Source organism: Clinocottus analis, unplaced genomic scaffold (assembly GCF_023055335.1).
Source record: "Clinocottus analis isolate CAN_PGR_092001 unplaced genomic scaffold, fCliAna1.0.p SCAF_23, whole genome shotgun sequence".
In the NCBI taxonomy this organism is placed as follows: Eukaryota; Metazoa; Chordata; class Actinopteri; order Perciformes; family Cottidae; genus Clinocottus; species Clinocottus analis.
In genome coordinates this window covers 10,199,803-10,271,891 of record NW_027175965.1, presented here as the reverse complement: position 1 = coordinate 10,271,891, position 72,089 = coordinate 10,199,803, and positions in this window count along the sequence as shown.

Below are 72,089 nucleotides of genomic sequence, written 5' to 3'. Positions count from 1 at the left end.
AAAGTGACCATGAATCAGAGTTTGATGTCCCTCCATCCGCTGCATTGCTTCTCACACAGAAACAGGATCCACGCTTGAAGTTTCCAAAGGAAAACCCCAATTCCTCCGGTGCCGGCCCGATGCCGGGTCGTCTGCTGTTGCTGCTCCGTGTGCTTCCTGCTGGCTGTGATCATGTGCAACACTAACCAGCCTCAGGCTGTCCACAACGTGGCCGTGCGACACCGATGTGGTTTGGAGCGTTAAACCCAACACCAGGCTTTCCTCTCCCCGTTTTCAAACATCCCAAAATCACAGGAGCGCTGCTGTTTGAGGGCCAGACATTTGCAGTCGCTGACACCGCTGCTGGGGTAAGACACGCTGAAAGATTGAACCCTGCAGGTGGTTCGCATGCAGCTGGGTAACACATTATCGACGGGGCGATCCTGTCTTTGTCCCTCGTCCCACCAGGCAGCTCCACTTTTATAGCTCCTGTGCATCGGTCTGTGACCGGGAACGCCATCGCTGCTCTTGAACGCACACCATGGACTTCCTGCTGCGCGTCAGTCAGATGGTGAAGAATGTGGAGATGGAAAGTCTGCAGGGCAGAGAACCGTTGACTGACTGGTGCTCGGTCTGCTCTAACTCACAACAGAAAAACGTGGCCTGCAAGCAGATGTTTACAGCTGTGGCCTGCAGAAACCTGCAAGCAAATCCTTCCACTTCCTTTGTGTGTTTCTATTCTTTTATATTCAACATAGACTGAGACCCTTCACAGAGTGTGATGTACACAGTCATGAAGTGATGGAAGGAGATGTGAGTGAAATCCAGCGTAAGTTATTCAGGATTTAGTGAAAGCTTACGGTCTGTAGAAGTTCATAAACTTAACGGTTACTTTCATAATGTTTGTGTGTCTCTTCCCACGAGGGTTGTGGTATTGTAGCAATTTAAATGAAGTGAAACAACGATGTGGTTCTGGAGATAATTAAGGGAATGTAATCGTGCGGGGGATTAAAACCACATTTTAAAGTCTGATGTACTTTCTTTATATTCTCATGTAATAGTTTTTATTAGAAACAATAATTTGGACTGCATGTCCATGGACATTGTGTCCTTGTGACGTCAGAGCACAGCGTGGCTAAAAAAACACTCCAGAATATTTAAGAATATTATCTGAAATATGTCTGAATGGGAATTCATTTGTTGAAGTAAAAAGCAGATTTAATGATTCTGTAGACGGATGTTGTGCTTTGAGGAAACGCTTCAAAGAGCATCAGTTATCACACGCAGCAACGCAGCGTGTGTGATTTCCTATTTGCTTGTAAAACAGAGCAGATAACAAGTTAATATGGAATCAAAGTGCGTTGCTGTTCAGGGAAACAGAGGAAACGTTTGTGGAAACGAGGATGAGGAATGTCTGCAGCGTGACTGCTGGCCGGCTGCTTGGCTGCTTCTCTAAATGCGGCTTTTCATGGATATTTATACATGCAAGTCCTAAAGAGACGCCCAAGAAACCGCCGCCCCCCCCCCACCCCCCCCCACCACGCCCGAGCAGACGCAGCGTTGCACGGCAAACAAACATCTTATATATTCTTTAACTTCATTTTCCATGACAACACATATATACATTTACATCCACATGAACACCATAAACACCGTCAGCCAGCGCTTCACTCACTCACGTCCTCACACTCACTCACTCACCCACAAGGCTCCTTCAGCGTTTGCACATATTTATTTTACTCTGTTTATAGTCCTGCGCGTCTAAATCACAATGTGCTCCACCGTGTTGACTCAGGAGGACGTTTCATGGCTCTGCTTCCTCCTGCGTCTCCGTCCTCCTGCTAACCAGAACCTCATTGCTTCAGTGAAGGAGCAGAGAGGAGCATGCAGAGCTGATCATGTGTATTAGCAGCTCACACAAGAGCATGTTTCACATGTTGCGGGCTGAAGCCAAATAAACGACGGCTTTGCCTTCATTACTGTCTGCGTGATGACCTCGTCCTGACGACTCTGCAGACGTTCACCCTGCAGACGTTCACTCTGCAGACGTTCATCCTGCAGACGTTCACCCTGCAGACGTTCACTCTGCAGACGTTCATCCTGCAGACGTTCACCCTGCAGACGTTCACCCTGCAGACGTTCACCCTGCAGACGTTCACCCTGCAGACGTTCACCCTGCAGACGTTCACCCTGCAGACGTTCACCCTGCAGACGTTCACCCTGCAGACGTTCACTCTGCAGACGTTCACCCTGCAGACGTTCACTCTGCAGACGTTCGCCCTGCAGACGTTCGCCCTGCAGACGTTCACCCTGCAGACGTTCACCCTGCAGACGTTCATCCTGCAGACGTTCACTCTGCAGACGTTCACCCTGCAGACGTTCACTCTGCAGACGTTCACCCTGCAGACGTTCACTCTGCAGACGTTTACCCTGCAGACGTTCACTCTGCAGACGTTCACCCTGCAGACGTTCACCCTGCAGACGTTCACCCTGCAGACGTTCATCCTGCAGACGTTCATCCTGCAGACGTTCATCCTGCAGACGTTCACCCTGCAGACGTTCATCCTGCAGACGTTCACCCTGCAGACGTTCATCCTGCAGACGTTCACTCTGCAGACGTTCATCCTGCAGACGTTCATCCTGCAGACGTTCATCCTGCAGACTAAAAATACAAAATATTCATACAGCTCATATGGATCACAATCATACAAAAATATCTGTGAGGTTTGTGGATCCATTAGTGATTAACCATTAACTGACCTGAGACTTTGAGGAAATACATAGGAAATATTATATATAGCTTACATGTAGGAAACCTACAGTTCAGGTTGAGTTCATACAGCAGAGGTCCACAAGAGAATCCACATCTTCTCCAACACACGCAGAAAGATTACTTCTCAAATCAAAACCATCAGTTTTATTATATGTTGTAATTAGCAGAGGCTAATCGGTAGCATTCCTTTACTGTTTCTCCTTCAAGAAACTGCAAACTATGCAACCAACAACTAGTCACATCTGCATGCTTTATTATAAAAGTTCAGTTCTTTAGTGGAATAGATTCACAGTATAAAGTTCAATCTGAAAGATGTGACGCGGTGTGAGGGCTCGGACCTGTTGACCTTCTGTAGATTGCTCCCTGTGAACATTAAACGATGCCTTTGGGTTTCTACTTGTGTTGTGTACCTGTGTGTTGTGTTGTCACCTCAGGACGTTTCCTTCCTGAACGAGGTCACAGTGGCAGTGACACACCGGCGTGTCTGTGAGGAAAACCATGCAGTCACACACATGTTGTATGTCCAGTGTTTTAATCCTGGTTGTGTGTGACTGCTGGGGGATCATGTTGTGTGCGTGAAGTCCAGTTGTGTTAACAGTGAACTGCGTTCCAGTCCTTCACCCTCAGTTGTTTAACGTTGTCAAGAAACAAGTTGCAATAGACACAGAGCTGTTGCTTGGATGAAAGTAATGGAAATCATTAAAGGATTTCATTTGTGTGCATCTGTAATAACTCTTAAACATGTTGTGTTGCCGTGTTATTGTGCCGTGTTGCCGTGTTGTCGTGCCGTGTTGTCGTGCTGTGTTGCCGTGTTGTCGTGCTGTGTTGTTGTGCCGTGTTGCCGTGTTGTTGTGCCGTGTTGTCGTGTTGTCGTGCTGTGTTGTCGTGCTGTGTTGCCGTGTTGTCGTGCCGTGTTGTTGTGCCGTGTTGCCGTGTTGTTGTGCCGTGTTGTCGTGTTGTCGTGCTGTGTTGTCGTGCTGTGTTGCCGTGTTGTCGTGCAGTGTTGTCGTGCTGTGTTGCCGTGTTGTCGTGCTGTGTTGCCGTGTTGTCGTGCCGTGTTGTCGTGCTGTGTTGCCGTGTTGTCGTGCCGTGTTGTCGTGTTGCCGTGCCGTGTCGCTCCCTCTGGCCGGTCGCTGCTGCCAGGCTGCTGCCAGGCTGCTGCCAGGCTGCTGCCAGGCTGCTGCCAGGCTGCTGCCAGGCTGCTGCCAGGCTGCTGCCAGGCTGCTCGGTGGCTGTTGCTCCTCGTGGGTTGGAGGAAGGCTGCGGCCTCGCTGCTCTTTCACTGCAGCGCCTCTGCTCTCAAACTCCAAATCACTTGATTTCATGTATCCAGTCCGTTTGCTTTCCTTCTCGTCTCACTTCCTCCCTCTCTTCTCTCCGTTGCTCTTCCCTGCTGAGCATCTGCCATTCCCACTCTCCCTCCCTTCTTTATCTCCCTCCCTTCTTTCTCTCCCTCCCTTCTTTATCTCCCTCCCTTCTTTCTCTCCCTCCCTTCTTTCTCTCCCTCCCTTCTTTCTCTCCCTCCCTTCTTTCTCTCCCTCCCTTCATTCTCTCCCTCCCTTCTTTATCTCCCTCCCTTCTTTCTCTCCCTCCCTTCTTTATCTCCCTCCCTTCTTTCTCTCCCTCCCTTCTTTATCTCCCTCCCTTCTTTCTCTCCCTCCCTTCATTCTCTCCCTCCCTTCTTTATCTCCCTCCCTTCATTCTCTCCCTCCCTTCTTTCTCTCCCTCCCTTCTTTCTCTCCCTCCCTTCTTTCTCTCCCTCCCTTCTTTCTCTCCCTCCCGTCTGCATCCGTCTCTCGCAGCCTGGAGTGCCACGAGGAACTTGGCAGGTCACATTCTTCGCTCCACCATCTGTTGGCTTGATCTCCAGTGTCACTTTATCAACATTGTCGTCTCTTTTACGACATTGTTTCCCCTCTCTCCCTTTGTCTCCTGCGCTCGCTCGGTCCGTCTGTGTCATCGCCTTCATTTGTCCACGAACCCGTCCGCTCTCATAACTTCTCCACCCGGCGCTCCATCAGGGTGAAGTCATGGTGAAAGTTCAAAGCCAAGTTTACTCAGCGCTGGCAATTTAAATCAAGACGACTATCTTCAAAAACGTCCCTCAGCGGCTCGCGCTCTGATAATAGTGCAGCACTTTGTGATAAGTGCTGTTCTCAGGATTCCACTGTTGTGACGGCACAAAACATCGAGTGTGTTAAAAGTGTCAGCAGCGACGCATGTTGTAGTGATGGAAGGGTTAACGCGTCGGCTAGAGGTCGTAACTGTCTGTTTCTCTTGTGAAAAGAATGTGTTAAAGGAATACTTGTTTGTATTATTGCTGTAGATATGAAACTCGTCTTAACTGAGTTAAGCTGCTTTATGAACGATGATCAGAACTTCCATTTTCAGTTTAAACAAAGTACAATTTGAATTGTGGGATTTGTCTCTTATTGTGCAGCAAATTGTTTCAAATGAGCATTTTATTTATTGTTTGGTCATTAATGTGTGAACGTTACATTTCAGTGTCTTCACGGTTTCTTGCTTTATCGTTTAAAGCTTAAAGTGTTGCAACAGCTGAAGGAGAAACGACATCGACTCAAGTTGCATTCTAGCTTCAGTCCACTGAGGGGCAGCATCACGCCACAGCTGACGTCCACACACCTTATGCAGCCACACACACACACACCCACCCACACACACACACACACACACACACACACACACACACACACACCTCCAAATAAAACCCACCTGGAAATATATATGGACAGAATGTGAGACACACACACTGAAATCAGGCTTTTACACACACACCTACACACACACACACCTACACACACACACACACCTACACACACACACACGCACACACACGCACACACACCTACACACACACCTACACCTACACACACACCTACACCTACACACACACACACACACACACACACACACACACACACACACACACACACACACACACACACACACACTGCATACATCCAGTTCAGACAGGTTCTTGTTAACTCCTGAAGGTTCAGTCCTGGTTGTGTTTACGAGATGATTTATTGCATTGAGGACGTTGCTTTCTGTGAACGTTGTTGTCTGGATACAAGGACTCAGGCTGAGGCTTCTGAACATGCATGTTGCATGTTGCATGTTGCATGTTGCATGTGCACTGAAGCAGAGCTGTGTGGAGTGGCTATTATTTTATTTTGCATTGTTACTGTTAACATAAATGTTAATGATTCATATTTAGATGTTACTGCACATTGTGAATTCAATACAAACAAAGCTAATGCAAAGATGCTTAGCATAGCTTGTTGTGTTAATGTTCCAGATAGACGACAATCTATCTTCAACGTGCCGTCACAGCGTCACTGTCACTTATGCACTGATAACAAAAACTACACAAACAACAAAAGGAACATCGGACACACTTCACACTTAGACTGTGTCCTTTCCTTAACAAAGGAAGTGTCAATACCGTCTTCACGCACTAGACAATATGTCAGAATATGTCAGTTTAATCTGAAGAAAGTCTGAATCCGAGTAATAATTAGTTATAGAGCAGAAAACAAAGGTTGCACAAGTTCAGAAGGAATGGTGGGAGAGCTTTTGGGATATTTGTGTGATTGCAGCAGCAGCCTTCCAGAGTGTGTGTGTGTGTGTGTGTGTGTGTGTGTGTGTGTGTGTGTGTGTGTGTGTGTGTGTGTGTGATGGCAGTGCGAGAGCTTCCAGATGTGGAGTGGGCAACCTGCCTGTCGAGACCCAAACACAAGATGGAGGTTAATCAGGACCAGAGGAACCGGCTCTACGAGGAGGGAGGAGACTCTCGACGTGTTTATTTGTGGGAGGATGAGCACTTTTTTAAACATGTGTTTTTTTTTGTGCACCAAATTCCTGCATAAAGGGAGCGCTTCTTGGTCGCTGCCAAGTCTGTTGATTTGTGTTCCAGTGCCTGGAAAAGGAATTCAACCCTCAACTTTATTGATGGTGCCCTTTGGGAAGAGACTAATACCAACGCTGTGATGGGAAACATGGAGTCATCCTGGCATGCGCAGTATTTACAGAACCACCAACCAAAGCAAAGTATGATATTTTCCCCTTAAATTTCAATCTGATTATAAATCAGCACATGTGTATATACAATAATCACTCGGTCAAAACACATTTACCGCATCCCTAATGATGGTTTTCAGACTCAAAGTCTCGCTGATGGAACTTCATGTGCCTGTGTCAGAAGCAATCAAAATGGGTCTGCAGCCTTTCATGGAAGACTTACAGATTTTGCCATAATCTCGAGGGGTTCGTGCAATTTAAAACTGGTGCTATTGCCCTCCACTATCAGCTGAGGGCTTTGGTAGGTTAATGGCATTTCACTAACTTTCTCTTAATGCATTCTTCAGTCTTTGATTCACGCCCCAGTGCACTCTGTTGCAGCGCTTCCATGCTATCTGACGGGACATCACGTCCTGTCGTTTATCAATTAATTGCACGCTGCTCCTGGGTGCCATTGTGAGCCGTTTAGATTTTTTTCTTCAGTAAATGAGTGATGCATGTCTCCTGCGAGGTTCCCGAGATAGAGGAGAGTAATTACTCACAGGCAAAGCTCTGGACAAATCTTTTAGGGCGACTTGCTGTGACACCCGGTGGTCATTCAGGGACAGTCGGCGGCGGGGGAGGCGCATTGCGTAACAGGTCGTCCTAAACCAAATACAGACGCCATCCCTAAAAAACACGCTTACGCCCAGAGGGAGTCTAAAATATAATTCATAAAATAAGCACAGACTAGATTGAAGGTATTATGTGAATGTGTTTTATTCTGTGTCTTGCGTAGTAGACAGATTAGTTTTGAGGTGTTGGAACGCGTCCCGTCTGGGATGGAGCCAGGCTAGTGGCTTTTATGCTAAGCTACACTGTGATGTCGTCCGGCTCAAGCTCCGTACGCACAGACATGAAAAGTGGAATCAATCTTTTCATGTAACCTTAGGCCAGAAAGAAAACTTCCCAAAAGTCAAACAAAGGCCATTTTAGTTCTGCCAAGTAACGAACCTCAATTCAAGTAGCGCGAGTCCATTTAGCCGAAGCGCTAGAACGTTTTTATTCTATTGCAAAACACATAACAGTCATATTTCACATCTCCTTTATGAAAGGTTCATACACCAACAACAATCCCTCATAATTGACTCATAATTTTGACTTTTTTAAATATTTTTTACATTATTTTTTTTGTCATACTTTTTTGTGTGTGTATATGACCTTTTCTTGTGTGGCGTAAATGAGCTTCCATAGACTTCCAGGAATTTACTCTAAATGCTTGAATTTGTACAAACCCACTTCTCTCCATGATGCAACATCTTTATTCAACTCTGCAAAGCAGAAGATTATTGTAATTATGTGGATGTGCTCTCCCACACAAATTAGGAGCATTACATTTGTGACCCTTAAAATGAGAGAGCAACTATCTCTTAGCAACTCGTAGCAGCAACACAAACCTCTCTCACAGGGCTGGAGCCGGCTTATTAGTTGGGAATCTGCTTTTACTTTCATCCGCTGCACGATTTGCATTTTGATGGCTGTTGGAAAACAGGTGAAGGCGCCAGGCAGATGGTTCACATTGATTTTTCTGTCCTTATAGATGGAAGTCTGAAGAGTTCATCCTGAAATATGTTGCGAACGCCAAAGCTCGTCTGTTTCTGGCTTTACTGCAAAAGGCTCAACACTGAGCTGGAGCCTTGTGGTCAACATGCAACCACAGTGGTGACTGTCAGATAAAACATACATGTGTTTATTGTATGGAAGAGGATGTTTTAATGATGGCGTCGTTCAAGTGTTTACAGTCCCGTCACAATCAGATCCAGTAATATCTTTCAGATAAAGATGATTAGTAAATATCTGAGATTTAGGGATTTATTTTCCAAGCGCATCGTGAGAACTGTTCCTGCTGGACTCGGTGAATACCTGCAGGACGAGTCCTTCACCCTGTGTGCTGACATCTTGGAGGGCTGTAACAGTCGGCCATGCAGTTCGACCACAACGTCGGTCAGGGTTAGGGTCAGGGCTAGGGTTAGGGTTAGAGTCAGGGTTAGGGTTTAGGGTTAGGGTTAGGGTCAGGGTTAGGGTTTAGGGTTAGGGTTAGAGTCAGGGTTAGGGTTGAGGGTCAGGGTTTAGGGTTTAGGGTTAAGGTTGAGGGTCAGGGTTTAGGGTTAGGTTTAGGGTTAGGCTAAGGGTTGATGGTTAGGGTTAGGGTTTAGGGTTAGGATCAGGCCTAGGGTTAGAGTCAGGGTTAGGGTTTAGGGTTAGGGCTCGCTCCCTGAAGGGAAGCCGGTCCTCAGCGGCTCTGCGTCGCCTCAGCTTCCTGACGGCGTTGGAGCCGCCACGAGCCGTCAGATCCGTGAAGGTAAGCGGCGGCGAGCAGGAGCAGGAGCATGGCGTCATCACGAGGGAGCGCCGGTCCCTGGTGGACGTCTGGGACACACACAGTTTTGTTTGTGTTTACATGCTCATACAAAAGCTGCAAGAAAGAACACGGTGGCTATAAATAATGCAAACATCCACTCCAAGGCATTAAGCTGCTGGAAGAGAATCTAAAGTGAATGCTGGTGTCTTGCTCAAGGGCACTGGGATAAGATCTGTGGAGGTTAACGACCACATCCACTTTTGCACAAAGTCAGTTGTTGGTCGGAGGAAGGAACAGCGTTGTTATTCTCTAACAGAAAGTGCAGATTTGTGTTGTCCTTGGCTGTGAGCATACGTGCTTCTCATTAGTTACCTTCTACTCCACCTTTCCAAACGTTATGAAGAGGTTAAACGGGGTCACTTCATTAGGAAGATAAAATGCTCCGGCTTCACGGCAGACTGTTCTCCTCGGCTGGTTGTTTGTGCTTCGGGGGCTCAGCCAATCACCAGCAGCCTCTTCTGCTCTCTGCTTCTCCCTCTGGTGTTTGTCCTTCCTCCTTCCTGACCACCTATTAACAAACAGTGAGATAATGTAACTAGATACACGGCGTACTAATGCGAGGATGCATCCAGAGGATCCGGAAGAAGCTTTTTCTTGCTCTTGGCTTGGATGCTGATTAATGGGTGAAGCAGATCGTATCTACTTTATTAACTTCTCTCACTCCTTGACTCTTTTGCTCTCTCTTCATCTTCCTCTCACACATTCCCAGGGTCTTACCTCACCTCATGAAGATGTGCCACAACTCTCTTTTTTCAACCCTGTCTTTTCTCCTCGCTCCAAATAGCTCCCCTGATGATGCATGTTTCTTAAATAAACTCCATCTCCAAGATGCACATTTTTCTTATTAGTCCCACCTTGTTTGTCTCAGAGAAATTCACATTTTCCTTCTCCAGGCATGCAGAATGGGATTAAGTTACGTGCAGATAATTCTCAGATATATTGGAGGCTAACAGACCAAACATCTTTTTTCATTAAAGCCAATACAGAGTCTGTCAGAAAGTGAAGGCCCGTGAAGTTATTGAAGGAGTACTGCTACGATTACTGTCAAAGCTCAAATATTTCTATATGGCGTAAAGGCAACAGTCGATGTTGACGTTAGCAATAGCTAAATATGCAAATTCATGTTGCCTTGTGATCAGAATGTAACACATGAAGCAATACATGATGCACTTCACATCAGCAGCACACACTTCTTCCTATGTGGCACCTCGGGAGGACTTGTGGCACCTCGGGGAGGACATGTGGCACCTCGGGAGGACTTGTGGCACCTCGGGGAGGACATGTGGCACCTCGGGAGGACTTGTGGCACCTCGGGGAGGACATGTGGCACCTCGGGGAGGACATGTGGCACCTCGGGGAGGACATGTGGCACCTCGGGGAGGACATGAGGCAGCTAGGGGAGGACATGTGGCAGCTCGGGGAGGACATGTGGCACCTCGGGAGGACTTGTGGCACCTCGGGGAGGACATGTGGCACCTCGGGAGGACTTGTGGCACCTCGGGGAGGACATGTGGCACCTCGGGGAGGACATGTGGCACCTCGGGGAGGACATGTGGCACCTCGGGGAGGACATGAGGCAGCTAGGGGAGGACATGTGGCAGCTCGGGGAGGACATGTGGCAGCTCAGGGAGGACATGAGGCAGCTAGGGGAGGACATGTGGCAGCTCGGGGAGGACATGTGGCAGCTCGGGGAGGACATGAGGCAGCTAGGGGAGGACATGTGGCAGCTCGGGGAGGACATGTGGCACCTCGGGGAGGACATGTGGCAGCTAGGGGAGGACATGTGGCAGCTAGGGGAGGACATGTGGCACCTCGGGGAGGACAAGTGGCACCTCGGGGAGGACAAGTGGCAGCTAGGGGAGGACATGTGGCAGCTTGGGGAGGACATGTGGCAGCTCGGGGAGGACATGTGGCAGCCAGGGGAGGACATGTGGCACCTTAACGGACATGTGGCACCTCGGACAGACAGTTTATGCAACGCTTCACAACAGCAACGGTTTTACTGTTCAGTCACCACTGCAACCTGCAGGCGGCGTTACGCTGAAGGGTTCATGGAGCGGCATGACTTTGTGTTGACTGGTGGTACAAGTTCAACAGCTTCAATGATGCATGACTTATGAATGCGTTTCATAGGCTCACTGCTTCATGTGATACTGGGACGCGTCATGATGGTGTGAGTCCCGTCCGTCTGGTCCCATAAGCAGGTTCAGATAAATGTTGACAGTTATTTGCAAATAAAGTATTTGATCCGGCGCCGCTTGCTGGCGTCTGGTGTCACTCTCGCTCTCTCCGGACACATGCTCTCTCTCTCTCTCTCTCTCTCTCTGTCTCTCTCTCTCTCTCTCTCTCTCTCTCTCTCTCTCTCTCTCGCTGTGTGAGTCTCTCCGTCTCCACAGTTGTGTGTCTTTGGTTTCAGTGTAACTGGAGCCGTGTTGGTGTGCGGCGTTCCTCAACCCCCACAGGACCTGAGCGCCATGTTATGGTTTCCATCAGTCTAGTGCAGAGCTGGCAGGAAGGAAGGTGTGTGTGTGTGTGTGTGTGTGTGTGTGTGTGTGTGTGTGCGTGTGTGTGTGTGTCCTTGCCCATTATTTCTTAACTAAAATGATTAAGTTGTTTTACTGTACAGTCTGAGATGGAGGATGTGCTTGACATGTTGATAAAAGTCAACAGCCTGTCTGAGGGCCATGATTCACATCAATATACAACAATGTGTCGTGATTTAGTGAAATGAAAGTGGCCGTTCTGTGGTCTTAAGGTTTCATACGCTCATTATTAAACAAATGCTCTTCACCGCTGATCTCCGCCTCTGAGCAGCGTCTCAGAGGAAGCTGCAGGTTTAAGTCCACCAATGGAGCGCGAGCAGGTGATGACACGACAAACAGAGCTGCACTTCAGCCTTTCAACAAGCTGCCGGAGGAAGACGTGAACGACTTCTCCGTTTGTTGATGAAGAGTTTTAGAAAAGCAGAGTGGAGCCTCTCGCTTTCACTTTCCAAACAACTTCACTTCCTCAGAGAGCTGAAGGGTTCGATGAGGATGAAGGACACGAACATCCACGACACCACAGGCTCTGAAGGACCAGCAGTGAATTATATATATATATATATATATATATATATATATATATATATATATATATATATATATATATATATATATATATAGCAGTGAGTACATGTTCTCTCCTGCAAGCACAGAAACAAAAAATGATAATATATTCAATATGTATAATGAAGCAGAGTTACTGCAGAGCACCACCGTTGCACTCGTATTGGTTGATATTAACTCTTTCCTGCCAAAGCTAACGGTGGAACCAGTTGATATAACGATCAATTCATTGGTGGGATTACCTTCATAATCACGTTAGTAATCCCACCAATGTAAAAGTTTCTGTTATGACTAAACACTTGAAGCCCATGAAAGCATCTTTAATCCCCCGTGACCTCGAGGTCACATGACCGGCGTGACGCGTGAGCCGGCGGCCGCCTCGGCCTCGCGGCTTTGTTGTGGTCATCGTTGACGAATCAAAGTTCTCTGTTCGGTCTGCGGTTTGGGGTCGTGGGCTCGATGGAGGTCCTTCTCTCTCAGGATTAAGAGAGCAGAACAACCTTCTTATTCTTCAAACCGAACGGCGCTAATCTGAGAGCTCTGTGATCCTGTGACCACAGCTTTGGGGTCGAGGTAGCGGGCCACTGAATTGCCACTGAAAAAATAAGTTTAACCCCTCGACCCCTCGTGCAAAGCACCACTTACCCATGAGGAGCACTGCAGGCTCTGGAACAATACCCACAATGCACATCTGCACATCAACCCTAGTACTGCAATCATTTTAACTTATTCAACGACATAAATTAAGGAACACAAAAATGACAAATCATAATCCCTCTTGGTTTGGACGCACAACCAATTCCAGAGGAGCGGTACAGAAACGATGCGTTTCATCACGGTGCCGTAGAGCAGTGATGAGAAAGCTTGATATCGTGTCATGTGGTCTTGATTCAACGTGTTGCTGCAACAGGAGTTTGTTTTGTAAAAACAACCACACGCCTCCTACGAGCCGCTAATGACGGTAACTCATGTCCACTATCAGTCAGACATCATGAAACGTCAATGAAGCGCAGATTCAGCAGCATGTGATCAATAACTGCTTTGAAGTAGAAGTATTTTAACAGCAGAAAAAACACCTGCAAGCAATAACTGGACAGAAGGCCCTTTAGTTTTTTCCTCATGTTCTCCTAATTTGAGACGACTCCTGTCGCTGCTCTGTGTTCATGTCGAGCTGCAGCGAGTCGGACATGTGTTACCTCCACAGGACCACGGGCCGCTTCCTCCCCTGCCAGCAGGGCTCTGCACCGGGTCGCTGTAACGGGCCGAAGGCTCCCTGTCGCCCTCACATCAAAACCCTGGACTTACTCCAGTGGATCAGGAGTCGCTGCTTTGCAGGACGTCGGTGCCGCGCTGCATTCAGCTCCATCATACACGACTTCTCTTCTTTCTTCCAACATGCACACACACAGCGCTGGATTGGCTGAATACACACAGCGTCGGTGGAGGTCTGGGTGGAGGTCTGGGTGGAGGTCTGGGTGGAGGTCTGGGTGGAGGCTTCACCCATTGTCACATCGCCATAATTTATGAGTGACAGCTGAGGTGTGATAAGAGATGTGGCAGAGCAAATCAGATTCCCAAAGGTCACTGGCAAGGTCCAGGGGAGGGTTCATTATAGCAGATTTTATCGATGTCCTTCAGTCGTGTGTGTGTGTGTGTGTGTGTGTGTGTGTGTGTGTGAGTGTGTGTGTGTGGTAAATAAAAGCAAGGACAGTGAGTGAGCGCAGGAGGAGCAACACAGAAATAAAGATGAAGGACTCACTCGGTCTGAGCTGCTCGTGTTTACGCTCCTGATGTTTCCTGGTGCATCAGGATTTGCGTGCTCGCCTGTGTGCCGTTGCGTGTTTGCTTGAAGGTGTGTTCATCTGCTGCGCTGCTCTGCGTTCTGGGCCGACAGCCACATGCGTGTGGTTAACAACGTGCTGGTTGCGTGTGTGTGTGTGTGTGTGTTTTCCTGAGATGGAAAGAGGAAGGGATTTGGACGCTGGTGGAGGGCAGGCTAATTCCTTCTCCCTCTCCTGGCCTTCATTCCCTCGGCTCGCAAGTGTGACTGCAATTTGCGCGCTGTCTTCATGTTGAAATTTATGACCTCTCTGGGCTTTGCTGAACAAAAGAGGGGATTGAAGGCAGAAGGATCCATCGGGCCCCGTCAGGCCCAGTTCCTCTGAGCGCCACTTAATTGATGCCAGATATTCTCGGGGGCCAATCCTGAATGTATCAGGAGGAGGTGGATCACTGTAACGCGCTCCATACGCTCACCATGCGGAATGAAGCATTGGCATGAGAGTCAGAGCCCATCCTCCGCGCTGACGCTGCACCGTGTGGGCCGACTGCACCGAGACAATCACGCCGTAATGCATGTGTGCACTTATGTGTGTGTGTGTGTGTGTGTGTGCATGTGTGAGTCTGAGCGAGGGTTTTCTCACAAGTGTCAGTGCCTCACTGTGGCGTGAGTAAGTAGGGTGTTGACCCCATCTATCCCTGGAGAGCATATGGAGGCAATCACGCAGAGTAAGAGAGAGGGAAAGAGAAAAATTATAAGAGGAGGAAAGGAATTGAAAATAAGAGGGAGGGGGAGCTGAGAGAGAGAGAGAGAGAGAGAGAGAGAGAGAGAGAGAGAGAGAGAGAGAGAGAGAGAGAGAGAGAGAGAGAGAAGAGAGAAGAGAGAAGAGAGAGAGAGAGAGAGAGAGAGGAGAGAGAGAAGAGAGAGAGAGAGGGAGAGAGGGAGAGAGGGAGAGAGGGAGAGAGAGAGAGAGAGAGAGAGAGAGAGAGGGAGAGAGGGAGAGAGAGAGAGAGAGAGAGAGAGAGAGAGAGAGAATAAGAGCGATAAATTGGCGTCTGGCTCGTGTATTTGGAAGACAGAAAATCTCCCTAATTCCCTGCTCTTCCTTCCCTTTAAGGATTTGCCAGTGGAGGTTTTGGTTAAGTCAGACCAGTGGTTTCCTCACCCGCTCTTGTTAAGAAGGCGAGGGATGATTGCGGTCACTTTGATTCCACTTTTTGGACATGGCCACTAGCCACTAAGCACAAAAATAGCACAATCCCATCGTTGTTTTGAATTATAGGAAACAATAACTTAGCAGTGCTTGTCACTGTGTTTCTGAGAGGAAGAGCAGAGAAGCTGCTCGACTCACACACACTTGGAGTGGAATGAAAATGATTGCTCCAAATGATAAGCCAGAGTTTCACTCCAACTATTAATACATAAATTCATGGCAGCCATCATTTCTAATCCGGCCTCTTCCTGGCATGTTGTCACACATGCAGCATCCCTCCAGCGTGGTTCTGTTCGTTTAGTCTGATAAACATCTCGATCGCTCTCTGAGTCCATTACTCGCAATGTACTTCTCCTGCGGCATGTGGACACTGGCAACTCTTCTTGAAGTTACCTCACACACTCGCTGCTGTGCAGCTGCCGGCGCTGCAGGTCACCAGAGAAGTTGTGAAAGTGACTCAGTCATCATCAGAGAGTTAATTAGAGCCTCAGTGTAGACATACTTTAAGCCTTCAAGATAAGTTTGGCTGCATTAGCCAATAACCCCCCTGTACTTGGATTTTATGATTGTCAATCAACACCATATGCTAATTTGTTCGCAAACACGAGCTGTAATTATGTCACAATCAATGAAACGTTCCATTTGTCTCTTTTCAACCTTCATTTAAAGCGCGCGTCTCTCTGAGGCCGCACAGCTGAACACTGAAGTACAGTCATGGTTTAACTGGTGCAGGCCTCTTAAAAAAGTCACTAGTTTTTGGACTATTTGCATGTCAGAGTCAGAAGAGAAAATCAATGATGCTAATTAGTGTTCCTAAAGCAGACTTTGCTGTGCACTGATTACTCTGAACTAAGTGCCAGGGGATTAGGCTGGACCTGCCTCACAGACTCAGGAGGCAGAGGAGCTATTAATTAGAGCTGTGTGTGTGTGTGTGTGTGTGTGTGTGTGTGTGTGTGTGTCTGCTTGCACATGTGGGCCTGTGGAAATCTACTATGTACAATTATTTTCCCTCAGCTTTCCTTGTTTGACAGAGCCGATGAAGCGCCGTCTGCAGCCTGCAGAGCTCTGCTCGCGCGTCTCCTCCTGTATGTTGATGCATTGCAAACATTTACCTGCCAGCAGCAGAAGGGTCAGGCTCTCCAGCAGCGCTGCTCACGAGGAGAGGTGTGTTTACACGCGTGATTATCGCTTTGACCCCTCGGCCTTCGCGGGGCCATTTGTAACACAAACAAAAGGAGCAACGCTGCAGATTCTGTTGCACTTCAGGACGAAGCTCTCGCGAGTAAAGAGGCTCTCGAGTCCTCAGCGGCCACTTCCAGAGTCACATGGTTCCAATCCAGAACGGTTTACTTCCATCGAGACATATTTCCGTAAGCCTTTGATTCAAACCAGAGACAAAGAAGGGTCTCCCTCTTTCTCACTCGTGTGTTCCCTTTTCCAAAACCTCCATGCTGAAATGATATGCTGGAATTCCTGCACCTTTTTTTTCAGCCCTGTCCCTCCATAGCTTTCCAAAAGGTGTATTAAAGGTTCTTTTGCACCTCATTGTCACTAATGGACCCCGAAAGCTTGACATGTGGGGTGCTGCAGCACTGGGAGCGAGAGGAGGCGCGTTCGCGTCACAGAGCCGTTGGGTTTTCAGATTTATTCCCAGCAGCTTGAAACCAGTCCACTTTTAAAGAGGGCTTGGGTTTCACCGGCGCTGCAGCCCGCCATCTGCCCGTCCGCTTGAATCAGACCAGCCCTCATCATCCCACAGTTGAACAAATTTGATAACGTCTCCGTGCTCAGACGTGTTGTGATACAAGAATCTCTTTCATTCCAGGTGTGTTGTCCAGTGTTGCAGCGCTGCGTTGTGTTAAAACGATGCGGTCGATGACATCACCTCAATGAGTCAAACCTGCATGTGAAACAGGAACGTTCACATAAAGACTTTCATATGTCTTCTTGTACCTATGGAAGTCTAGACTTCATGTAAAGTGGATGATGTTGACATTCAAAAACACATTACAGCTGTCATTCTTAACACAAATATTCTTTTTTTTCTGAATTTAATTTTCCTCACTAAACTATTGAATCAATAGCTCGTGTTGGAACACCCACCTGCCGCCTCGTCAGTGACTCTGTCCAGAGAAAGATAAACTGCATTTGTATGCAAATAATTCTCCTTTCTTTCCAATTGATCCCACGCATTCTTCATGCATTTAAAAACCACATTTGGCTTCAGTGCAGAAAGTAGATATTTTTAGTATGTCAATAGTTATTCAAATTGCACAGTGCCTGGAAAAACATTCCAAGTCTGGTGTAAAATGAAGATGAAATCGAGTTTGTGAAATGTATGAGCTTGCAGAATGCAAATGAGTCAGTTGATAGAAAAACCTTTGTTTACTTTCCAGTTTGGGATTCTGCAGAGAAATGAAGAGTAAATAAATTGTATGTTGCAACACATTATGATTTTATCTGCATACCAACAACATATTCTTAGAGAAAGCCTTCTAATGAGTATGCGCTTCAGTTTGAAGGTATTACATTTATCTTAGAAGGATTCCAGGAAGCTCATTTAAATCCCTTCCAGCAAAACAAACAGAATATGTGATGAGCTCCACAAAGCGGCTGCAGCCGCCTCCCACAGACGCTTTGAGCTGAACGTCTGAACGTCTGAACGTCTGCTGCTCTCGGATCTTCTTCAAGAGATCGAGATGCTTTTGGACGTCTCGGTGCAGCTGCAGCTCGTTATGAGGTGAAGCTGCAGAGGATCAGCTCACGGTCCTCTGCATCGCCGGCGTCGCCGGGACCTCGCCGGGTCTGAGTGTGAGGACAGAATATCGGCATTAATGCAATTATTAATATGAATAAGATTATGGACAAAATGTTAATATAACGAGGCACAACCCTGAGATCAGGGAGCGAGAATAAAACTATGAATTAAGTCTCTACAAAAAAGTACTCAAAAAGAGAATTGTTTTCTCAGAAATCTCGTCTCAGCTCGGCGGTTCGATCCCGTATCTTTACATCCTGAAGACTTGGTTGCTGCTGCGTTCAGATGATTTGAGATGGACATCAGCATCATGTGAGTGTCTTCCATCAGTAAAGGGAGGGAGACAGTAAACTGTGGGGAGGTCCAGCACATTATTCATAACTTACTTTCTCCTTCGTCTCTTCAGCCGTCACCTCGACCCGTTATTCAGCAAAACTAAAGTCAGAGCCTCTTCCTCAGCGGACGCACAACGCACAACACACAACGCACAACTCACACACCCCTAATTGTTTTCACCCTGCTCTAATAAAATGTGTGGTCACAAGGGACGAAGCAGTCGGGCTTCTCTGCAGAGGCTGGGCTTTGTTTACATTCGGGCGAGCTGGTGGAGATTACCTCCAGGCTGCGTTCTCGCTGGAAGCCTGGAGACCGACCTCCAGTTCTGAAAAACACAAGAGGAAAGAGAGACACAAATATGACCATTTCCAAAGGGCCTCGTTATGAAGGCCACCTTGTGACTAAACGTGATTTATTAGAGGTCACGTGTGAGCGGGAGGCGGTTCAGATAGTTTAACATTCACGGGGTTGAGGAGGTGTTACTGCACATCTCACAGTGCACAGCAGAGACATCTCCTCCTGGTGGACTCTTCTTTACTCTACGTGAACAACAAGTCCAGGATCTCTGACTTTAGGACAAAGTATTAAAAAATCCTCTTTTAAGTCTCCACTCAAAGGCTTTATGATGATGAAGATACAGCAGAACTGTTTCACATCCCAGGGAATGAATCAGGTCATGGTGGCTCCATCAGGTCATGGTGGCTCCATCAGGTCATGGTGGCTCCATCAGGTCATGGTGGCTCCATCAGGTCATAGTGGCTCCATCAGGTCATGGTGGCTCCATCAGGTCATGGTGGCTCCATCAGGTCATGGTGGCTCCATCAGGTCATAGTGGCTCCATCAGGTCATGGTGGCTCCATCAGGTCATGGTGGCTCCATCAGGTCATGGTGACTTCATCAGGTCATGGTGGCTCCATCAGGTCATGGTGGCTCCATCAGGTCATGGTGGCTCCATCAGGTCATGTGGCTCCATCAGGTCATGGTGGCTCCATCAGGTCATGGTGGCTCTGATCAGGTCATGGTGGCTCCATCAGGTCATGGTGGCTCCATCAGGTCATGGTGGCTCTGATCAGGTCATGGTGGCTCCATCAGGTCATAGTGGCTCCATCAGGTCATGGTGGCTCCATCAGGTCATGGTGGCTCCATCAGGTCATGGTGGCTCTGATCAGGTCATGGTGGCTCCATCAGGTCATAGTGGCTCCATCAGGTCATGGTGGCTCCATCAGGTCATGGTGGCTCCATCAGGTCATGTGGCTCCATCAGGTCATGGTGGCTCCATCAGGTCATGGTGGCTCCATCAGGTCATGTGGCTCCATCAGGTCATGGTGGCTCCATCAGGTCATGGTGGCTCCATCAGGTCATGTGGCTCCATCAGGTCATGGTGGCTCCATCAGGTCATGGTGGCTCCATCAGGATGAAGGAAGGGAAAACAAACAGAAAGAGAGAAAGATGAGGAGGGACCCCAGAGAACATGAGTGGACAGAGGGAGGAATAATAGTTTTTTCTTGATGTTTATTTTAACATGGCAGAGAAGAGAAGGAGGTCACTGTGATTTAAGGGCGGGGAGTAATGCAGTCAAGATGTGGTCAAAGCCCCCCCGCCGACTGGGGTCGCTTTACCTCAGTCAGGCCCCCAGAAGTGAAACGGGAGGCCTCTGTTTGTCTACCACACACACACACACACACACACACACACACACACACACACACACACACACACACACACACACACACACACACACAGGAGTAGCTGCTCTGCAACAATACACACGTGGATTAATTGATGGGCTAGATTATTGTATTAATTACTTCTCAGAGGTTTGTTTATTGTCATAATGAAACATCTATAGGTGGCGATGTTGAGTCGTCAGTCGGTCCGCCTCTCTGCCAGAGACGCGTTCCTATTGGATGAATCTCATGCAATGCTGGAGACTTTCCCTCAGGTTAACAATTTCACTGATTTTCAACACAATTTGTCTGACTCGATGAGTCTTCATCACTCTCCTGTTTCCTGTTGCTGTCGTGGTTTTGAGAGAAATATCTCTTTATTTCTCTTTATCTCTTTATTTCTCTTTATCTCTTTATTTCTCTTTATCTCTTTATTTCTCTTTATCTCTTTATTTCTCTTTATCTCTTTATCTCTTTATTTCTCTTTATCTCTTTATTTCTCTTTATGTCCGACTGTGAAGTTGATGCGGACGCTCGTCCTCCTCAGGATGAGTTGCTTGCTGACAAAAGGTTGCTGGTGACCTTTCATCTGGCGCTCGTCATCGTGTCAACATGTTTATTGTGCGATGCTTTGGTTTATGACCCAATGTGTGCAAAAGGTCTCTGCTGCACTTTGTTAGCATGTTAACGCTCTAAACTTTGACGATGAACATGTGAGACTTGAGTGCAGCTTTTAGCCTCTTTCTGCTGCACAAAAAACACCCAAAAGCTTTCAGCGTCTGACTCCAGAGGGAAAGGTAAGTCGTCCCACAGAGCAATAGCTTAGATATTCCTTCATTAGTGATCTTTACCTGGATACCCAGGTGGACACAACACGCCCGACACGTGACGCACCGTAAATGTATAACACACAACATTTACAAGGAGTCAGGCTATTCCTACAGTTTGTTAAAGTACAACAGATTCAATGAACATGATCTTTCTCAGTCACAAGACTTCAGCTGGACAGTATTATTATATTTTATATATTTTAACAGTATTTTTCATTTAGTAACTCAGGTATTAACACACCTTGTTGGTCTTTCCAACGTTCCAACAATCACCAACTCTGGAGTTTGAAAGAAAGACTGAATAACAGATATTATAAAGAAGAAGACGTTACCAATGAAACAGAATTTATTCTCCATGTTTAAAACCCTGAATATCTAGTTTGTGTAAAAATACCAGATCTTCTCCTCAGTGGTGACTCTTTCCCCAAATGTTGAAAACATTCTCCTGATACAGTCCAGTACTGTGACTGATGACGTGACAAAGGGCATTGTTCTAATGGTCCCATTGTTCTAATGGTCCCATTGTTATTATAGTCTCATTGTTCTAATGGTCTCATTGTTCTAATGGTCCCATTGTTCTAATGGTCCCATTGTTATTATAGTCTCATTGTTCTAATGGTCTCATTGTTCTAATAGTCTTATTGTTCTCATAGTCTCATTGTTCTAATGGTCTCATTGTTCTAATGGTCTCATTGTTATTATAGTCTCATTGTTCTAATGGTCTCATTGTTCTAATGGTCTCATTGTTCTAATAGTCTTATTGTTCTCATAGTCTCATTGTTCTAATGGTCTCATTGTTCTCATAGTCTCATTGTTCTAATGGTCTCATTGTTCTCATAGTCTCATTGTTCTAATGGTCTCATTGTTCTAATGGTCTCATTGTTCTAATGGTCTCATTGTTCTAATGGTCTCATTGTTCTCATAGTCTCATTGTTCTCATAGTCTCATTGTTCTCATAGTCTCATTGTTCTAATGATTTCATTGTTCTAATAGTCTGGTTCTAACCAGGTGCATTGAAGTGTATTCTTCTCCCGTTCTTCACTCTTCTCTCTGAGGACAACACACTACTTAAAATGCAGCATTAATATTTCTATTCAGAGTAACATTTCACCCTCAGCACCTCAGATTGAGAGGAGGAAACGACTGCATCCATAATTATTGCTATTAATCCAGCGTTGGGCTGCAGAGTCTCTGCTTTGTGTCCCATGTTTCCTCTTCAGAGGACATTCAGCTCCACGTGTTCACCTGTTGGCCTGGTGCTCCTCGGTGAATGCATTATTTATCACATGTCGAGGGCTCCAGAGCGAACTTTAAGTGGCAGTGTGTTGTATGTGCTTAATGAAAGAGTGAAAGGAGATCAAAGCTGGAGATATGACGGATGAAAGGGAGGGAGGTGGTGGGGGGGGGGGGGGGGGGAACACCTTCGGTTTGTCTGCTTTAATTGCTGCAAGAAGAAATCTCATCAAGTCACATTTTGTGCAAGAATTCAAGCTCTGATGAACATTTTTTAGTAGCTTAAAATAACTTTTCACATATATTTACCTTTAGCGTAATTTCATTGTTTCATCCAGGATCCTTCATACAAGCTAAAGGCCTATTGACACAACTGTAAATTAGTTTTAATTATCTTGAAGCCCAACTTTTTGCATTTATTGCAGACGTGATGGATGTGAAAGTATTGAATGACCCTCCAACAGTAGCACCACCATGACCTCATGACTGCCATCATTCCATAACAGAGTAAAGTTTCCAGCGGCTTTGCACTGGAAGTCTTTGTCTGCCTGGCGCCTCTGAAGCTAACGGCTAGCTAGCCGCTCCGCTCTCCTCTCTCCACAGATCATTAGCAGTCCCGCTCTGCCCTTTGAAGTCTGTGAGGTCTGCAGTGTCTGTCGGAGGCATGCAAATCCAGGGGACAACCCCAGCCACCTGTTCTCAGAAACATCTGTCCACGGCCGCGGCTTTACTTCGGCAGCGTTCAGCTGCCTCGGTCGACTCTGATCCTCAAAGGGCTGGAGGCTATTTTTAGGGGCTCGCTCGATATGCGAGTGCAGACCTTCTGCTCTCTAATGAACACACATTTCAGTTTGAGTGCCGGCTCAGAACCGAAATGTGTTACTTTGGTGAGAAAAAGCCAGTTTGTGTTGCTGCCGGCTTTGAGAAACTTCAGATAACTTTCATAAGGAATAACACATATGTGTTGCTCTGTTTTCATCACACAATCATGAACCTGTATCCTTTATTCTGCTATAATTTAATTTATATGATGATGTAAAGGCTAGACCTGCATGTCAAGGAGATTTCAACACATGAGAAAGAATCTTTAGTTGAGCTTCAGTGTGAGGATCAGCTGTTCTGTCGTTCATGACGTCCTGTACCTCCACGCTGCAGGACGTCACCGCCTCTCCTCGCCCTCAGGACAACGAGACCCTTCTGAGTCGGTGAATGAACCCGATCGCATCCCCAGGTTTCTGAGGGAGGTTGAGCTGCAGAACGATGACCACTTTCATTAAAGGTTAACAATGTTTGAGTCATCAAGATTTCCTCTGAAACATGTTCTGTCTCTCTGGGAGTGAAATTCAGAATGAAGCTGTCATCTCTCGTGGGGCTTCAAGGGAATATTTGATATCTCAGACGTTCACTTGGCCTTCAGAGTTGCACTCATGGTGAGTTCATGATGAACTCACAGTCAAGAAGGAGGCAGAGGGACTTCAGAGCCGGCGATGCCCGTCCTCCCAAAGCACAATGGGTTTGCTCGTTTCTACCAAGAGACAGATTGTTTTGCATGTTTGTCTTTTTTCATGACAGCCGAGTTGTGAGCATTGACCCAGAGGGGAGGAGGGAGGAGGGAGGAGAGAGAGGAGAGAGGAGAGAGGAGAGAGGAGAGAGGAGAGAGGAGAGAGGAGAGAGGAAGGAGGAGAGAGGAGGGAGGAGAAAAGAGGGAGGAAGGACGAGAGAGGAAGGAGGAGAGAAGAGGGAGGAGGGAGGAGAGAGGACAGAGGAGAGAGGAGGGAGGAGAGAGGAAGGAGGAGAGAAGAGGGAGGAGAGAGAGGAGAGAGGAGAGAGGAAGGAGGAGAGAGGAAGGAGGAGAGAGGAGGGAGGAGAAAAGAGGGAGGAAGGACGAGAGAGGAAGGAGGAGAGAAGAGGGAGGAGGGAGGAGAGAGGAGAGAGGAAGAAGGAGAGAGGAAGAAGGAGAGAGGAAGAAGGAGAGAGGAAGAAGGAGAGAAGAGGGAGGAGGGAGGAGCGCAGTCTTTTGATTGGGTGCCAAAGGGATTTCATGTTTGAATACAGGACTATAATAGACCACCTGGGCTCTGCTGGACTGGTTCCTCGGGGTCCTGGTGATTGTCCACAGTGACTTTGGGCTCCGGTTGAGCTCAACCAAAGTTGCTAAACCAGTGTGACGTTATGATTATGTATTCCTGGTTGTCCGGGGACCCGGAGGCCGGACTGAAAACACACACCTCGCCAGATCCTGTGGCCACAAAGTCCAGAGTGAAGCAGCGTTTATTGTAACGCCAACATCAGGAATACATTATTGAACAAAGGCGTGTGGAGAGGAATACAAATACAGCAATGATAATGCGCTACACATTCCAGGCAGTATACTTTAAACAGATTACTGGCACAATTAACAAAGCCAGCCCTCGGGGTGTTGCCTCACTGCTGACCCAGCGACAACACAACACCGAACATCTGTCAACAACCTATGTGCAGAAATCTAATCCCGAAGAAGAAAGTCCAGGCTGTCACTGTACATTACACAACGTGAAGAGCAAAGTAAAACAATGCGAGCCGGAGAGAACGCAACTCTGCACTCGAGCACAGAATCAGCGACATGGTTCCAGGAGCTCAGCGCTTACGAGACTGTATGCAAAGTCCTGGGAAAGTTAGCAGCTGTGTCGCCTCTCGCTCTGCGAGGGGATGGAGATCAGTGGAGTGTGTAAGAGTAGATGTGCATGAGGGGAGACCTGCTGATCCAGGTGTTGAATGCTGCCTGGCACTCTGACAGCTGAGGGAGGGAGCGTACGCTTTGATTCGCTGAGATACTGTGAAGAAAATCATGCAGAAACACATGCATGCAAGACTCCTGTACACACACACACACACACACACACACACACACACACACACACACACACACACACACACACACACAGGCAGAGGTGTCCCACAGTGTTTCCAACGGATGCTGCTGCATTATTCTGTCAACCATTCATCTGGAAGTGCATGAAACAGAATTCCTGTTGGGTGTCGTGGTTCAGCAGCTTTCCCGAGCCATTTGATTGGCCGAAGCAAAGCTCAGGCAACGCCCATCTGAAGGTCGCCCCACGACTCGGGAGCAGCAGATCTTTTGTGAGCCAATTACAACAATGTGCTCGGCCCGTTGTTCTTTCTCTCACCGCTCAACTCTGTGAGGAGAGACCCAGAGACCCAGAGACCCAGAGACCAAGAGACCCAAAGACCCATAGACCAAGAGACCCAAAGACCCAGAGACCCAGAGACCAAGAGACCCAGAGACCAAGAGACCCAGAGACCAAGAGACCCAAAGACCCATAGACCAAGAGACCCAAAGACCCAGAGACCCAGAGACCCAAAGACCAAGAGACCAAGAGACCCAGAGACCCAAAGACCCAAAGACCCAGAGACCAAGAGACCAAGAGACCCAGAGACCCAGAGACCCAAAGACCCAAAGACCCAGAGACCCATAGACCCAGAGACCCAGAGACCAAGAGACCAAGAGACCCAGAGACCCAGAGACCCAGAGACCAAGAGACCAAGAGACCAAGAGACCCAGAGACCCAGAGACCCAGAGACCCAAAGACCCAAAGACCAAGAGACCCATAGACCCAGAGACCCAGAGACCAAGAGACCAAGAGACCCAGAGACCAAGAGACCAAGAGACCAAGAGACCAAGAGACCCAGAGACCCAGAGACCCAAAGACCCAAAGACCAAGAGACCCATAGACCCAGAGACCCAGAGACCAAGAGACCAAGAGACCCAGAGACCCAGAGACCCAGAGACCAAGAGACCAAGAGACCCAGAGACCCAGAGACCCATAGACCCAGAGACCCAAAGACCCAGAGACCCAGAGACCAAGAGACCAAGAGACCCAGAGACCCAGAGACCCAAAGACCCAAAGACCAAGAGACCCATAGACCCATAGACCCAGAGACCCAGAGACCAAGAGACCAAGAGACCCAGAGACCCAGAGACCCAGAGACCAAGAGACCAAGAGACCCAGAGACCCAGAGACCCAGAGACCCAAAGACCCAGAGACCCAGAGACCAAGAGACCAAGAGACCCAGAGACCCAGAGACCAAGAGACCCAAAGACCCAAAGACCAAGAGACCCAGAGACCCAGAGACCCATAGACCAAGAGACCAAGAGACCCAGAGACCAAGAGACCAAGAGACCAAATGTTTAGTATTTTTGCTTTAAAAAACATTTTAAAATGATACCATTTTAATGTTCAATAAGTTACTTTTTTCTATTAATTAATTGATTAACTGACTAATTGTATTGACTCTACATGTGAGTGTAGCAGGGAACACGTGAGGGATCTGCAGGACCGCTTGGCTCATTATAATAATATTAATATTAGGTTGAAGTGCAGCATAAAATATATCTACTTTTAAAACTCAAGATTTAAAGTCTCCTAATCCGAGCTTCAAAGACAGAAACTCAAGCTTAGTAAGAAAAGCAAGTAAATTACTAAACTATCTCCTGTGATGTGACGTTTCATGGAGAGCTCGTTAGCAGGCTGTGATGTAATGCCGGCCTCTCCTCACACATGTATGACCACAACGCATTCTTCTGTTGACCATTTCATTTCCAATTAGCACGGAGTCTCACACCGCTGCCTTTCACTCCACATTATTTTCTGACTTCACTTTTGATCTGGTAATGACGTTAAGCTCATTAAACTAAAACACGGTGAATGCACTTTCATTTCCCACGTCTTCTGAGACGTTGTCCTGAAAGCAGAGAACTCAGCTCCCGAGCAGCCGATGTGATGAAATCCATCTCAAAGTCCTCGCTGTGAAGTGTAACTGCAGACCGACAAAAGCTTTCTGACTTGAATCCTTACACCATCCAGAGAGAAGCAGCGAGTGCGGCTGCTGGCAACGCTTAGAGGAATATCTGTGTTTTTCCAATCAATCCCTCAAGAAAGGGCAACAGTGATTTGTCTGAGGCCATTTTTCCTGTCAGAGATGTTTAACTTCCTTGCTCATAATGGCTCTTGTACTCTGGGTAAACAGCCATTACCAGCCTGTTTATTTGAAAGGAGGGACTCATCGTTGATCCGACCCGATTTTCAAATGACATCCCATACCAGAGAGATGAGAGGATGAGAAGAGGGGAGGAAGAGCAGAGCGGGGAACGGAGGGGAAGACCCAATTTACTTTGAGTAATTGGCTCCACTTGAGCAAACACCCCCCGGTCGCCTCGTGGTCGTCTCCACCGCGACCGAGCCAGCAGCAGAGAGGAAAACCTCTCCCAGCCTCACCAGAACCAACGGGACCTTTTATGGGATGTGAACCTTTCATAATAATCATTGTGTAACTCCTCCAACACTGGAATGGAAACACATTTACTAATATTTCTGAGGTGAGAGAGACTGAGGAGATTTCATCCACGTGAACCTTCCTGATTTTTACTTCATGCCTAATTACTTTAATCCTAATTTAGACACGATAATTCACTAATGAGCTGAAACTTGACAACATTTAGATCAGAGAGATGATTTTAATGACCTGTTTCTATCTAACAGCTTCTCATTGACAAAAACAAACGCATCCAGATCCTCATTTAAATGTAATTAGAGCTGCAATGGAAACAAAACTCCTGCTGAGGCGATCAGCTGATCGCAGGAGGAAGAGGAAGTTCAGCGCTTTCATTCAACCATACACACCTTTCATGGTCTGAGGGAACATACATACATATATATATATATATATATATATATATATATATATATATATATATATATATATATATATATATATATATATATATATATATATCAGGACGGTCCTCCACAGGAAAGAGGAAGCTCCCTGAAACAATACGCCTGTTGATAAGCGAGACGTCTCTGACGCATCACACGGGCCGGACACGCCCGCGATGGAGGATCCTCTCCAGCGGCGTCAACATGTGAACATGCACTGGGATGTGAACACATGATGTTTAGAGAGTATAGAAGAGTGCAAACTGTCCTCATCGTCATCCTCAGTGCAGCTGGTGCAGCAGGACTCCGTCCACACGTCCTCACCACCCTGGACATGTTTCACAGGTTGTTCTCCTTGTTACTGTAAGGTAATACTGTACGTTGCTTACAGCGCTTAAAAACTACTTTTCACTTGGACAGAAAGCCAGAACCAGCAGAACCAGCAGAACCTCGGTGTTGGTGTTGGAGTGGAACCAGCAGAGTTTTATTCCAGTCAGAAATGTAAACAGACAGAAACGTTTGACAGTTTCTGCAGCGAGTGAAACTCCTCAGAGCCCTGAAACAGGTGAAAACATCAGCAGCAGGGTTTTGCCCCACATTCCACCAGAAGAGATGCATGCTGGGAAGGAGCTGGTGCTGGTGCGCTGCGGTGCGACCTGCTTCTAGCTGCTGGCGTCCGTCCACCGACACGATGGTTCAGTTTGTCTCATGTGTGACGTGAAGCGATGCGGTCGGCCGTGTGCTGGAGCGCACACATCCTCTTCATCCTCGCCAGCTTCCAGCTTTGAAACACTAAACACGCCGTAAACTGTTGGAAAGGACACAAACGTCCAGGAGGTAAAGTCCTCGTCCAGCAACTTCATAATTGTTTTAATTGTTTCTTTAACGTTCACCTGGTTTGAGAAACAGAGTTTGTTTTCTTGTCTGAATCGTGGTCAATCCGTTCGTCATAAACCTCGCATGAGTCTGGAGTTATGATTTATAGTGTTTGGGCCTGCTGGGCTGTAAAATCCTTCGTCCAATGACATCGCTTCATTCTGGGTCCGTGGTTGTTGACTCGGGCTCGAGGCCAGACGCCCGTCTGCTGCTCAGGACTTTCTCTTTCCTCGCCGGCCGACGGGCCGTTTGCTTTGGCAGAAGAGAAGAAGAGATCAGGTGATGTCACTGCGGACGCCGAGCGGGGGAAGCGGGCGCAGGGCATGAGAGCCAATCCCTCTGCTTAGTCCAGATTAACAGGTGCTACAGTGTAACTGCTTGATCACAGATTACAGCTGCTCTATTCAATACTCTAATATTAACAATGAATAATGGAGATAAACTCTAACTCTGCATGTTAGGACATTTACAGATGTTACCCAAATCTGTTCAGTTGATAAAGGAGAATATTCCACCCTCCACCCTCCACCCTCCACCCTCCATCCTCCACCCCTCTGCCCCTTGGACCCCTCCACCCTCAACCCTCCTTCCCTCCACCCTCCACCCTCCACCCTTCACCCTCCACCCTCCATCCTCCACCCCTCTGCCCCTTGGACCCCTCCACCCTCAACCCTCCTTCCCTCCACCCTCCACCCTCCACCCTTCACCCTCCACCCTCCATCCTCCACCCCTCTGCCCCTTGGACCCCTCCATCCTCCACCCTCCACCCTCCACCCTTCACCCTCCATCCTCCACCCTTCACCCTCCACCTCGGCATCTCATCAGCTGACTCAGTTTCAGTGCCAACGCGTTCATCGTGCGCTTCCCTGATGGAATCTGCAGCTCCACAGCTGAGAGGAGGCTGGACGTCTGCAGCATGCAGAGGTTTCTTTGAGGAGGAAAACCAGAGTGTGTGTGTGTGTGTGTGTGTGTGTGTGTGTGTGTGAAAGCGTTTTAATCTGTGTGTGCGGAGGCGGCCGCGAGGAAGAACCGGAAGAAATATGCATAACTAAACATCCTCAGGTACACAGAGAAATAAGCAAGATTCAAATAAGGCCCAGACCTTCAAAGAGGGTCCAGGATGTCAGGGGGGGGGGGGGGGGGGGGGGGAAGGGGGAGGAGGCTGCAGGGGGTCTGAACGCCTCCCTGGTTGCACACAGCGAGAGCTGGACCTGAACAGAAGAAGACTTGGCTTTCAAGGATGAAAGGCTGCAACGCAGGAATCCAACAGAGGTCTCAGGGATTCACACACGGCCTCACGTCTCAGGAATGAGTCGGCTTGGTGTTTGCATCAGGAGGGGGGAGAGGAGAGAGAGGAGAGAGAGGAGGGGGAGGAGAGGGAGGCGGCCTCCAGTGTTTTAATTAAAGAAGCTGGACCGGCACGCTTGCGGTCTGGCTCTGGCCGTGTTTCCTGCAGCCACGAGGTCATGGAGGCGTCTCTGAGTGAACCTGAGTTCTTCTCTCATCCCAAAGCGGCGCTCTGCTCTTCTTCTGCTTCTCTAGACACCGCGCTGCTTCCTGTCTGTCCAGTACGAAGAGGAACGGCAGACACACCATGTCAACTTTTAGTTTCAAAAGCAACAATCTGCAGGTGGGAGTCGGCGTTCCTGGAAAGTCCTTTCTGCTTTAATATCTCCCAATAACAGGTAAAGATACGCTCCGTCCATCTGGATTGAGTTGTCTGCTCCAGAGGTCGACGCGTCAGTTATTATTATTATTTTCGCTCTGTGATGTCGAGGTCTGGGCGCAGTTGAAGGAAGGTCACTCGGCATTCCTCGCGTGCTCGCCTGCAATTATGGAGTCGCTTGTTGAAGGTCACCTAATACGACTTCACAGGGCAACACATCGCTGGGCTGCAGGAATATTCCTCAAAGTAAAGAAGTCGTGCTGGTGATGGAGGACCAAGACGGTGCACTTTGAGTTTTGAAAAGATTAGATAGGTTTCTTTGTACAGATTAAACATCCATATCCTTCTATATGTATTTCTTAAGTTATTAAGTTGAACTTGTTCTTTTTAGAAACAGAAGGGGGAAATTGGGATATAATATAATACATAGGTAATAATATCATAGGTCTTTTACCAAACTGGAGCAAATTGAGATTATGACCTTATAAATGACATTTTGTGTCCATTTCCTGTTGCTCCACATTTCTTCAGGAGATCTGAAACATTATCCATAATCATGTTGGACATAATCCGTTTCTCTTCTCTCTCTTCTTGTTTACATCGTTGTTGTTCGTGATGTGAAACCTTCATATCCGTCTGATCACTGCGGCAAAACTCAACATATTTCTCCATATTTTCAATGAAAGTTTTGCACACGATCTTCTTCTCACACGACTTCGCTTGCTCCCTTTTCATTTATTGTTTTTGAGCACGAATCAGCACAAATTAGGCGTCTCTTTCATCTCTTGATGAGGTCGTGTTGTGATAGTAGATATCTGTGAAGGATTGATGGACTTCTCTGATCCGGTGGTGAGAATCTAAACATTGCTGCTTCCCTCGGTGATGTCACGGCGTTGAAACCAGCTGCAGAGCGCAGCGAGCATCAGAGGCCGGCGCTAATTCAATGCACACGTTCAGCGCGTCAACATGGCTCACTATGATCCATTACACTTTCTTAACAGCATTAAGTCAAATTCTTTGAGATCATGTGTTTCAAATTCAGTCAGCTCCCATTTCAGTCATGTAATGGTGCCTGCACCTTCCGTTGAGGACTGTGGTTCCTCTATTTATGATAATAATCGGCCTTCGAGTGTTCAAAATGTTGAAATGCGGCCCGGGGGCGACCTGGACCTCCACCTCCACGTGCACGTGTGGCCGTGTTGCTTTGATGATTTTCCACAGCTATCGCAGCGACAGGAACGTCAGGTAATGCAGCCGCGTCCTGTTTTCTGCCTCCAGAGTGTGAAGATCCTGTTTCAGGTTGCTGCTTTTGATTCAGACGTACCAACACGGAGCCGGATAATCCCAAACATCCCAGCAGCTCTGTCTGCTTCCAGCGTTCAGAAAGCAGAGGGCGTCACCAGAGGAGAGAGAGACAAGATCCCTCACGAGCAACTCCCTGATACCTGAACCCCAGGTGACCTGTGCACCCATGTGGGATGCAAGGATCCAGACAGCATTGTACCATAATATAGAATATGATATGGAACATAGACGCTGAGTGTCTCACATACACATTAAAACATGTCTGTTTCCTGCTGCGGTGACGATGGAGCGTCGTCTGTCTCCCTGACTGAAGAACCACGAGAAGATCCCAGTGGAACGGTTTCTCATGGGAGGCAGCAGATGTTGGATGAAGGTGTGATTTAAATGTACATGTACTCCTGTACGTTGATATAGAAACAGGTTTTTTGAACGCACAGCTGGTCGGAGGCAGAACACACTAACATGTCGGGTTAAGCTGCAATACACACGACTCAGTGATGTCGTGACAAACTACTTCCTGAGCAGGACGTGACGTCGCTCCATGTGTGGTGTCCAAGCCTGCAGATGCTTTTGGTTCGTGTTCGTCCTCTGCTCTCATACGGCGGCTCCACCTCATCGTCCCACCTGAGCGCGTCATGGCTTCACCCTCAGGTTCCCTCTCAGGTAGACACTGTTAGCTCCGTCAGCACTTTAGCACACGTTAGCTGTTAGCGCCGTTAGCAGCACGCCGCCGACTCAGCTGTCGCATCGGTGAGAGGTTCAAGTATTTTATAAATGTCTAAATTTAAAGTACTTGAATGAAGAAGTGATGCCACAGGAGAGTATTTATTCTATTGATACTTCACCCGTAATCAATGCTCCTTCCTGGTGAGGCTCTTGTGGAGCGTTTATGTCATGGAAACATGTGTTTCTTTCCCTCTGATGGTCAGGTATGGTTCTTTTATTCAGACATGTTTTACATGGAAAGCAGCCTGACGTTGGATGGATGCTCCTTGTGGTTCCTCAGGATTCGCTCGCTGCCACATGTCTTTACAAATTGAGATCTTTGACAAAACGCAGCGCTCGGTCTCGGTGTATTTTGATCCTTCCTTTTTCCCCCAAAAGAAGTATTTCATAAGCCCGCGATGTGTATTTATATGGTGTCCTTGAGATGGCACCGGGTTGCAGTCGGTGGTTTGTAAGCTAAATTGCCTTCTCTCTGGTTTAATTTAACTTTCTAGAAAGGTATAATTTAAAAGCATTCTGCAGACCTTCACGAGATGAAAAGGTTTTTTCAGCCATTTGTAAAATTGGCGAGTGAAGAAATTCCTCCTCTGATCACCGGTTCATCACTTAGCGAGACTCTCAATCTTCAGCGCGCTGCAGAGGAAGTGAACCGGCAGCTCGTCCTCCTGTGTTGCTCAGACCGCCGGCGCTTGAGTGAGACCAAATGGATCGTTGCTCTCTCGGCCGTTCTCCTCTGTTTTGTTTGGAAATGGGACAACGATGACCTCATCTCTCTGGGCTTCCTGGAGGTCGTCGGGCCGCGAGCAGCCGCCGACCCGTCCAGTTGTTGACCCGCAGGCGGAGGTCGAGACGCCTGCAGGGCGACCCGGCACCAATTAACACGTCACACAACACCGCTATCAGTGAAGGAGAGCAGCACAGAGGAGGATGAAGAGGAGGATGAAGAGCCAGAGAGATGCTCAACTCAAAGGAAACGGAAACAGAGACGAGTGAAAAACCGGAACAATGTGGATATTTAATTCACAAACGGGGAAAAGCAGCTGACCGTGTTGGTAAAATCCAGAGAACTGTGAAAGCACGACTGAGGGAATGAAGCTGTGATTGAGTTGTAGAGCGACTCAGCGGTCAAACCAGAAGACTTTCTGTTTAAGGAAAGGCAGGAAACGCAACCCCTCAGGACACAGCAGGGAACACACAGCGTGCATTTGTTCTCACGTTTCTTCAGTGTCTATTTAAAGGAAACAAACAGTAAAGCCTGCTTTCCACTAAAGGTTTCTTTAAAGTGGAACTTAAATCAGCTTCACGATGTGAGCCTCAACTTTACTCATAAAATCTAAATGGGCTTCAGACTCTGGGAGGTTTCAATGTGACAGCAAAGTTACTCACAGAACAACCAGCAAACCTCTGAACGAGGCAGTAAAAGACGGAGAGGCTCGCTGTCGTCCTTCAGAGCAGCAGAGCATATTTCACAATCACTGTTCAGGAATCACAGGACAGAAAGCAGTTAGAATGCAGCGCGAGGCCCATCACAGGCTCAGCCGAGGTGTCTGCTGCATTCATGAGGATCTGCATGTGGAGATTCATGCAAGCGGCCCGACAGCAGACCAAAGCATTCCTGTCACAGGCTTCTCTCTGCTGGACCTTCTGCGTTTCTGCAGGTTGGATGGAAAGAAGAACTCTGCGTAGTTGAAGCAGACGTGTGATGAGAAAACCTCTTTGATGGCCTCAAAGGGAGAAACACACACTCTCATTGTTGTGTTATGTGTGCATGACATCACTGATGAATACATAAGACACCAACAGACTTCTTTAATAATCACGATGCAGCTCTACAACAATATGTCACAACTACTTTACTCTAAGTTGTGCTCATATTTCTGGATCCTCGCAGTGTAATTTAAATGTTAAAAGGTTGAGCAGCTTCCAGCATCGCGTCCTGGAGGAAGATGCTCCACTGCAGCTTCACCGGCTCGTCTGTCCTCCACAGTCCATGTTTCACAACAATGTGTGTTAGCTCCTCTGCAAACACGTCCACGTCACTGATGATGACGAGTCACGCTGGTGCTGATGAAGGTTTGGAGCAGAGAACCTGAGTGGATTCAACATTAACGTCACGTTTCCTGATTCTGATTAATATCTGTGCGTGTAAGGGTGTAATTTACTAGCACGAGCATTTCAGAGTGTGTGTGTGTGTGTGTGTGTGTGTGTGTGTGTGTGTGTGTGTGTGTGTGTGTGTGTGTCTGCCAGCAGTCTGAAAATAGAATATGACTTAAAAGGTTAAAGGAGCATTCTTAACTATTTCTTAAGTTCAGTGGTGCGCGCTCTCCGTTTGAAGGAGTCAACCTCCAGTTGCAGCGCTTTCCTCTTCATTACCTAAAACGGAGCAGCTCACAAATCAACTGTGGCAGATGGTTTTTTCCTCCTATGAAGGGAAAAGGTGCACATTAATGAGCTTGTGTTTATTTAGCTGCGAGCTCTTATAACTCCACAGGAAGATTAAAACCTTTGGGAAGTCAGGAACATGCACTAGATTAGGTTTTTAAAGTTGGTATTGAGTTCAGCTGAATGGATGAAGCCCATGTTACATGCAGACCCTGACCCACTGACACGAGGTCAACAAGGTCAACAAGGTCAACATGTGACCTCTGAGCATCAGAGGGAGCGTCTGCGTGGAAATAGAGATGAGATGCAACCTCACAGCAGGAGGTTTTCTCCCCACTCTGTTGCTCACAGAGCGATGATGATGATGATGATGATGATGATGATGATGAGGGTGAAGCAGCTTCTCTGCAGCTCATCGCTGCTTCACTGGAGGAGTCCTGTTCCTCAGGAACAGCATGGATCGTGTTGCATGACGGTGGGAGGCTGAACACACACAGGACCGTCCTTCAGAACACACACACATCCAGCAGGAGGGATGTGATGTGTGATGTTGTAGGTTCACACTGACTGAGTGCAGTGTGTTGGTTTTAGAGCCAGACACAAACTACTGGACCTCTTCTTGCAGACGAAGAGCTTCTGAACTCTCAGATCTGTTTGAACTGTTTTAAAACATCAGCAAATCCTTTGAGGATGTCATTAAAGGTCTCAGCATCACATGATGCGTTCCTCACCAACAGAACCAGTCTGCACCTTCTCCAGGTGAGGAAACCGGCTATTGCGCAACACTCCACGCAGGTGTAACTCTACGACAAAAGGTCAGAAAGTTGCTTCCTTCCTGTCTGATCGAGTAAGATGGCATTAAAATGGTCATTTTAATTAAAACGATTGCGGAATGAAGCGCATGAATAATGAATCATCAGTCTGCAGACGCGTCGCGGCCGTTTCTGCACAGACGGAGCGTTTTGTCGTCATCAGCATCTTTAGTGTTGTTCAGCTTAAACGACCCTGATGTTCACTTTGCGGCGTTGGAAGGAGACGGAGCGAGCGGCTCGCATGCGATTAAGAGGCTGAAACGGGGAAGAAGGGATGAAGCCAGGACGCTCAGACGCCTCATGAGAACAGATCTCACTCACAGGGTGAACCATGTGCAGCGCAGACTTTCTGTTCCTCTGCGTTTGGAGGAGTTCGACCGGCTGCGTTGAAGCGATGCGATCAGCTTCATGCGCTGAGCCGGTGCTTCTGCCTCTGGTGTCCTGAAGCAGCCGGTCAACAGGAAATCAACAGCGATCTGAACGCATTTCTTTCTTTTGTTCTCTTTTTAATAACCCTCACTTTTCATCTGCTTTGCTCTGAAGCGCTCAACGTCCAAACGTCTGTGTTTGGACAGACGCTCGACTTCTGTGTCGGTTCCTTTGGAGGGAAACCAGCAGCCAGAACTACAGACGGGTGATGGGAATTTATTAAGAAGAAAACCATAAATGTACTTTTTGATCTTGGTGCAAAAAGAGTTCTCGTTTAAAGACATTAAACATGTTGGGAGATGATTGATGCCGCTCTGCATTTTGTTTGGTAAATATGAAGTGAGCTTTAACCTGCAGCTGGCTAGCTTAGCTTAGCATACAGACTAGACACAGAAAGCTGCGTCCTACTGGAACAAAAGCACAAAAGCTGTTTCATGGTCCAGAGACACGATGAAGAAATGTGAAGCAGAAAGCAACGGACGCTTCTGTTCACGGCAACTTCATCTTCCTCGTTAGAAAGGCGATGAAGTTCAGAAGATGGAGTCATCTCCAGGACGGTGCTGAGCCCCCCCCTCATGTACATTCATTACCTTGAACTCTGGACTCCATCCTTCTCTGAGTAACAGCGTTTACGGCGTTTCCCTCGTGGAGCCGCCTCTCCTGAAATGGATCTGTGTGTCTTGTGTGTCTAAGGAATCTTTATCTGATGTCGACTTCCTGAGATCTCGCCTGTAAACAGACCCGAAGTCCGTTGCTCCGACTGAAAATCACCGCCGGCCTCCTGGTGAGTGAAAGAGGAAACTGAGGAAGGAGGGAAGACGAGAGAAGGAAGGAACAGAAAGCCATGTGAAGCAGCGCTGGAGGTGAAGCGAGCGTACAGTTGGAGTTGAGGTGAAGCTCAGGGACAGAAGGTCAGACCTGTGTGTGTGTGTGTGTGTGTGTGTGTGTGTGTGTGTGTGTGTGTGTGTGTGTGTGTGTGTGTGTGTGTGTGTGTGTGTGTGTGTGTGTGTGTGTGAGGCGGCCTGGAGGCCTCTACTCTGTAATGAAGTGCTAGCTTAACGGTATGAAGCCTCGTGGCTGCTGTTCCAACTCAAATAAAACACCAGCGGCTCCTGAAGCTGCAGAGACTTTACAGCTCGACCACGACGAGTAACTGAAGACGTCAGCGCTACTTCCTGTTCAGGTCACTTTCATCCCTCTGACGTCCAGCGAGAGAAACACGTGGTGGGAGAGAGATCCTGCAGACTCATTAGCTCTTTGCAGTTTGATAATTAGCATCGTGGGTTTGTGGACAAAGTGTTTGCACCTCTCACCAGGTTTCCCATGTATCACAGTAATACAATGATAATATAAGTACAGGGCTGTGGTTGTACTGGGCAGCTCCCAGTAGCAATACAGAACTGTGGGTTGATGTGATGAAGGGCATCGATGAGCAGAAGCAAATGTTTAACAACGTTGTCCTGTTGAGCTGTGACATCAGAGCTGAAGCTGAATGAACAAGATAAACTGGCTAATGACCTCAGACTAACAGCAGTTATTATTCAGTGTGACTTCATAACAATAATACACTTCATAATAACTGCTCCGCGCTCACATCGACTCCTTCACATTCAGCTGTGTCGTCCAGTGAAGATGAGTTTCTGATTTGTCTTGATCCTCATGCAAATATCATACACACATGCAAACAATGTGGTGGGAGGAGGGGGGGTTCGGGGGGGGGGGGGGTCAGGCAGCCAATCAGCTGGGCTGCAGCTGTCTGTGCCACCGGATCAGCAGTCACAGCTCATGGTCTTGAGCTGGTCACAGGACGCCAGCAGGAGGCCATTAACGCTGAAGGGCACCCGGTGGAGTCTGAGGGCCGCGCACGGCGAGCGCTCTCGTGCGCGCGCATGCGGTCAGACACACACCAACACACACACAGTCTGCAGTAGCTCGGCGTGCACGGCGGACCGTCCTCGGCGCTCGTCGGGCGCCGCTCCAGCAGAGAAACTGAATGGCTTTAATCGTGGGAGAGCGCTGAATGGCCGGTTGATTTCAGCATGTGTTCATTTCCTGGCCATCAATCCCACGGTCCGTTTGGCTCGGCGCACACCGGTGATGCAAACCATGCGACTGGAGGAAACCCAGCATCCTTCTTCTTTTACAACACAATTGCCGTTCAACAGGGAATTACAAATGAAAGCCGATGATTAGCTGTCATGCTAGCTCTGATCCCACAAACACACGGGGAATTGTTCCCGCTGCAGATGTGTCAAACATGTGTTTAGTCTTGTTTTAATGGAAACCTGTGCAATTACATTCTGCTCTCTATGTTGACTTCAAACACTGCAATCAATCAAAGGAAACAGGAACTGAAATGTTCATTGTTGGAAATGTTGAGCGTTGTGGACGTATAGACGTTTAATTATATTCAGTAATACATGCTTTTGTTTCTATTCATGAATAGCTTTCATGCCTCTCGTTCATGGAAAGAGCAGTACATCATCTTAAAAATAATAGTCCTGTTTTTATGCAGCTGCAACATCCTTTTTTTTATGCAAATTAATTTCATTACTACGACTTCTCCGGCTGTCTGGTTTCCAGCAGAGTGCAGCGAGTACCAACAAACAAACCTTTAATGACGCTCCTTCAGAAGCAAGTCGCCCATTCAGTCTTTAAAGTTATTGTCTGCAGCGACACATCAATAAACGCTTATTTTCTTGTGTTATGCATTAATTTGCCTTCTTGCAGTTTGAATTAATGGAACGACAGAAGAGAACAGACAGAAAGGTTCTGCTGCCGGAGAGACGACGAGAAATGACAAACTTCCTGAAACTAGTTCTCTGGTAAACTTTTTGTCACATAAGCTGTAAAACTAAATAGACAAATAATAAAAAATAAATACAATTAAATCATCCTAAAGGCTGTAGTTCATCATGCAGCAGCAGCAGAGAGCTGCAGTTTTATTAACATTGCACTCAACAAGTTTCAACCAAGCGGTGGGAGTATTTCAATTGAAATGTTGGGTTGCTAACAAAATAGCAGGTGTTCAGCTTTGTTAAGAACAACCTTTAAAGTGTTCACCTTCACAAAGGTTTCAGCTCCAGGTCTTTATTTCTTGCTTAAGACCAACAGCAGGACGTTTCAGTGAGAGCTTCAGTTTCAGTAGAGCAGTGAAGCTGCAACGACCGCGCTGGAAGAAGAGGAAACAGGTTCATGAGCTGCATCCTGCAGGATGATGACGTTCCTGTGTGACGACCTGTGTGGTGTCCAGGTGTGATCCATGACCTATGACCCCAACAGCATCTGCACAAAAGAGGTCTGCATGGCATTTTCTGCATAATCATTCCATAAGTCCAGTCCCTTTGCTTTTTGGTTTCATTTAGAAGACACACTCATCCTGCAGAGCATTCACAGACGTGTAACAGACTCACTGCTGTTTCAACGCTTTCCGCTCGCTGTGATCTGTCAGAAAGCTTTGAAGGCGTCTCAATGTGCAGGACATGTTCATGCTGATCAAAAGACATTGGAGTGACTCTCGTCATGTCGCCTCTCATGGATCCTCTTGGGTCTCCTTGCAGAGTCTGAACGGACCTTTCCGGCGGTGCACATTGCAGAGACGCTTGTTTTGGCGCTTCGTCTTGGATGCAGTTGGTTTTGAGGGTTTGGGGGATTTGACGCACCATAAGATAAACTCAGCCCTTTTTTCTGCTCTCATTAAAACTCTCCGTTAGTGAAATACTGGAGAGAATGTTGGAAATGGACCTGCTCAGGGTTGCAGCGTGTTAAGCTCTGCTCCCTCAGGTATTAATCTGCCTCACTGATCTCCCCTCTCTGATCCAGGTGCAGCGCTTTCCTCACAGTCTGCACTTCATTTCCTTTCAAACTTTAAAGGCCTGAAAACTTCACTTGTTGGCGTTCCTCGTCTCAGCCTTGTTGCCAAAGTGTTTTTGCAGTTGCATCTGTTCAGGAACTCATAACAGTTAAGTTCACTAACGCAAAGCTGAGCAAATAAACAACTAAAATATCTTCACATTATGATTCAGCCCCGTGCACGGCTTCACGCTGCGCATGTTGTTTCCAGCGTCTCTGTAGTCATCTTAGTCTCCTCGACTGCACTTCAAGTTGTGAGGACCAATAAAGTGTCTCATATATATATATATATATATATATATATATATATATATATATATATATATATATATATATATATATATATATATATATATATGGTGTATTAACTATGAGCCACTCCAGCCTTATCTGTAATTAGCATAGCTCGTGAGATGCAGTTCATGTTTACTTTGTGGCTTTAAGAGCTCGTTCAGGGTAAGAAGAGTATTTCTCAGCTGGACCACAGGAAAAGAAAAAGGAGAGTCGACAGTTTGCTCCAAAGATCTGAAGATGAGGAGTTTGCAGAAGTTAACAAAGAGACTCAACAGTAACAGGATGTGAACAAGAGAATAAGGTCATGAAGTATCTGAGTTACAATTAAACCAAAAGTCTTCACTTTGAAAGGAGGCAGAACGTAACTCGTATGGACTTTCTTCATCAGGGAGGTCAACACTTCATCAACTAGACGTAGAAATGGTAAAACTGGAACAAATCTCGAGAAGCTTTTCTTGCAAAGAGACACCGAGTCCTGGAGGTTTCCTCTCGGCTACAACGCCCTTCAGGTCGACCTCCCCGCTGCTCACGCCCTGTTTTAAAGCTCTCGGTAGCCACAGCTATGGCTTCCAGATGCCGCCTTCAACGTGTTTTCAGGGAATAGAAAGGAACTAATCTAATAATACGAGTGGGCAGCGCAGGAGAAGCTGGAAGGTGGGGAATAATATCAGCACTTCTACGTAAATCAGAGCCCTCGCGGCGGCCAGACGACAGTTTGTTAAGACGCCCAGACCACCTCGGATTCAGGGAAGTCCTGACAACAACCTGTTGTTTCTGCTCAAAAACACGAGTCTGACGGACGTTAAAGGGAAAGGAATGCAAGCAGCTTATGGAGCTTCGTGTTTATCGCTCATCACATCATGAATAATGGAAACCCTGATTTTGCCTTTGCCTCTTTATACTAAGTCCTTATTTGGAGGTTTTTCTTCCTCTCTTGACAAGAGTTATCTTTCCAGACCTCCATATGCTGCGTTTATCATCCGCAGACGGAGCACCTTGGATGTATTTATTCATTTATTTTGGGGAATGGAGTGGAAAATAGTGTTTCCGTGCTAATTTAACCAGTTCAAAGGGATCAATCTGAGGGGAGAAATTCCCGAGAAACAGCATTAAATGCTCTCAATGAGCGTGATCGCTATCGTGCGGCGCTGCACACAATCAAAACGCCGCCGGGCTTCATCTGTGGAGACTGAAGCGACTCTGAAGCCAAAGCATATCCGCTGAAGGAAGACGACTCGGCTGGCTCTCGTTCGCCGGCTTGAAAGACTTTAAATGGTGTTTAATTGCCCCGAGTGTGAGAGAAGATGAGCTGTTTGCTATGAGCTCTGCAGCGAGGCTGAAGAGAAGCATTGAGATTCAACAGCAACACCCAGTTTGTCATTTCATTTTTCTCCCTTTCTTCCAGAAAACACCTCGACTGTCACTCTGGTATCTGAACCCTGGAGGAGGCGAGCTTCCTCTGGAGGCTGTCGAGGAGGAAAAGTTATTTAGAAATTCACGGGAGGAAGACGCTCGGTATTCATTCAAGGTAGACGGGACCCAAACGTTAGCGCGAGCCATGAAACACACACAGCTGTCCTCGCCATCGCGGCTGTCAGACTCTCTCTTTCTCGCTTTCAAGGACTCGCAGCGCTGCCAAACGTCTCTTCCTCCCATCTTCCACTCTCTCAGCCACTTCCTCTCGCAAGACTCTTTTACTTTCTCTGTCGCTGCCTTAATTTCCTCTCTCCAGTTTCCTCTTTCGCTTCCTCTCCTTCAGGCTGCGAGCCTCTCTCTCTAACCACTTCTTCTCTAAACCTTCCCTCCTCGCGTCCTGCTGCTGCTACGCTAACGAGCAGGTGGTGGAGAGAGACGCGTGGGCATCCTGACACATAAACAGGGGAAACGCGTTGACACCGAGGCCACATGCACCGCCGTCTCTGTTTACAGCCATCCCACAGAGGTCTGATTAATGTTTAAGTTAATCAGCGGGGCAGGAAGGAGTTCAGCTGTGGGCGAGCGAGGGGAAGAGGAGAGAGAGGGAGCGACCGGTCACATCTCAACATGTTACACTCGTTTCTGTCTTCCTGCAGGAGAGGAGTGTGTGGAGGACCTGCAATGGTGTTTCACCATCATTTAACCATTTCCAAAAGGCTTCGTCTGAGTAATCCTGAGGAACTTTGTTTCATGTGTTTCTGTATGAACTCTGTGTTTGGCTGATGTGATGTCGTAATGTTGGCCTGAGTGTCTGTTAGCTTTGTTAGCTCTGTTAGCAACACACACATCAGTAAAAACCTGGTTAAAGACAACCCTTTGGTTTCTGTCTTGGTCCCCCTGGAACGAACCGCTCGGTGTGAGCTGTCCCATGCTTTATATACGGACCCAGTGAAGTTCATCTAATCCTCCTGAACGGTGCTGACGGGCCGCACGAGGCCTTCTGCCACGTTAACGTGACCCAAGATGGCGACTACCGAGCTGTCTGTGTTTCACAGGAGCTGATACCATCAGAGACATGTGGAGATGCACATGTCTCTGAGGGTTGAGTTTAAGACTCCAGCGAGAAGAAGTTTAACCGAGTCAAGACTTTAAAGTGTAAACATTAAGTGTCCTTTTGTAATAATATCATTTATATACTTTTAGCATCTCATGTGGAAGTGTTTATTTTGTCTCCGACCACATTTTCTTTTCTTTGTAAAGATGCTAGACGTTCCTGTGAGATGCTGTTGAGCGTTTCTTTGAAGACGTCTGGTTGGCTTCATGATGGACGGTCGTAATGAAGACCATCTCATGGGCGCTGGAGACAGAAACTATACTTTACAGCAGATGTGACAGCCGGCACGACACCGAGAGCTTTTATTGTGGTTTTAACAGTTTTGGCTCAGGAACTGTCGTCTCTTGGGGTCGCTGGAAGATAATGTCTGCCGATCGCTGTGAAACCAACGCAGACAAAAGCTGCAAGCGCCTGCATGTCGAGCTGCGGTTCCTCCTTCTGGCCACAGGGCGGCGCTCTGCAGATTGAAATGTGACCTCTCTCCCGTCGGTTCGGCTCTCGGCTCTGGCATTTCAGTAACTTCTGGAGCATCATGGGAAACCCTCACAGTCCTTCCTCGTATTTATATGTGAGGATGAATCCCATCCGTGACAAAGCAATCGCACATGGCCATCAGAGAGGCGACAGCACTGAGCGGCACGGCGGCTTGAGAGGAGCTTCCTTTGTAATCAGAGCACGACTCCAGTGAAATGAATCCCCTTCCTGCCGACTCCCTGTTTTCTTTTACTACAAGGCTCCTCTCCTGGAGATCCTCTGGGCGGCGAGTCCTTCCAGTCAACACGGAGACATCAAGCAGCCATCTCATTACTCTCAGAGGGATGTGGGAGGTCAGCGCTATCGAGTGGAGTGCTGCTATAAAATAAATTGAATGTTCCGCTGGGGCGAATGTTGAAGGTGATGGACAGCGAGGGCCTCCGCTCACAGGCAGCTCCCTGCAGCTCCCCAGGGTGCCGCCGGCCGGGACCGAGCCGAGGAGCCGCGTGACGGGAAAAAGGTTGCGCTCAGAATTAAACATGAGCGGCCGGCCGTCACTCTGAGGAGAGGTTACCTGAGCACGTCCAGCGGCTGTCAGGTGTGGAAACAGACTCAGTCGAGTGCACAGCGCCGGAATCAGACTTGCAGATGTGGAAGAGCGAGCGGATGAAGCCGATCGATATGAACATATGAAGTGCAGAGCTGCTCTGGTTTCCTCTGGTTTGGGTAAAGAACAGGTACAAGGTGGTTTCTGAGCTCACATACATGACCGGAGTGAGTATGACTTTTATATGTTTACATTTAAAGCAAAGTTATTTTTAAGTCCATTTATTCAACATTTGACAAATTAGTTGTTTGTCTGAAGCAGAAATGTTTTTATTTAGAGTATTTAAGGATTTGCTGAACAGATAAACTTTTCTTCCTTCCCAGCATTTTAATGATTAAACCATATTTCCAAGATGTAATTAATTGTTGATCCCAAGATGAATATCCCTCAGCTTGTGGTGGTTGTTGTCAGAGTAGCATGACTGTAGCATGAGTAGCATGACTTTAGCATGAATAGCATCACTGTAGCATGACTGTAGCATGAGTAGCATGACTGTAGCATGACTGTAGCATGATTAGCATGACTGTAGCATGACTGTAGCATACGTTCCTCTGTCATAAACTTGCATAATTAACCAGCTTTAGCTCAGATTGATCTGGTATTGATCGGTGCTCAGATTGATCTGGTATTGATCGGTGCTCAGATTGATCTGGTATTGATCGGTGCTCAGGGTGAACTGGTATTTTTTGGCTGTCCTCCAGACGTTTGGTTGAGATGAAACGTCCACAGTGAACGAGTCCTCGTTCCTCTGCTGCCTGCAGGTTTTGTAGCTTGTGGTCTGAAGCTCGGAGCTCGTGAGATCTCGTTTCAGACTTTAACACAAGCTGCATGCTGTGTGATAGTTCAGCTTTTCTCCATAAAGCGTCAGAATCATCTGAAGCTGTGAAGAGAGTCGTTGACTTTGTGAGTCTTGGTTTTCTGGTTCCAGTCACTAAAACAACTTCTGAGCCGTGAGCTCAGTTTAATGAGTCCGCAGCGTCATAAATGTCAGATGTTGTTAGTGTTTGGTACGCATTGACACGCAAAGTCATCATTTGCTTTTCTTTCACATGTTTAAAAGAAGCGGCGATCGCAGCGAGCTCGGCTTGAGACGAAGCTCTGAGAAACATCTTCAGCCCCGACATGAGCGAGAGGTTCGCTTGTTGGTTTCCGGGAAACATGAGAAAGCTTCCAGCGTCCACTGCGACGCCTCCAGCGCTCCAGGAGGCGCTAAACCACTTAGCCCCAACAGAAAGGTGGCCAGCAGACTTAATTGAGGTCTCTGGCTTTATTTAAACGGAGTAAATAAGTTTTGGACGGCAGGGTTCAAACAGATGGATCCACGTTGCAGTGGAAAGACTCCTCCAGTTTCTAATTCTGGGCTGCAACGTCTTGAAAGACGTTGCAGTTTGTTCTCCTTGTGTGTTTGATGTCAGGAGGCTGATAGCGCTCGGCCTCGTTGTTGGAGGGTTCTTGTCTTCTGCAGCAGAAACACTCCGAGCTGCACGGCGAGCAAACAACTGCTGCTTGTGAAGAAGAAGTGTTGGAGCGCCGGACAGCGAACGACTTCTCTTTCATTCTCTCACTCCAGTGCGATGAAGCGCTGCACACTGTTGGACACACGTGCACACGCCAACGTGCACACTGCCTATAAAACACCTGCCTGGAGGCTCAGAGTGAGCCGGTCCAGATCCAGACGGCTCACTTCCTGCAACGCCACCACAAAATCACAATCGCCCATTCTGGACCTGTGCACCCCGGCTCTTTTACGACGAGTGCTCTATAATTGGGCCATCTGGCCTAAATTATTTACTGTCAAAAACCTGAGGATTATCAGTCTGCGGCGTGTCCTGCTGGCCTCCTCTTGCCTCCCATCGGCTCTTGTCTGACTCGTACGTCGCCTCTCCGGCCGAGTTCGCCGTGGTTCTGATCGTGTTTCCGTCAGCGAGTTTCTGAGCATCAGCTTTTAAAGCGATGCGGCCGCCGGCGCCCCGAAGCTGCTCTGGCCTGAAACAGCCATTGCAGCGTTTGGCTTCTTGCCCCCCCCCCCCCTTCCCACTGCCAGTAAATGTTTAAATACGTTGCTCTGTGTTTGAAGGACCGTGTCGCTGCACACGGCTCGTCAGCAGATGCCTTCACGATAAGAGCTCAGCTTCTACTGGCAGCAGCAGCTCGGTGGTGAAAGAATGAGGCTTTGTTCCACGGAGACAGACTGAGGCAGGTTTCTCAGACTTCACCTTCACAAAGCAGTGGATGCAATGACTAATCACACACTGTTCTGGAGAGGGCACGGTTCAATCTGGTACCTTAGTCCACGATCTGACCACTTGACCTTGTGTTCAGCTGTTCCAAGGTCGTCTCAGAGAGAGATGAAGATGAAGCGGATCCACAGCTGGTTACGCAACCTGTAGCAGGTCAACAGCCAAACGATCAGTTTTTACTCTTTGTTCAACTTGTTGTGGTCAGAGATGCTTGAAGGGCGATGAAGAGGAGCAACATGGACACATCATCATCATCATCTCTTGATGAAGAGGAGCAACATGGACGCATCATCTCTCTTGATGAAGAGGAGCAACATGGACACATCATCATCTCTTTTGATGAAGAGGAGCAACATGGACACATCATCATCTCTCTTGATGAAGAGGAGCAACATGGACACACCATCATCTCTCTTGATGAAGAGGAGCAACATGGACACATCATCATCTCTCTTGATGAAGAGGAGCAACATGGACACATCATCATCTCTCTTGATGAAGAGGAGCAACATGGACACATCATCATCTCTCTTGATGAAGAGGAGCAACATGGACACATCATCATCTCTTTTGATGAAGAGGAGCAACATGGATGCATCATCTCTCTTGATGAAGAGGAGCAAGATGGACGCATCATCATCTCTCTTGATGAAGAGCAACATGGACACATCATCATCTCTTGATGAAGAGGAGCAATATGGACGCATCATCATCTCTTAATGATGAAGAGGAGCAACATGGACGCATCATCATCTCTCTTGATGAAGAGGAGCAACATGGACGCATCATCATCTCTTAATGATGAAGAGGAGCAACATGGACGCATCATCATCTCTCTTGATGAAGAGGAGCAACATGGACGCATCATCATCTCTCTTGATGAAGAGGAGCAACATGGACGCATCATCTCTCTTGATGAAGAGGAGCAACATGGACACATCATCATCTCTTAATGATGAAGAGGAGCAACATGGACGCATCATCATCTCTCTTGATGAAGAGGAGCAACATGGACGCATCATCATCTCTTAATGATGAAGAGGAGCAACATGGACGCATCATCATCTCTCTTGATGAAGAGGAGCAACATGGACGCATCATCATCTCTTTTGGTTCCACTTCTTTCCTTTTGGGAAAGACAGAAGCAACTTCTATATCTTGTCTCATTACTTGGCTCGATGGTGGTTTCGTAGACGTGGCGCCGTCTGTACCAGAAGCAGGAAGTGACACGTGGCATCTTACAGGTAGAAGGCCAGCTCTGTCTGAGAGGATCAATAACTTGAGATGAATGACGCTGCGGATCCAGACGCAGACGCCATCCTTCATGTGGATCCTTCTGGACTTGTAGACGTCCACCTGCAGCCTCTAACGAGTCCCAAATGCCCCCCCCCCCCCCCCCCCCCGTTAGTTCCTGCTCGTTAGTGCTCTACCTGTCAGCACATAACCAGACATTAAGATGAGCGTGACATTAACGGATCAATATTTAGACACCTCGCCTTTTTGATGCAGGTAATTGAAATCACAGGTACATTCAAGTGTGTGTGTGTGTGTGTGTGTGTGTGTGTGTGTGTGTGTGTGTGTGTGTGTGTGTGTGTGTGTGTGTGTGTGTGTGTGTGTGTGTGTGTTTCGTGGGTCTTTCAATTTAAAAAGTGGTCGTAGATTTTCTTTTGAGGTTGGTAATTTAACGCGTGGGAGAGCAACTTTAGTTGCTGCTTTGTTCTTGGTTGAGATGTTTGATGCACTTCCATCAGAATTAATTTAAGTTATTTCCTCAGTAGATTCATTTTGACTTTGCAAACGACTGAAACCAACATGGAAATATCCTCTGAGCCTTTACACCGGCTTCACCTTGTTCTCCTTCTTTCTGGATACATTTCAGGATGTACATTGAGGAGAAAGAATATATATATATATATATATATATATATATATATATATATATATATATATATATATATATATATATATATGTATATATATATATATATATATATATATGTATATATATATTAATATATTTATATTTATATATATTAATATATTTATATTTTTATATATATATATATATATATTAATATATATATATATATATATTAATATATATATATATATTAATATATTTATATATATATATTAATATGTTTATATATTAATATATTTATATATTAATATATTTATATATATATATATATAAATATATTAAAACCATGTGCACATTCTGCGTCTAAGTCCCTGTATTGCATGTTTTTGATGAATGCATTCCTTTAGTTTAATATCTGGGTTTCAGAGCTGTGTTCTGGTTACTTTCTCTACTTTTTGACTTTAAAAGCTTACTCTTTATTTCACTGCTGTGTGAGTACAGCTGCTGTTATCTGGCTCAGTCTTCTCTGAGCTCATGTAGATGTTTGGAGCTCCAGCAGGCTGCAGGCCTCCATGACCGATGCTGCATCTTCATCACATGCGAGGAAGAATCATCTCTTAGTTGTAAGGAAACTTACAACTCATTCCTCCTCTTCAACACATGTTTACCTTTTGACTTGAGACGCTGTGCGCACACACTCCTGACTGCAGCGGGTAACACACACACACACACACACACACACACACACACACACACACACACACACACACACACACACACACACATGTTGGGATGTTTTAAAGGCAGACGTCTGAAGCCGTTTGGTATTCAAGAAGCATCTCAGAGAGCTGTGTGAGCTGGCGGCCTCGACCCGGTCGCTCGTCTCCACCTCACTGTTAGAACCGGTCCTGCCTCAGCGCGCTGCTTCATGCACAGAAAGCATAAAGTGTTTATGACCCCGTGTTCAGAGGGCACATTTAGACTTTTATTCGTTACTCTGTGATGTCAAATGCACCGATCGGCTTTCCCTCAACCCGAGCATTTATGTGTGAGGTGGTTAAACAGAGAAGCAGTGAGGGCGCTGACCCTGACCTCTGACCTCTGACCCCAGAGAAACACACATTTGAATGTCAAGCCAATAACTCGCTTCCTTTTCAGAGAAACAGGAGCAGTAACTCACGAGGAAGGAGGGAGAGAAAGCTTTCAACACATGAGCTGCTCAGTAATGAACCCAGAGGGATGATCTATTTGCAGCCAGACATTATGGGATGGAGGATATCTGTCTAAAGAGGCCAAAGTCATCACATGTGGTGATCCATGATGAATGAAAGACGTTGCGTTGGCACGCGGTCGACTATCAGCAGCGTTTCCAACGTGAACGCAGATAAACAAACAGCGTGAAAACAAATGTCAATCTGATTAGAAGACTGCAGGAAAGAAGCAGTGAGCAGCTGAAGGTCCTCATGGAAGCAACCGAGCGGCCTGAGCTGCTGTCAGCTGCAGGTACAACACGATGAAGCCATGTTGAGCTGAGCTGCAGGTACAACACGATGAAGCCATGATGTGGTGCAGAGCTGCAGGTACAACACGATGAAGCCATGATGAGCTGAGCTGCAGGTACAACACGATGAAGCCATGATGTGGTGCAGAGCTGCAGGTACAACACGATGAAGCCATGATGAGCTGAGCTGCAGGTACAACACGATGAAGCCATGTTGAGCTGAGCTGCAGGTACAACACGATGAAGCCATGTTGAGCTGAGCTGCAGGTACAACACGATGACGCCATGATGAGCTGAGCTGCAGGTACAACACGATGAAGCCATGTTGAGCTGAGCTGCAGGTACAACACGATGAAGCCATGTTGAGCTGAGCTGCAGGTACAACACGATGAAGCCATGTTGAGCTGAGCTGCAGGTACAACACGATGAAGCCATGTTGAGCTGAGCTGCAGGTACAACACGATGAAGCCATGTTGAGCTGAGCTGCAGCCTGACGCCTCGTCTTCTGCAGCGAGCGTAGCATTAAGGGGAACTCATCAGGCTAGCTTACGAGCTAGTTGTCCGCTCGTTAATCCGACAAAAGCGACGCAGTCATTCGGCGAAGTGGATGAAACATTGAGTTCATTTTTACTCGTTAACTGTTTTTACTCCATCATTTACTCCCTCGTGGGTAATTTAAATGTAAATATCTGTTTCCTGTTCTGTGCCTGTGATTTCCTCTCGACCAGTTTATGAACACGCGTGTAAATGATCATAATTCAAGTATATTTACATATACAGGTTTATACATGTATACAAACATATACACACATATTACACTTACATGTCGACAGGTTTTCAAAGCAAACACAAGCGGTTCTTAAAAACAACTCATTTTTAATTTAATCTTACATTTTATACACTTGAGTTTGCTTAAAAAAAACAAAAATAAATCTGAATGAATCTGAGTTACAGTCAGATGAAGAGCTTCAGGTCAATAACGGGCCTGATATAACACACAGAGACACTCAGGTAGCATGAAACCAACATAATGTGTCTACACTGCGATTCTGGAAAAGACTCGTTCTTTGTTTTCTTTATTCTCTGAAGACTTTCAGGATCTGACAGCTGAGAGAAACTGTAAAGTCCAGATGTCGAACTAATCAGCAGTTTGTTCTTGGTAAAAGACTAAAGATGCTCAAAGAGTCGCAGCGTTTACATTTTGTGTTTCATGCAGAAAACAAAACAAAAGTTTGTTTGTTGTTTGTTGTTGTTGTTGCTTCTCAATATGACAGAAAACATACAACAGCATTACAGCATCTGGTAGAGGCTGTAAACATATGTTTGCTTTTGTTTTTACTGCGATTGCACGCTCAGCATCCTTTCTCACACACACACACACACACACACACAGGTTGATCACTTGTGTTGCTGGATAATCACAAGAGAACACACACAAATAACAACAGACATTTTGTAAGACACATGAACATGGTAAGAGTCTTCTTCACATGGTGTAAATGACATCATCACGTGGTTCAGTGACTTTCAGCTCATGAGATGTGTGTTAACTGTCATTTTCATCCAAAACCTCTTGAAGGACGAGAATGAAAAGCAACGTTTGAACTTCTGATCTTAACGATGAGCGTCTTGTTGATGCGTCTTCATCCGCTGTGAGCTGCTGGCGCTGTGAGTGACTTTCAGTATATTTCATGCGCTCATGCTGCATGAAAGCTTTCATGCGCTCATGCTGCATGAAAGCTTTCATGCGCTCATGCTGCATGAAAGCTTTCATGCGCTCATGCTGCATGAGGCCGTCGGACAGAAGCTGCTTCTAAACGCTGAGTTTGTTCCATGAACACGAGCTGCTTCATGCTGCTGCATCTACAAGTCTAATGAAGCTCCTCTGCAGGTCATTTGACTTGTAGATTGATAAATACTGAGCAGGTCTTTTTCTTCTTCACGTGCTGGAGGAGGATGATGCTGTCAGACCATGAAGAGTTCAGCAAATAACTTTGGATGGAGGTAATTTTTACATCATCGGGTAAACACATAATTGCCTCTCTGTTCTGAAGATGCACCCGATGTATACGTTGTGGATCATTTAAAAAAGCACTCCAGCTCACAGTAAACACGTCTTCTCTGTTTTCAAACTAGAACTCACAAACACAGAAGACGTCTCTGTGATGAGCAGAGAGGAACCTGCAGGCTCCATGATGGTCTGTTCCTGTCACGTTGTCCATCTGCAGGCCGGTGATGATCTGTGGAATCCTCTGAGGATCTGCAATAGATATGAAAACATCCTCCTCCTCCACAAACAGCTGTGATGTTTGTGGAGGAGGAGAACGTTGTTTCATGACTGAACCTCAAGCGCAACCAGAGACTCTGTGCTCACTCGATAACTGCAGGACGGCAGAAGAGTCGGGGAGCTGCTGCTGCGCTTCCTGCTGGTCCATCAGGTCCATCAGGGTCCATCAGGTCCATCAGGGTCCATCAGGGTCCATCAGGGTCCATCAGGGTTTCCACAGACTCTGCTAGCATCCATGGAGCCGGCGCTGTGGGTTTGGGGACGACCCGAGTGCTAAAGTGTCTTCTCTGTGGTCTCCAGGCTTCAGGAGACGTCTCCAGGCTCATGCAGAGCTTTGTTGTCTTCATTCCTCCTCCAACACCCTCGAGTGTTGGCTCGCTCTCATGTGGCCGTCGCCGTCATTCAGACCGCGAGTGCATCAGCTCTCGCTCTAACTGTGGTGTTCATACTAAATGAGGGAACGGGTGCTGTCAGGAGCCACAAAGGCCCCGGCCGGCCGGCGAGGTTCCTCTCTATTGAAAGCCTTCTGTCAGAGCGGCGTGCTGAAGGTGGCGTTGAGTCTGTTGTCTCAGAAATGCTGAGTCATGACCAGCAGGATACCCGCTGCATCACCTATTAGCGGAGGGAGATCCGACATAACTGAACGCTTAGAAGGAACCTGATGACGCTTTAATCCTCTCAGAGAGCAAACTGTGCTCCATGTTTATGTTTATCTGGTTTTATGTTTATGTGTTTTTATGTTTAGGACCCAAACTTTGGTTCAAAGCCAGCGACTCTGTTCCCTTTAGTGACAGTAATGAAATGCATTTCTGTGTCATTGAATATTTATCTGTGTGTTTATCTGCTGGCCAAAGAAAAGAGAAACGCTTGAGGGAAGAAAGTCCAGTTCCCTTTTAAACTGCTGTTCACATCAACACCTTCTGACTTATTGATTCCTCCATCAGGATGAACCCAAACAAGCAGCTTGACATGTTCAACATGTTCCTTCAGCGTTAAGAGCACATATTAGAAGTGTTCTGAGTTCACATCACGCAACAGCAGAAGAGCAGCGGAGAGACGCATCTCACGCTTTGTGGAGCAGAACGGCTTTGAGATTTATTCAAGAAACTCAAAGACAGAAGGAAGAAGATCGACGCCCAGAGAGAGCGACAAGGTGCAACGCTCACATGGAGTCAGAGGCCAGGGGGCGAGGAGTCGAGGATTCGAGGAGTCAAGGGGGCAAGGAGTCGAGGGGTCGAGGAGTCGAGGGGGCGAGGAGTCGAGGGGTCGAGAGGTCGAGGAATTGAGCGGGCAAGAGGTCAAGGGGTCGAGGAGTCGAGGAGTCGAGCGGGCGAGGAGTCGAGGAGTCGAGGAGTCGAGCGGGCGAGGAGTCGAGGAGTCGAAGGGTCGAGGGGTCGAGGAGTCGAGGGGGCGAGGACTCAAGGGGGCGAGGGGGCGAGGAGTCGAGGAGTCGAGGAGTCGAGGAGCTGTCGTGTCAGGTGTTGGCCGGTGAAGACGTGTTCGTATCTCTCAGGACGTTTAAAATGTGAAAAGTGTGTATTTATTACTTTAAGATCTTCAACACGTCTGCTGGCAGCGGGTTGAGGGTTCGACCCCCGATGCTGCTGCTTCACCCCAAACGCTGGCGCTTATGGAAATATTGATCTGGAAGCTTTCTGGTCTGGTGTCTGTGCAGAAACACCGTTACACACAGACCATGATGAGCTCTCGTTAGCGTTGGGAGCTCATTAATATCTCATCAGCATCCTGATCGAGAGTCATTGATTAGCTCCTCACCGCGGTAACCACGGTGACCCCAGACGGCCCGCACGGTAACGAGCAGCAGCAGAGGAAGAGGAGGAAGAGGAGGAGGAAGAGGAAGAAGAAGAGGAAGAGGAAGGAGAAGGAGAAGAGGAAGAAGAAGAAGAAGAAGGAGAAGAGGAAGGAGAAGAGGAAGAAGGAGAGAACTTGACTCTGTTCGTGTTATGAAGATGTGAACCAGCCTTATAATTGCTCATTTACACCCCCCCCCCACCACCCACACACACACACACACACACACACACACACACACACACACACACACATACACACACACACACACACACACACACACACACACACACACACACACACACACACACACACACACACACACACACACACATACACACACACACACACACACACACACACACACACACACACATACACACACACACACACACCCAGCGAGCTTCCGAGTCGCCGTGGCGACGCAGCTCTTCACGTCTCAGCAGCTTCGGGTTCGACCTCCATATTTACTTCAAAAGATCCACAAGTTGGATCAAACAGAAAATATTGCAGACAAAACTCCCAGAAGTTCAGTTTTTATTAAATACTCATTAAAAGTTTTGCATTCGCCACGAAAAACAAGCAGAAACCTAAAGAAAAGTCTTCAGATGAATGTCTTCTGGACAATGATGTCATCAAACAGCATGAATGCTTTAGGATGACGTGTGGTTATGAATATGAGACGCCATCAAGTCACAACAACTATGAGCTGCAGTAAATATATGAGAAGAAAACACTGCTCTGGAGTCACAGCGTGGTTTCTTTCTCATCGCTGACAGGATGGATCAGCGTCACCGTTTCCTTCCCCGTCTCCTTCTTCCTCTCCTCAGCACCGCCACCTCCATCTGTACTTCTACGCCCGGTCTTGTTCATCCGTTCCTCTCAGGTCTCCGGGGATCAGAGACATCTGCTCCGCGTACTTTGAAGGCGTCGCGTTGCTGCGTCGCATGCCGAGGCCTCGTCGGCATGCGGCGGGTGCAGAGAGCGTCGCTAACAGGCGGCGTGAGCGAACGTTTGATCAATAAAATATATCACGATAATGTCACCGAGGAAAAGCAGCGATGTGACTATTGCTGAATCGGCTCGCTCTCCGTTCACAGCCAGAGCGAGGAGCCGGACTAAAACCACGAATACTCTGAAACGAACCCCACGTAGGAATGTGAATATGTGCATGTGTTTATGCTGCACATTTGCATACGAGTCGTAATACATATTCAAACATGCTTATTCCTGAAGAGGTATGCAGATTTACTACAATGTTGATGGGCTGGCAGACAGAAACACGCACTGGTTTGACTGGTGCTGGCAGACAGAAACACGCACTGGTTTGACTGGTGCTGGCAGACAGAAACACGCACTGGTTTGACTGGTGCGCTTCGTCCTGGACAGACGTTGCACAGCCGCTCCACCATCAAGCCAGTTGGACTTAACGAGGACGAGGGGAGTGATGAGGGAGAGAGTTACACCAACGCCTTCAAATCTGTTACACAAGCCGGCATGCAAACACACACAGACACACACACAAGCAGCACAGACCAACACTTGCATCTTTCTGGAGCATGCAAACACAAAGTCTGAGAGGTGGACTGAGGTCAGAGGTCATGAGACTGGAGCTCATCGCAGCTGAAAAATGAGACTTGCAATTCATCACGTTCGGGTCTCTTCTCAGTCTTCGGTGTCGTTTCCAGCAGAGTGGATCTGATCGGTTAAATTAAATTGGTGACGCTTTCACATGAAGCATTGATCCAGAATCAATCACAAACACAATATGGGTTCTGTGTTGGTGGCACATGATGATGAATACGATAAGATGTCACTGTGCAGGCTGCAGTCACAGGTTAGAGGCTGACCCTCCATGGATCATATTACCATTACATAACATCCCATCATGATGATGCTTCTTCACCAGAAATGTTTCAACATTTCACATTAGCAGTGGACTCCTTGTGGAAAGCATCTCCGGGGGTTTGGCATCTTGACTTGTCAATCAGGGCTCTGATGAGCAGGTCGTGCTGAGGTTAATAAATGACAAACAAACAAGAGAGAGGAGGCCTCTGTCCTGCTGGTGCCGGCCCGCGAGGGGGAATCAGGCCCAGATGTGTTGTTGCGGCTGAGTCCTGCTGGAAGTTGTGACTTCGGGGTCACTCCGGGGCGTCTTTGTGCGCCGCTCATGGCGCACAGCTGTGCTCCCGTCCAGAAACCCTGACCTTTGACCTCGGCGACCCCCCGGTAGGAATGTTGGGTGATTGGCTCCCGCGCTCCCCTTTTCATTTCCTGTCGCTTCAGTTTTCACTTACAGCTTCACGAGGCTGCCGAGGTCTCCCACTCGGGCCTTAAAGGGATTTTCTCAGCTATCGAGGAAGAGCCTGCAGCTTAAATATGAATTATGGATGGATTGGAGACTAACAGTAAATCAATAATGTCTGCTCAGGAATGCATTACGCTTGTGCAACTCATTATTCAGGAAGCAATACGGGACCCTAATCCACTTTATTCATGTGTTAGAACACAGTTAACCACACTGACCTGCTTTGATTTTGAAATGAAAGATCACGTCTGGCTCAATATTGAACTGCAGAGGATTGAAGACGTTTAAATCTCACGGCTCTGCAGCGTGGCGATCTGTGGCGTGAAGCCTCGGCTGCACCAACATGTTCATGTTCAGAGTTTCAGACCACCGGACCGCTCGCAGAGTCATCAGTCATCATGCTAGCTCTGGCAACTTCACAACCTTTTATGAGCTAAAACGTCTATGAATGATGCTGGGCATCTGGTTTTCAAGCAGCCTCCTCCCTCCTTTCCTCTCTCCTTTCCTCTCTCCTCCCTCCTCTCTGACATCAGTTGGAGGTCCGTTGGTCCTCTAGGTTCCTGTGTTGGTCCTCTGGGTTCTTGTGTTGGTCCTCTGGGTTCCTGTGTTGGTCCTCTGGGTTCTTGTGTTGGTCTTCTGGGTTCCTGTGTTGGTCTTCTGGGTTCCTGTGTTGGTCTTCTGGGTTCTTGTGTTGGTCCTCTGGGTTCTTGTGTTGGTCTTCTGGGTTCCTGTGTTGGTCCTCTGGGTTCCTGTGTTGGTCCTCTGGGTTCCTGTGTTGGTCCTCTGGGTTCCTGTGTTGGTCCTCTGGGTTCCTGTGTTGGTCTTCTGGGTTCCTGTGTTGGTCTTCTGGGTTCCTGTGTTGGTCCTCTGGGTTCCTGTGTTGGTCCTCTGGGTTCCTGTGTTGGTCCTCTGGGTTCCTGTGTTGGTCCTCTGGGTTCCTGTGTTGGTCCTCTGGGTTCCTGTGTTGGTCCTCTGGGTTCCTGTGTTGGTCCTCTGGGTTCCTGTGTTGGTCTTCTGGGTTCCTGTGCTGGTCTTCTGGGATTAGGATTAGGATTAGGGTTAACCCTGTGTCTCCCCTGTAGTCTGATGCAACGCATGGTGTCACTGGTTGAGGTTTCATGGACGATTAGATAATGATGAACTTTAGATGGAAAGCAGCGAGTCGCCTCAAAGCTTTTTCCTGGGAGACAAAATGAAGAAAGTTTGAACAAAACCTCGTTACGGACGTTTCTCCTTCAGGGAATGAAAGGAGGATTCAGACTGCCACACATGATGGATGGAGCTGCGGTGTGGATGAGGTGAGATGTGAGACGTTGTTCACTCACTTTTCTTTTTTTTGTCTCTTTTGAGGCCAAATGAAGATGAAAGAGAAAAGCGTTTAAACTCTTTGCCTTTGTGTTTCATCCCGTCTGCGGCTGATGGCTCTCAGATGACGGGACGGATCCATTAGCTGAGCCGTATCTCAGCTGCTGCAGGCGTCGCCTCCGTCAGCGTCGCCTCCGTCAGCGTCGCCTCCGTCAGCGTCGCCTCCGTCAGCGTCGCCTCCGTCAGCGTCAGAGTGACGGAGGCGGATAAACAGAACTGAAAGGTGCCAACGAGTGGAAACAACAAGATGCACACGTGTGCTGAAGTTGACCGCTGAAGCTCGGACCCACTAACATCATCTTTGGTATGATTCCATGTTACATGTATGTATTACAATAGTTCAGATGGAAACACGATGAGTCTGCTTATAAACCTGTTGTGAAGGTTTCAGTCTTAACTTCATTCCATATTATTGCTGTAGAAATAAATCTGCAGAGATATTTCACCAGAGCATAATTATTTGAACCCATCTTGTAAAAAAACATCATATAAATGAAAGCAAACGTGTGAATGGATGACTATCATCCGTTCACAGACGAGGCCTCCAGCAGGACGTTCAGAAGAGTGAAGCTCGTGCAGCAGCGACAGCAGAGAGACGCTGAGACATTTAAAGTGAAGACAAGTCAAAGTTTCACTCGTTAGCGACGTGACATTTACAGAACCAGGGCATCGTGATTGAATTCCTCGGTGCTTCATTAAGCGGATGCAGAGTTAATGTGTGTGTCTTGTAAATCCACAGCTGTGCAAATGAGGAGACTTGTAGGAGCGATGCTTTCCTCTCAGAAGGGACATTTAGCCCGTCAGCAGTTTCCTTGTTGTTATAAAAGTGGACGTGGACTAACCTTTGCAGTTAAAGCGCCGAGGTTTCCATCGGGTTTAAATAAACTTAACCTTCTTTCCCTCCAGGACTCTGAAACAGGTCACGCAGTTTCTGGCGCTTCGCTCCTCTTAATAAATGAGACGTGTCATAAAAGGGAAATGACGGCGACATCAACAGGAAGTTCTGTTGCGGTTCATCCTCTCGCCGCTCTGCGTCTGGCAGGAGAGGAAGTCGCTGATAGCGAAGTGTTAAAAGGTTTGAAGGCATGCGGCGGCGCTGCAGAGACGAGCGCACGATGTCATACAACACGAGGCCGAGAGCGTGTCTGTGACGCAGCACATGCTGCTTCACATGACACGTGCACGCTGTCTGTGCACCACTGACATGCTGATTACATGCTAATAATGTGTTGTTGTGCAGAGCAGACGCACAACCTCTCTGCTCGCTGGACACTTCACAACATGTACATGAAGTCAACTGTGCAACGCCACAAACTGCTCTCAGAGAATAAAAAGTTAAAGCATCCTGATGACACACACACACACACACACACACACACACACACACACACACACACACACGGTGGTTTTGTACCTCTTGATCCTGGAAGTATAAGAATAAAACATATTTGTGTCGGTGGAAAAACTTCTGTACAAAACTAGTTCTTGCCACCGATCATTTGTGATGATTTAGTTGTGTTGTTGTGTTGTGTAGCAGCTGTTTGCTTCAACACAACGGGCTGGTGTCCCTGAATGGAGAGATGCCTCAACACCAGCTGACTTTGTGTTTGTGGGTCGCTGCATCACGCTTCACACAGATAACGTTGTGTTGCAGCTCCATTGTTGGCAGTTGTGTTATTTTCTTTGCACATGAAGCTGCTCATTGAGGGAATTCCAGCTTTGTCGAACTCACCACGTCAAGAGGAAAGAGAACAATGACTTGAGACAACCTTGATTAGAATATTGTAAAACAAATGAAGTTAAACCCTCAGAGCTTCTGCACCGCCACGCAGGAGAGGAACACACGAAAAGTCATTTTACTTTATTTTCTGCTCAATTACTGCACGATTCTCTTCATAAATTAGTGAGAAATTCATCCACTTCATGTCTTCTCCACAGCTTCCATGAACGATAACAAAGCAGAATAAACGACTGACTTTGACCTTGAAGTCCTGCGCTGAGGGTCAAAGGTCACACTGACACAATAACAACGGTTTGAAAGACTTTTATTCCTGAAACTCATCAGTCTGACCTGGAGAAGACCTCTCAGGTCTAAACACATCCACGACGGAAACAGAAGATAGAAACAGTGACGCAGCGTTCATCACATGAAGGTTATGATTACTAATTCAGTTCATTTGAATTCATGGTTCATGTGAGGATCAGGAGAGTTCATCTTCTAGTTTAATAGAAGCTGCGATGGAGTCGCCAGAGTCGCCATAATCAGGAAGAAATTCAATTATTTAACATCTGTCATCAAAAGGTTCTGGTTGAGCTCTTTAACGCAGCTCCAACAAGAAATGAATGGTTTGATTTGTAAAAAGTTTTTTTGTCCGTCCAAATTCTCACATCTCCCGTCATTAATATACAGGAAATATATGACCAGCCTAAGTAGCTGCAGTATTGATCATGATTGTTTCTGCAGTCTCCTGCTGAGGAGGAAACAGGAGGTCGTTGTGTGAGCAGCATTGTCTTCAGAACAATGAGGGTTTCTATAAACCAGTGATTTCATCCTCTTCATTCACTCTGTCGGTGTTTCCTTCAGAGCTTCGTGTGCTAGCTATGAGCCGCTGTCGCTGCGCGGCTACGAATGCTCGCTATGGCGCTACAGATAAGCTTTCAGCTTGAGCTCCATGCCGTGTTATCTCTGGTGCCGGGACGCCGGGCCAGTGTTTTCTTTCCAGGGAGCAGGTCCGACGGCCGCGGCGGGTTAATCACAACACAAGCAGTGATTGATATTTCCCGCAAAGCCTTCTGGGACGGCATGTTTTCACAGCAGGAAAAGGGTGAAAAGTTGTGTTTCTCCAAATGAAAAACAAAAGCTGGATGGAAAGTTGCAGAGGGATGGAAAGGATCAGCGGTGCCGTGGCTGCATGTCGGCCTCAGAGATGCAGACCAGAGGTCAGCTCCAACATCCACCAACCAGGACTCACCACGCTTCATCAGCCAGTTAAAATGCTTCACTGAGAGCTGTAAACACACCTTTATTCCTCGGCTTTACTGCACAGCACCAAGAGCAAAGAGGCTGGAAGCGTTTGACAAACACGAGACAGAAGAAAAACACAATTCACACAACGCAACAACAATAAGACATGAAACTGAACCACAAGAGAGAGAGAGAGAGAGAGAGAGAGAGAGAGAGAGAGAGAAGAGAGAGAGAGAGAGAGAGAGAGAGAGAGAGAGAGAGAGAGAGAGAGAGAGAGAGAGAGAGGAGAGAGAGAGAGAGAGAGATGAGAGAGAGAGAGAGAGAGAGAGAGAGAGGAAGAGAGAGAGAGAGAGAGAGAGAGAGAGGGAGGGAGGGAGGGAGGGAGGGAGGGAGGGAGGGAGGGAGAGATAGGAGAGAGAGGAGAGAGAGATGCAGAGGCCGAGCGAAGGAGCGTGACTGTTGTGTTGTGTTGTTGTGTCACATGAAGCTGTTGTGTTGTTGTGTTGTTGTGTTGTGTCACATGAAGCTGTTGTGTTGTTGTGTTGTGTTGTTGTGTTGTGTCACATGAAGCTGTTGTGTTGTTGTGTTGTTTGTTGTGTCACATGAAGCTGTTGTGTTGTGTTGTTGTGTTGTGTCACATGAAGCTGTTGTGTTGTTGTGTTGTTGTGTTGTGTCACATGAAGCTGTTGTGTTGTTGTGTTGTTGTGTTGTGTCACATGAAGCTGTGTGTTGTGTTGTTGTGTTGTGTCACATGAAGCTGTTGTGTTGTTGTGTTGTTGTGTTGTGTCACATGAAGCTGTTGTGTTGTTGTGTTGTGTTGTTGTGTCACATGAAGCTGTTGTGTTGTTGTGTTGTGTCACATGAAGCTGTTGTGGGTCTTCCAGTCTTCAAACCAGCGTTCAATAGCTTCCAGATGGCTGAAGGGAAATGTAGTGAAGCTGCGATGTACTTTTACCACAAATACTGTGTTACACATTCTGCAGTATCCTGAAGAGCCTCCAGGTTTTTCCTCTGGCAAATGATTTATTACAAGAAATAACAGACTGTAGTGTTTTAAAGTTGGAATAATCACGTTTCCATCAGTGACTTACTGACATTCTTCTGCTGCTAATGTACTAATATTTTAATACGCTGCTTCATTTCTACTCTGAAATAAAACATCTCCACTCGTCTTCTTCATGTGGAGAAATGGAGGTTTTCCATTAGTGTGTACTCTGTGTACTAGGCTCCTCAGTAGTGTGTACTCTGTGTACTAGGCTCCTCAGCAGTGTGTACTCTGTGTACTAGGCTCCTCAGCAGTGTGTACTCTGTGTACTAAGCTCCTCAGCAGTGTGTACTCTGTGTACTAGGCTCCTCAGCGGTGTGTACTCTGTGTACTAGGCTCCTCAGCAGTGTGTACTCTGTGTACTAGGCTCCTCAGCAGTGTGTACTCTGTGTACTAGGCTCCTCAGTAGTGTGTACTCTGTGTACTAGGCTCCTCAGCAGTGTGTACTCTGTGTACTAGGCTCCTCAGCAGTGTGTACTCTGTGTACTAGGCTCCTCAGCAGTGTGTACTCTGTGTACTCGGCTCCTCAGTAGTGTGTACTCTGTGTACTAGGATTCTTTCCAGGAAGTGCTGAGTCATCACGTTTCTTCTCAGACGGTAGATTATTTTTTCTCTGCTGCTTCATGTCGAGTGCTTGAAGTTCTGCTCTAAAGTAAAAACTCTCGGCTGATGCTATCAGACGCGTGGACCTTCTGAGCGGTATTAAATTACCCAGAGTCCTCTCCTCCACGCCGGCCGGCGGTGTCGGGGCGTCCGACTCCTCCTCGCGTTGCAAACACGAGTCAATTACCTCCGTTAGTGTGCAGGAGGCCGGCGTGCGGAGGGAGCTTGTTTTGCTGGAGTCAGAATAAACACGTCCTCCTTCCTTCAGCCGGCGCACACTTCAGCAGAATAAAAGTGCACGTTTAGGAGATGGAGGTCCTGTCACGCATCACGCGCTGGCAACACGTGAGCAGGACTGTTTGGACTGCGTCTGGATCTCTCTGCTGGCACCACGCTCACACAGAGCGGCCGGAGACTCTCTCGAGTCGGGACCAGATGGAGGGATCATATCTGGAAGGCTTCGGGTTTGATGCGGAGCGCTTTTACGAGAGCGGCGTGTTTCACATCATCTTTCACGTCGGAGGAGCGAAAGAATCTCGCGCTGTAAAAACACCCGTTAAAAAAAATGTCCGACGATGAAGGAACGGAAGACTTTTCATGGGTCTCGGCTCAGGTGCTGCGGCGGTCTGCGGCGTTTCCTGGCTGCGTTCCCAGTGAGCCGGACTCGCTTCAGCCGCCAGCCGGCGACCAGCTGCTGCTTCATCTCTCGTTAAACTGCTGGACCTCTCGCGCTGCCTCCTACCTGCTCCTGCAAACTCTGCGGTTGACAATGAACCCACATTTCCTGATCATGAGCAGAGAGCAAATATCAACGATGATGAACCCGGAGAGATCAGAGCTGTCGGGAAGGATCCAAGAGTTATTCTTGTTATTCTGCATACGAGGCGTTATGCATGTGAGTTGAGCTGTGACGTTCATGACTTCATAAGACCTTTCAGAGGTTCCTCTGTGACATCATCATGTGTTACTCAACGTTTGTCCTTTAGTCTTAACTTGATGTTCTTTCTCACCGTTGGCTCAAAACATTTCATCAGCAGTGTTTTCACCACCAAATGTCCTCTTTTGTCTTTTTTGTACCTTTCTAAAGTACGAGATCATCTCTGAAACTATCAAACAGACGATTTAACAGATGAACTTAATGCAGCAGGAACATATCTCAGTACATAACTTTGTTTTAAAGGATTCAGAGCCTCTCCTGACTCCTCCGAGTTGGCTTGAACACTTTAAAAGAGCCCTGATGAAGAGATATGTGAAGTAAAACTCACATTCGTGACCTTTGCTCTGCCGCGCCGCAATTAACTCTCTTGGCTTCTGAGCAAAGAGCCGCTGGTTTCCTCAGCTGTTCCCGCGTCGCCGCCGTCCGATGATCTGATCCGGCTCGTTGCTGCATGACCTCTGTGCTCTCGGTGTAATTGCCTCAGGGTTTGATGGAGCAGTGTCTCTGCAGCACATGATGTCTCACTGCAGCGTGAGATAACAGCTCAAAGTCCTGCTGACCACCACCGACCTTTCAGGAACTCCTTGACGTCGCTGGTGGAGGAAATAAAGCCTCTGTTCCTGCACCAGACTCTGCTTTTCATTTCCACTTCAGCGCTCCGTCGTGCACCTTTTAGCAGCACTCGTGCTGCGTGGTTACACTATGTGGCCTATATGCATATTTTTGCTTAATACAGATGTCAAAATCCTTGTTGTGATCAAAACCATAAGATCCTCTGCCGTCCATCTTCAGTGCGTGTTTTAGTTTTCGGCCGATGGAAGCTGAGCCAAGACGAGGATCGCTCCCGGCCGCCTGCTCAGTATCAAATGTATTTCCATCGAAAACATAACGTGATGTCCATAATTACATTTAAGTGACAAGATTGAGGTAATTAGCAAACCAGATAATGGGACAAAATACGGCTTATGAGTTGGGTCACATACGTTGTGATGCAAAGCATCTGCTGCAGAGCAGCAAACAGTCCAACAACGTCCACAAAGAAGGAAAACACATGTTTGCAGGGTAATGTGATCCGGCTGGAGAGCAGAGCGGCGCTGCCTTATCTCTTCTCTTTAAGGTTTCACGTATCACCGAGACGGCCGAGGCTTCATCAGCTGAACTTCCTCGGCGAGCACAGAGTCACGTCTGCAGGACGGCGAGCGGAGGCCGACGGGTTGATGGATGCGAGTCGCGGATGTGTTTTAGCCGCTCGGCTCCGCGGTGCTGACGGACAGGAGGCGGGATGACGGATGAAGATGTACGACTGCAGACGCAGCGTCAGATTAGTGGCTGGTGGTATCTGACGTTACGCTGTAATCAATCCCACTCGGCTCGTCCCCCACGCCGGGTCTGCTATCTGTTCATGTCCGCTGACGTCTCATCACACGCTGACGCTGGATCATAGAGCAGCAGCGTCATGGTCCTTCTTCTCATCTCAATCTAAACGCTTTCCCCTCAGCGCAGTAATAGAAGACAGTCTTTAAGGTTTCGCCATCTTTAGGTGATTATTTCCTCTTTCTTTTTTCCTAAATGGGACGTAATACATGTATGGGCTTGCATATCATCAGAGCACTTTAAAGTCTTGCCAGTTAATTGTTTTGGTGCAGTTATAGTGTGCAGGACACACTGGTGTTGGGATTAAACAGAACAACGTGTGAGGCACATGTGGAGGAGAGACTGAAGCAGCTCCATCTGCACGAGGACATCTAGAGATGTCGAGTGCTGCAGAGATCCTCTGGAATAAACACACAGATCAACACAAAATGAATTCAAATGTGAGCAGGAAGCTTCAGTGTCTCGTCCTGAAACGTTGCTTCAAGTTCCCAGTATGAATAACAACAAACCAAACTTCTGAGAAACTCATTTCCCAATAAATATGGACGTGGCAAAGCTCTCTGAGCCACATGAAGACTTGTAGAGAAGATGCTTTTTATATATTTTATAAAAAATAACTTATTTGAATGTGTTTTGTATTCATGTGGTTCCACGATTCCCAAATGAAAGTGTGACAGGAAGTGAAGTCCAGTTGTGCGTCAGCAGAAGCTCAGGCCATCGTTGTGCTCGTGCAGGAAAGTCGCCCAACATCAGAAGTACACAAAGACTCACAAAGACTCACAAAGACTCACAAAGACTCACAAAGACGTTCTGCACGAGACGAGTCTGAACTCACAAAGACGTAAGAAATGCACCTGAAAAACATGCCGAGCTCGACCAATCAGGTCTGCTCTCCAGACTCGGAGCTCCGCCTCCTCCTCTGTTGTCACGTTCATGGTTTCTGCCAAATGTAAAGAAATGGTGAGAAAAAAAAAAGTTGCAGCCTTTTAAGTGACGAGTCGACTGGTCGACGACACGAGGTGAGAGGATGAAGGTGTGTAGTTGTGTAGCCGTGTACATGTAAAGATGTGTAGCTGTGTAGTTGTGTAGCTGTGTAGCTGTGTAGTTGTGTAGCTGTGTACATGTAAAGATGTGTAGCTGTGTAGTTGTGTACATGTAAAGATGTGTAGCTGTGTAGTTGTGTACATGTAAAGATGTGTAGCTGTGTAGCTGTGTAGCTGTGTACATGTAAAGATGTGTAGCTGTGTAGCTGTGTAGGTGTGTAGCTGTGTAGTTGTGTGGCTGTGTAGTTGTGTAGCTGTGTAGTTGTGTAGCTGTGTAGTTGTGTAGTTTTGTAGCTGTGTAGTTGTGTAGTTGTGTAGCTGTGTAGTTGTGTGGCTGTGTAGCTGTGTAGTTGTGTAGTTGTGTAGCTGTGTAGCTGTGTGGCTGTGTAGTTGTGTAGCTGTGTAGCTGTGTAGCTGTGTAGCTGTGTAGTTGTGTACATGTAAAGATGTGTAGCTGTGTAGCTGTGTAGTTGTGTAGCTGTGTAGTTGTGTAGCTGTGTAGTTGTGTACATGTAAAGATGTGTAGCTGTGTAGCTGTGTAGTTGTGTAGCTGTGTAGCTGTGTAGCTGTGTAGGTGTGTAGCTGTGTAGTTGTGTGGCTGTGAGCCGTCTCTTCTGGGTAATCTGGTGAAAGTGGGCGACACGTTGGTCTTAAATCATCCAGTTTCTCAGAGATGATCAGAGTGTGAGCGCTGATGAAAATCACAGGAAGATGAATTTCAGTCGTCGGTTTGGAAGCTTCGTCCCAAAGTAACGACAACACAACACAACTTGCAGTGCTTTGTGGTTTGAGGAAACTTCCTGCAAACTGTTCATCTGGAGACGCTTCTGTCCTTCTGAAGAGACTCAGGAACAAAAGCAGAGAGAAGCAGCAGCGCTTCATCACCTGCTGCTCGTCACCTGCTGCAGCTCCACCTGAGCGTCTCTGAACTTCATCTTCTCTCTTTCATTTCCTCTATTTCATGCAACACGATGTGATTTAACCCTTTGAAGACGTCTGCTCCTGGAAGACGGTCCAGAGTTCTTCTGGCCGTTCAGAAGACGCTGACGGCGTCTTAATGATGACGGCGTGTTGATGATTAGACTCAGAGTGATTTCAGTGAGGTGGATATTATTTCACGTCTCACTTTTAATTGAAGCAAACGCTGCTCTGTTGAAACACTCAGTTGCACAACTCCCTGTAGAGGTCCTCTCTTTGGTTGCTGGAGCAGACGATCGCTGCATGAATGTTGTTTTTCCCTAAATGGTTTTCTCATTTCATGAGCAATAGAGGCGTGTCGCCTCATAGCGGCTTGCTGCAGAACGTCCTAAACGTCCTGAAGGTCTTGAAGGTCCGAAGGTCTTGAAGGTCCTAAAGGTCCTCAAAGTCCTCAAAGTCCTGAAGGTCCTAAACGTCCTCAAGGTCCTGAAGGTCCTGAAGGTCCTGAAGGTCCTCAAGGTCCTCAAGGTCCTGAAGGTCCTGAAGGTCCTGAAGGTCCTCAAGGTCCTGAAGGTCCTGAAGGTCCTGAAGGTCCTGTTCCTCTCCATGATCCTTTTCTTCTTGGACAGCGTGTGTGCTGTCCCGTGAGGACAATTATTCGTGTTATTTCCTGATTAGTAAAGAATGAGAGTTTCTTGTGGTTAGCATGGAGCTACCTGCTTCACATAAACTCCCTGAAATGTGATTTATTCACTCACTAAACCTGTCAACAAGAAATATCAGAATCAGAACCATTTATTGATTTATTAAGTTCACACAGACGAGGAATTTGTGCTGGCAGACGGTGCTCAAGATGTGACAACAACACTAAACAACGAACATTTAACTATAACATAAAGATAAAGAAATGAAATAAAGAAATATATATTTATGTCTATAGATAATACAAAAGACAGTATAAAAATGTAGATAAAAACCAGTAAGTAAATAAGTAAAGTTGCAACAGTAAAAAACAAACAATAACAATAATAAGAAAGTAAATATTTAGTTTCCTGACCATCGTTTCTCTCGCTGATGAAACCGGCTTCTGATCAAACTTCCATCTGTTGAACGTGATCACGTCCTGATGGAGAAACAGTTTGTCTTGTTTACACCGAACGCCCAGGAATGTGTAGAAAATGATTTCTATCAAACATCCGCTCACACGCTGCAGCTTTGAGCCGAGTTAGCTTCAGTAAGTGAATCCACATGTGAGAGCCTGAGAGGAGCAGAGGGAGGAACCACTGGAGGAAAACACAGGAGGAAGAGGAGGAAGATGAAGAACAGCCAGGAAGATGAAGAACAACGAGGAAGATGAAGAACAACCAGGAAGATGAAGAACAGCCAGGAAGATGAAGAACAACCAGGAAGATGAAGAACAACCAGGAAGATGAAGTTAGAGATGAAGCTGGACTGAGAGGAAGAAGAGAAGGAAACAGTGGGCGTAGAGAAGAGGAAGAATGAGAGAGAGAGAGAGAGAGAGAGAGAGAGAGAGAGAGAGAGAGAGAGAGAGAGAGAGAGAGAGAGAGAGAGAGAGAGAGAGAGAGAGAGAGAGAAGTGCGCCATGTTTTTTGTCCGGTGGTTTCAGTTCCTGGACCTGGTATCAGGTTCCTGTGAATGGACCTCTGAGGTGGTGATTGTGGGAGAGTCTGGATCACTTAGCGCTAATCCATCTGAGAGTCATCTGCGCTTTTCTCCCGTTGACCTTTAACCTTTCTCAAGCTCGCTGGTCCCAAACCAGTAAGGAAGGGGGGAGGAGGAGGGGGGAGAGGAAGAGGGGAGGGAGGGGGGTTGAAGAGAGGGGAGGGGGGGGGGGGTTAGGGGAGGGGGGGTTAGGGGGTCCAGCAGGTCGGAGGCTCAGTGGTCCTAAACGTTTCCAACCCTTCAGACCTCACAGCAAACTGGAGGCTCACTGTTTGTTTCAGACTGACCACTAGAAGAGAAACGGGGCGACCAGAACCAGACTGATGGTGACCAGAACCAGACTGATGCTGACCAGAACCAGACTGATGCTGACCAGAACCAGACTGATGGTGACCAGAACCAGACTGATGGCGACCAGAACCAGACTGATGCTGACCAGAACCAGACTGATAGTGACCAGAACCAGACTGATGGTCACCAGAACCAGACTGATGGCGACCAGAACCAGACTGATGGTGACCAGAACCAGGCTGATGGCGACCAGAACCAGACTGATGGTGACCAGAACCAGACTGATGCTGACCAGAACCAGGCTGATGGCGACCAGAACCAGACTGATAGTGACCAGAACCAGACTGATGGTGACCAGAACCAGGCTGATGGCGACCAGAACCAGGCTGATGGTGACCAGAACCAGACTGATGGTGACCAGAACCAGACTGATGGTCACCAGAACCAGACTGATGGCGACCAGAACCAGACTGATGGTGACCAGAACCAGGCTGATGGTGGTCAGAACCAGACTGATGGTGACCAGAACCAGACTGATGGTCACCAGAACCAGACTGATGGCGACCAGAACCAGACTGATGGTGACCAGAACCAGACTGATGGCGACCAGAACCAGACTGATGGCGACCAGAACCAGACTGATGGCGACCAGAACCAGACTGATGGCGACCAGAACCAGGCTGATGGCGACCAGAACCAGACTGATGGCGACCAGAACCAGACTGATGGTGACCAGAACCAGACTGATGGTGACCAGAACCAGACTGATGGCGACCAGAACCAGGCTGAGGCTTCAGACACTGTGAGGAACACAAAGAGCTGCTCCTGACCCTCCCAGCCTGCACACACACACCAGCTCACTGGTTTGTGTAGTTTAGTGATGACATATCGTCAACACACGTCACAAACACACCGCACACACAACACTATCCTCACAAAGTACTGACCTCGCTCTCAGGCGTCTTCATCACTTCTCCTGCAGCAGGAAGTGAACTCCAGAGACCGGCGGCGAGCAAACGGACCACCGAGCGGCTCGGCCCGCTCCTCTCAGTGCGCTACACAAATAAACCAACGCGGGGTTAATGAGGACGGCCTCAGGACCTTCATCACAGGATCAAACTCTTCCAGAGCGGCTGCACGAGGTCGTGTTTGACTTCAGTGACGTCTCAATGAACAGAAAAGTCATAATAAAACCAAGACTCTGTCAAAAAGAAACTATAATGTTTTTAACGTTTTATACACAACAGATCAAAGTCATCGTACTCAGTTTCTAAAAGCACCAAAACACATCTTAAATGGAGTTCAGTCATAATCCAACAAAAACTGTGTCTGTTTAAATATAGTTTATTTATATAATGCTGTGCAGCGTGTGTGTGTGTGTGTGTGTGTGTGTGTGTGTGTGTGTGTGTGTGTGTGTGTGTGTGTGTGTGTGTGTGTGTGTGTGTGTGTGTGTGTGTGTGTCCTCTAACAGGAACCTGGGACTAGAGTAAAGATGAATGTTTGCTTTTAAGCTCCTCTGCGTTGATGGTTTTTCTTGTTGCTCTTTGCTGCTCCTTTGGGAAAACATGCAGCGAACATTTCAACACATCTTGAAGTCAAACACGTTTCAGATCCAAAGTGTTGAAGCTCGTCGTCAGCGTGAGTCTGTTGGACTTCAGGACCAGCAGCTCGTCAGAGAGGATCAGTTCATTTGTACTCGCGTCGTACTCCTGCATTTCTAAACTATTGTTAACGTGTTAGTCAGCGGGACAATGATGCATTGTTCACAGTGGACGACGTCTGCACTCGTCACTCATTTTGCATCTCATCTAATCAGAATCTGTAAATACTGAACGCAGCAAACGTCTTCCTGAAGGTTAAAGTTGATGTTTAAAACTCAAGGTGTGTTTTGCACAATCATAAACAGATGTTCCTCGCAGGAACCTTTCTGAATGCTGTTCGGTTATGCAAATGTGACGTGGAAATCTGCATATTCATAACCACCGCGGCGCCGTTGACCTAATTCTTACGGATCACAGATAATAATGATGAAGCTGAGGCAGATGTGAGCTGCTGTTCCCGTGAAGCTTTTACGCTTTCCTGTTGAAACTCTGCAGCTTTCAGCTCGTGCATCATCTCACGCTCCAAACCACCGATCAATAACTGTTTACCTCAGAAGCAATTAGCTTTGATCTGCTCCTGGTGACAGCGAGGAGCTCCTGATTCACGCCGCCGCCGACTTCACCCCCGACAGGAAGTGAAGACCGTGTTGAGGTCAGAGAGCCACCAGGTTCTCCCATGAAGCCATGTGAGTGTGTGTGTGAGTGTGTGCGTGTGTGTGTGAGTGTGTGTGTGTGTGTGCGTGTGTGTGTGAGTGTGTGTGTGTGTGAGTGAGTGTGTGAGTGAGTGTGTGAGTGAGTGTGTGTGTGTGTGTGAGTGTGTGTGTGTGTGTGTGTGTGTGTGTGTTTCTGAGGGCGGCCCAATTAAATGTAATCACAACACCCGCAGCAGCAGCGGTTCTCGCTGCGCTCGGCTGGTGGTCCTCGGCCTCGTGAGCCAATGAAAAGTTTCCATCAGCTATGAAATAATAAACCTGGAATATTCCTGAAGGTTCCAAAACTGCCGACCTCGCGTCTAAAAAATGTGCCTCGAGTTCATAAATTGTGCAGCGGGAGAAGCAATGATATGTTTTAATATGCATTTAATAACTTTCAGTGAAACAAATGAGGTTGGAGTGACATTAAACTATTTGGTTTTTTTAAATAACGACTCACCTTTCCAAAAAAACAACATGGCAGCAACTGTTGGTGAAGTTGAATGCAGGATGGAGTCGCTGTGGTGAAGCAATCAAACACACACAATTATTCTGTCTGAGCGTTTTCCAGAGTTTCAACCTCATTACCGACTCGTTCACGGCGTCTGAGCCGCGAGCAGAGCGCCGCCGAGCGCACACGTCGTCAACGACGGCGGTGAGGAGTGATGCTTTCCAGATTATGACTGACTGCTGACACACACGCAGACACACACACGTAATCACTCCACCGCAGGCCCAGACCCGTAACTGTCACACATGTACGCTAATTTTTTACACACATTCTTCAGCCCACACAGGCGCACGCGTCCGACTGAAGCGCTGCGGCCGCACTGGAAACATGGATCCTGTTTTCTAGACGCTCGCCGGCCATTTCCCTCCGATCCAAACGCTCAGGAGCTCGCTGACGAGCCGGCGCCGTGCTCTTCATCAGCCGACGATCGTTTCAACTCTGAATGGACTCACGCGGCCGCAGGAAAGAGGCGTCGCGCTGCGCGTGAACACGATTATTTAGTTATTATTGCAGAGGCCAGATAGCGCCAGCCTTTCACTTTGGTAATTGAATCCAAGAGGGAAGCTAATTGCTTTTGGAATGAAGCATTAAGAAACAGAACCAGTGACTCAGGACGACAATAGAAAGTGTGTCCGGTCACTCCGAGAGCTGAAGGCTGCCGCCGTGCAGCACAAGAGATTAAAAAGACAAGATTGAATCAAATTGCCACGCTGGAAAATCAAAAGTCTAATAATCAAAATGGAACAATCCTGATAACTCTGGTGAATAATTCAGAGTCCTGGAGGAGAAAAAGCTGAACTGAAGTGTCTGCAGATTATTCTTCTTGTTGTTGTTGTTGTACACGCGGACACGATGCCGAGTACAACACACTGAACCCCTCAGTACTCAGTACTTAGTATTCAGTACTCAGTACTCAGTACTTAGTATTCAGTACTCAGTACTTAGTACTTAGTATTCAGTACTCAGTACTTAGTACTTAGTATTCAGTATTCACAGCATCAGGAAGCTTCAGCATCCTTCATGCTGAAGCTTCACTCGTCAGGCGTTTGATCCTGATGCAGACGCTCACAAAGTCATCATCATGTGTGGGCCACACACACACACACACACACACACACACACACACACACACACACACACTGCAGAGCCTGCAGCCACCTCGGCTTCTTCACATGTTGTTAGCGACTCGGAGCCGTTCTGCTTTTTTAGAAGCGACGTCGAGTTTCTGAGCGAGATCTGTAATCTGTAATCTGAGATCTGTAAT